The sequence below is a fragment of the Ananas comosus genome, linkage group 4 (genome assembly GCF_001540865.1).
Source record: "Ananas comosus cultivar F153 linkage group 4, ASM154086v1, whole genome shotgun sequence".
Classification (NCBI taxonomy): domain Eukaryota; kingdom Viridiplantae; phylum Streptophyta; class Magnoliopsida; order Poales; family Bromeliaceae; genus Ananas; species Ananas comosus.
Genome location: NC_033624.1, coordinates 10281373 through 10350625, shown reverse-complemented (window position 1 = coordinate 10350625; position 69253 = coordinate 10281373). Strand labels below are relative to the sequence as shown.

General features: G+C 39.1%; 2 protein-coding genes across 2 annotated transcripts; one reads left to right on the top strand and one right to left on the bottom strand.

The window, feature by feature from the left end:
• Positions 18827–24198, bottom strand: LOC109709602 (nitrile-specifier protein 5). The gene is made up of 2 exons (XM_020231906.1): positions 24092–24198; positions 18827–20099 (listed from the first exon to the last, which is right to left on the bottom strand). Exons 1-2 carry the CDS (start codon positions 24110–24112, stop codon positions 19155–19157), a joined length of 966 nt encoding a protein of 321 aa, XP_020087495.1. The 5' UTR covers positions 24113–24198; the 3' UTR covers positions 18827–19154.
• Positions 38030–38966, top strand: LOC109709086. The gene is made up of 3 exons (XM_020231157.1): positions 38030–38415; positions 38517–38584; positions 38698–38966. The coding sequence occupies exons 1-3, from the start codon at positions 38030–38032 to the stop codon at positions 38964–38966; spliced, it is 723 nt and encodes a 240-aa protein (XP_020086746.1).

The window sequence follows — 69253 nt, the reverse complement described above, 5'->3', positions numbered from 1 at the left end:
TCTAATATCCAAGTACCGAAGGTTGTCTGAGTTCTTAGACAACAATTAATGGGGTGTGAAAGCCACAATTCCTTGGGAGCTAATTCTCTGGTTTATATTTACGACTATTATTTTTTCTGTTTTGTCCGTTTACTTTAAAATAACTATACTAAACGGCACATGTACCGAATTCGTCCCCGTATGGGGTTGACATGTATTTAACTTAGGATTCATATACATAATCCTAAGTCAACCTAAACTCTAACTGATCCAAGATTCATATACACAATTTTGGATCAGTTATAATCTGAGACACATAATCTCAGATTAACCGAGATTCATATATAGAATCTCAGGCTAATACAGGTGGAACCAATATACAAGGTTCTACCTCTACACTGGTCTGGAGTTCATATACATAACTCCACCCAGCTTGATCTAGGATTGATTTCAAAATAAAATATAAACAAATTTTATCTCTACCATGAATGACCATTTGCCCTAGAAACAACCTATGGCGGGGCCGGTTCGTTCGCGGCAGACAGTGAATTGTTGCTGAGCCATGTTGGCTGGTCATCATCATCATTTTGTGGGTTCGGTGATGATAGGTGAGCGACGGGGGGTTCCGGTGTCGAAATAGACGCTTTCGGGAACCCGTATTCGTACAATTATTCGGCGATAATTGTGTAGTGGTGTTATCTGGTGTTTGCTGCCAAAACATCCAAATCGAAGTGTTTTGGGGCAGCGGGTGACTCGTGACACGAGTCGGTGAGTTTCGGGACATTTAGTGGGTCCCAACGGCGTCCCGGTGTGATTTTCGGGACTTCCGGTGAGTTACGGTGATCGATTTTGCGAAACCGATCAGGGGACTTGTATGGGGGGTTTGTGAGTCTCGTGCTTTGAGTGAGTGATACTGACACGTGGGATCTTCGTAGGTCCGGTCAACTTGTGCTTACCCAGTGTTTCGACGCGACAGTGACAGATGGGTGCTTCGAGCTGGTAGTCGGGGAGATCGTTTCACCCTTCCGCTATTCTTTCATATCAGTATCGTAGTCTCTACATGTCAGTTGATTGTTTATCATTTGTTTATCATATCTCATTGATTGTATTTGGATAGTTGTGGATAGACATGTAGAGCAGGTTGCATATATATTGCATCTCTGTGGACCTTAGGTCCAGGCAACACGTCGACTCCTTTGTCGTGTGTTTCGATCTGGTTGATCGTGGTTCGGCGTTGTACGCCCTTGCACCTGGCTTTGGCCATGGCACCGGCCTCTTTTTGCCGGTTTTCGTTCTGAGCATATCAGCATGATTTAGTCACAGCACTGTATATTCTAGACACTAGGTTGGTTTGGCCACCAACCAAGGGGTGTACGTATCCGGATAGGTCGTCGGTGACGCATGAATAAGTTGGCAGTGTCTGCTCTGTGACAGGCAACGCTTGAGATCTGTGGACCAATATAGCAGCATCAGATTGGGTTTGGTTTAGACTATTTACCCTTGAGGCATCCGATCAGTTGAGTTTTTGGTTACAGTAGTAGTTTCGTTTTTGCTCAGTTATTATCCTATTTCTATTACTACTGTAGTTGCTCTTATATCACATCATGCTCATATCTATAGTTCTATTTCATATCAGCATATATACTTGTTTATCTATTTCCTTTGGTTTTCCGTGATTACAGCTTGCCTTCGTGGCTCTGTCGTAACCACTGGGAAACTATGGTTGCAGTTTCTCACCCCCCATCATCCCCTAGGTGACACGGACGAGGAGTTAGATTTTGGGCTCGACGGGAGGACGATCTAGCTAGTCTGGTATAGCAACCGTCACCCTGGTTGCTTTCATTTCGGCACTTAGTAGTTTTAATAATAAATGGTTCAGTTAGATGATCATTACTTATGTTTGAATGTTTGAATGAGTTGGTTTTCCTACTATGCATGAGATTGTGGATCTGGGATTGGAGTTTATAGATTCATGGTTATTTGATCCTCGAATTTGTGTATTTTACGGATTTATATATCGTGGTTTTCTACCCCTCGAAGTAATCGGTTTTCAAAATAGAGTTTTCGTATGTGAAACAGTTTTCAAAAGGCTTTCGAATGATTTTCATGAATGATTGAATTAGAGTTAAAAAAATAAAGCTTCCGGGTACTGTGCATTGCATGAATGATTGTTGTACTGTGCATTGCATCATCCAACGCCTAAGAAGTGCTTAGAGGCATGCATCATCTTAAGGATTGGTAGCTGTATGGAAATGCATATCATGAATTGGTTGTTGATTGGTAAATGTAGGTTGTGGTTGAGATTCTGCTGTATAGTTGGTACGCCGTGCAAATACAAAGGAGACTCTATCCGAGTAGACAGAGGAACTTTGCATTTGTGGCTCGTCTGTACGTCACTTGGGCCAAGTTAAGAAAAAAAAGGCACGTTTTCCGCAACTCTGATTCAAAATTGGTAACTGGTTTAAAAAGGCTTTTAAAATCGGCCCCGGGGCGTGACATTTGGTTTAGAGATTATGTTAGACTTTTGGATTTAGTTGTATACATTTTGTATAGATTATTGATCTCTTTATGCTAGAACATTAGTGATTTTTATATTACTCACTCTGATAGCCTTGTTAGGACTTTATCTTGTTCATTTATAATTTTTGGTAGACGCTTTGTGCGCACTGTGGTTGTTTGGTGTACACGACGGGTCTGTGCACGCGCCATGCGGGCTTCCGCTGGGTCCCGGGGTGTGACAGAATTTCTTTTAATATAAAATCTCAGATATTACAAAAGCTGAAAAAACTCTACAACTATATGCCACTATACTATCGCTAACCAACATAGACTATCTGTAGATATGAAAATGTATCACCCTGACCCAATCTCACTAGGGACTGTGATACACTCGTCCCGCCTGTCGAAGCTACACCGTACACCACCTCGAGGACTGCCGGTGGAGAGCAAAGTCCAAACCGGACAACTATGACATCAACGCAAAGCAAGGTAGTCAGACTCTGGAGCGGCACTCGTGGGCGCGGCCCAACCGAGTATGCAAGCGTATCTCTGTCGAGCTCAATCAGGCTCTCACAGGCTGTGATCAATGCAAATGGGTCTAATTGGTCTAACAACCAAAATTCACGTGCCCTTGGCACAATCTGATGCAAGATACAAAAATCTGGGTCTACCGTCAACCGGGCACCCGACAGTACGAAATAGTTTACACACTACTGTAAAACGAGCTCGGCCTCCCAACTCAACCGTAAACTCATCCTACACTAATTTGGGTATCCACCTCGCACTAACAGCGGTGATACAAATTAATAACAGCTTCTGAAGCTAAATCTGGTAACCTTTTAGAAAATGACAGTGTAGGGTTACTGGTTTTCTCCTGAGTCAATTTCAAGTTCAACATGTAAATAAATATTCCAACAATAAGGCTCCAAATTCAGATTTTACAAAACTATACCAATCGATGAATTCAAGCTATTAAACATGATATTACACATGAAAACCATACATGCTGACACTTTTAGGACTTAGAAGGAACTCCGACGATTTCGGTAAACATCAACCCACCTCGAGCGCTCGTCCAACGTCGGCTAGAAGTTGATAGGTGGAAACTCACGCACTCGCCTGACCTCCAACGGCGCAACCGCGACACCCACGCGCTCGAGCGGTCCTCCGGAACAACGTCGAATCCGAACGAACTCAATCCGCGACCTCCCCAACGCACGGCAATCATTCGCTAGAGAGAGAGAGAAAAAGAAACAGTATCCTCCTCTCTAACACCCTACGTGTATATATACAAGCTTGGTAAATGTTGGGTTGAACGACACATCAAAGGACCAAAATACTCCTTATCAACTCAAATTTTCAGCTGGAGTACCAGTACTCAACTTGAATATCGTTACTCGGGCCCTCAGCCCGCAGTCTCGCACGCTGGGTACCGGTACCAGCCCGAAGTCTCGCACGCTGGGTACCGGTACCAGCCCGATGCAGTACCGGTACCCGAGCTCGATACCGGTACTCGACAAGTCGGTACCGATACTCAACATCAAATATGCGTAAATCCGAGAGCATCCAATTCTGCAATCTACTGAGGTACCGATACTCCTCTTCGGTACCGGTATTCAACACTGAAATCCTGCACTTTGCAAATTTCAGTGTCAGAACTCCACTCTCGCGTGGCGTTGAGTCCGTTTTGCGTCCATTTCGCGCCAAAACGACTCCGACTTGCTCTGATACTCTAGATGTGTCGACAAGCCTCAGATGCTGACATCACACAGGCATCTAAGCACCAGGGACACTATATTTCAGAGAAAAAATATTAAAACTTTGACACTTATATAAAAAGATAAATTTTAGAAACCATTTCAAAATTTTCTAGAAAGTTATAAATCTATATGAAAATTTTAGCGCAAAAGATAAATAGTTATGGGACTTATTTTAGAATCCGCTATAACTTGATCCTATAAGTTGAGGGGCATCCTTTTAGGTTTTCACTTTTCTAGCCGGTGGGATTGCATACAAACGAATGTAACTGGCGGCCTGTTGATATTAGGCTGTGGTTGGCTTGATGTAAAAGTGAGTAGAAAAAAAAAATTTCAGTGGAAAAATGGTTTGCTGATCGTTTGGTTCTACGTAAAAAAAAATTTCATGAAACTAGTTTTACATATTTGGGGTAAAATGGTTGCTTTCGTTTTTGCTCGAGAGCTTTGGAAAACGAATACGCGGAGCGCACCAAATCGCGGCTCATGATGGACCTCGCTCTCATTATATATATATATATATATATATATTATATATATATATATTATATATATTATATATATATATATATTATATATAGATTATATATATATATATATATATAGTACGTCTCCTATACTTTCGAAAGTACGGAGGCCTCCGTACTTGTAAGTTGTTTTTGATGATGGAGCATCCGATTCTGCGATCGGCTCCGTTAGGTATGATCTACGCTAGTAGAACTATTTAGAAACCAAATTTCATAATTTTTTGACATTATTTGCCAAGTGATCAAAGAGTCTCAAAAATGACTGTTTTAACGGCCGATGTGGCACGTTTTAAAGTTCAACGGGGTAGAAAAATCCAACTTACATAAAACTTTAATAGAAAATTCTACTTAACATCGAAAGTAAGAAAAATACTTTCGATTTGAAATTTGAGTCTTTTATTACTATTTTTTGTGAGATTTTTATTTTCAGCCATTCATTTTGAGCCAACTCATTTACAAGGCAAATGAAGTCGAAAAATTATGAAATTAGGTTTCTAAATAGCTCCAATAGTGTAGATCATGTCTAATGGAGCCGATCGCCGAATCGGAAGCTCCATCATCGAAAATAACTTATAAGCACGAAGGCCTCCGTACTTTCGAAAGTATAGTAACCTAGTTCATATATTCTTATGAGTATGAATTCTTTTGTACTCATAAGTTTTTTGCTGTTAATGTTCTATATTTAGATAGTGAATAAAATTTTCTATCAAAAATTCAACCGATTTTGATTTTTTTANGGAATTGAGCTAGAATACTTTTAGAAGCACAAATCCCTTGATACTTCTAAGTTTTTAGCCATTGGATCTACTACTTGATTACTAATAGTCTTTGGATTAAATACTATTCCACCTACCACCACCTACCACCATCATCTCAACTTCACATCTCTCCATCCAATGACTAAAAACTCAAAAACACTACCTTCATGGTGCTTTTGAGGGTAGTCTAGCTCAACTCCACATATATGTATATATATACATATACATATACATATATGTATATATACATATACATATACATATATGTATACATATATGTATATGTATACATAAACATATATATATACATATATGTATATGTATATGTATATATATATACATATACATATACATATACATATGTATATATATATATATATGTATACATATACATATACATATACATATACATATATGTATATATATACATATACATATACATATACATGTACATATACATATACATATACATGTACATATACATATACATATACATGTACATATACATATACATATACATTATATATATTATATATGGTATATGATATATATATATATTATTGTATATATATTATATATAGAATGAGGCTATATGCTATCGACAGCAGCCGGAGCCTTCCGTGCTTCCAACTCGTTCGAATGTTGCGACTTTCGAATCTCGATCGGCCCGTTAAACTTGATGCTAGAGTATTTGAAATCCTAGAAATAATTTATGATTTTACTGATAGTTATGCCTAGTATAACGAGGGGGCTCAAAATCAACGGCTGGAAAATAAATTTTTACAAAATGTATAAATAGATATTAAATTTTTAAATATCAAAGATATTGATCTTGTTTTTATATAGATAAAAAATTTTCTATACAAAAATTTCACGTGATTTGAGATCATTTCCTACACCGTTAAACTTGGCAGAACGGCACATCCAGGCATAAAATTTGTGATTTTGAGCCAATTTGATCACAGGCAAAATCTAGTATCAGTAAAATCATAAAAATTTATTTTCATAGGTACTCGCAAATACTCTAGATCAAGTTTAAGGAGCCGATCGACGATTCGAAAAGTCGCAAACATCGATAAACGGTGGAAGCACGGGAAGGCTTCTACTTCCGATAAGCAGTAGTAAGCCTCACTCTATATATATATATATGTATATTATATGTAATATACATATGTATGTATATGTACATATACATATGTATGTAATATGTACATATATCATATGTATGTATAATGTAACATATACCATATGTATGTATATGTCATATACATATGTATGTATATGTAACATTATTATATATATATATATCTATAATATATATTAATATTATATATATATATAGTATATAAAATATATATATATATATATGTATAATTTATGTATATGAGTATGTTCATATACAATATATATATATATATATATATAACAATACATATATATATATACATATTATACATAATATATTACTATATGTATGTAATGTATATATATATGCTATGTGTATATTATAACCATACATACATATATATATACATACATACTATATAATTAGTACCATACATATATATATATATATATATATATATGAGAGATACATATATATACATACATAATATTAATATCATACACTATATATATAATGATATACTATACCATACATATATCCTAAAACCTATATATATATATATATGTATACATACACATATATACATATATGTAATACATACACATATATATATATGTATACATATGTGTATTATACTTATATAATGTGTAGTATAAGTATATGCTACTATAATGTGTATGTATGCATATATGTATACTATGTATATGTATTACATATATGTATATGTATATCATACCTAATATGTATATGTATTATACATACATACATATGTTATGGTATGTATAACTAACATATACATATATGTTATGGTATATGTTATACAATAACATATGTTATGTAATGTTAATATACATACATATATATGTATGTATAATACATACATACTATATGTATGTATAGTACATATGTATATATAATATATGTATTGTATATACATACGTATGTATATACATACCGTATCATATAATATACGTATGTATATACATACGTATATATATACTACGTATGTATATCATTACATATATATATACATACATTACATACATATATATACTATGTATATATACTATATAACTATAATATACATATATATATACGTATATATATATATAAATATAATATATATGTTTATGTATGTATATATATATATATGTATGTATGTATATATATATTTATGATGTATGTATGTATATACATATTATGTATGATATGTATATACATATTATGTATGTATGTATATACACTATGTAGTAGTATGTTGATATATCATATGTAATGTATGTATATATATACATATATATATATATCATATATACATATATATATATAGTATGTATATTAATGTAATATAATATATGATAATGTAATATATATGCATACAATATATATATATAGTGTATGTATGTATATTAACATACTCATACATATATATATATATATATATATATATATATATATGCTGGAATACTATCAATAGCACAAAGCATTTGGTGTTATTAGATTTTCGGTCCTTGGATTAAAAAATATACGGTTATGATGATGTGGGCCCTAACGGCGGAAAATTTGATAGCACAAAATGTATGGTGCTATCGATAGTATCCCAGCCTGACTATATATTGTATGTATATGGCCAATTTGCATAAGCAATCCATACGTTTTGAGCATTTGTAAAACTGAGCCGCCTTTTTCGATTTTGCAGATTCGGTTCTAATTTTCAACAAACTGACCAAAATACCTTTATATCTTTTTCTCTCCTTTTTTTTTCTTGCGTTCTTTTTTTTTTCTCGCCGAAGAAGTCGGAGGAAGCGAAAAAGGTTCCCCCACCTCTGCCCCTCACGCCCTAGCCCGCGCACGCTCCGCCCTCCTCGCCTCTGATCCCGCTGAGGCCGTGTCACGACCCTTTTTTTTCCCCTCTCCGACCCTCCTCCACCTGCCATACTCACCGCCGCCGCCGGCGACAAAGAGGAAGTGCTTCTCGGGGCCCAGAAGCATACCGGCGAGAAAGGGGGAGAAAAATAGTTACATTCCGGCAAGGGCGATGGTTGTGATGGAGGGCAAGGGAGTGGTCGTGACCAAAAAAAATTATAGAAAGAAAGAAAATAAGAATAATAAAAAATAAAAATAAAAAAATATATTTTTTCCTACAGGAAAGATTAAAAATTATAGAAAAAGAAAGAAGAAGATGAAATTACATTGTTAAAATAAAATTATACTATTTTAAAAAAATTTTGCACTATTTTAGATGAAAGTTACACTCTTTGAGGTAAAAATTATACTCTTTGGGATGTAATTTACACTCTTTAGGCGAAAATTATACTGTTTGGGTGAAATTTATAACATTTTTTATTTTCTTCTTCTTCCTCTTCCTTCTCCTCCGTTTTCTCATCCTCCTCCTTCTTCCTCCTCCATCTTCTCCGCCGCCATCACCGTCAAGCGCCCTTCGCACAGCCGCCCCGTTTCTCTGCTGGCGCCGCCCCTCGAACAGTTGCAAGGCAAAGTAAGACGCCCCAAAAAAATAAAAGATTTGCTACCAATCATGAGTCCAAATGACAATCCATTCGCCCAAATAAATCAAAAATTAAGCAAAAAAATAATTTAAGAATTTGAGGGGGTGTTACCTGGGAATTGAGAATGGAGGGGTTTGATGATGACCATGAAGTGGTGGGGATCCCAAAAGCCCAAAGAGTATGCGGCAGAGAAGAGCATCTGGGCGGGACCCTTCGGCTCATCTTGAAAATCTTTTATGATTAGATGTGGTACTTTGTTGGTGTCTTCGCAACTCAAATTGCAAAAGTAATGATCAGATGGATTTTTATTTTTTATTTTTGTTTTCCTTCTCTTTCTGCAGGCGTGGGCGTGCTCCTCCCGAGACTCGGGTATGAGTTCAACGCCCGCGGAGAAGGGGGCGGCGTGAGGGGCGCTTGACGGCGACGGTGGCGAAGGTGGAGGAGGAGGGCGAGAAAACGGAGGGGAAGGAGGAGGAAGAAGAAGAGAATATGAAATAGTGTAGATTTCACTCAAATAGTATAGTTTTCGTCTAAAGAGTGTAAATCTCATTCCAAAAAGTGTAATTTTTGTCTCAAAGAGTGTAACATTTATCTAAAACAGTGCAAATTTTTTTTAAAATAGTATAATTTTATTTTAATAGTGCAATTTTATCTTCTTCTTCCTTCTTCTATGATTTTTTTATTTTTCCTGTAGAATTTTTTTATTATTATTCTTATTTTTTCTCACGGTTAATTTTTCTCACACGTAATATCCACACATTTCTCTACAATTTTTTCTCTCTCTATAATTCTTCATTTTAGTTTCTAACTTAAATTTACTAGCTAATTTCACGTGCAAGACACATTGTATAAAATATTAAAAATATAATATATACTGTTTAAAATTTTGGAAAAAACTAAATGCATAACTTTTAATTTTTTAAAGAAATCTATTTTTTTCAAACTTCTAATAGACGTAGATTAAGTCCCACGAAAACTTAAAACCAAACAATATTAAAAATTCGTTTACAAGTAAAAAATTCTTTAAAATAATATTAGGAAAAAAAAACTCAAAGCAATATAATAATTCAAAATCATAATAAATGGAATATGTCAATGTGCCATGCATCACGTATGATTAAATATATATATATGCAATATACAATTTATTTATTCAAAAATAATAAAATATTTTTAAAAAATTTAAAAAGATGAAATATTAACAATCTTTAAATTTTAAATAGGTTATAAAAAATTAATATGATCAAAATATATTACTATACACGAAAAAGAAGATTTTAAAAAAAGTGAATAGATTAAAAAAAATTATCTATGATTTAAAGTGCACATATTGAGAAAATGATGTATACTCGGTTTATAAAATAAAATTGAAAATCGAAACAACAAAAGAATTCTATAGATTTAAAAAGATTTGCATTTTAAAATACGAACAATACAATAATTATACGAATTTGAAAAGATTTACACTCTATTATCTATATTATTTATAAAAGAGTTAGTTTTTATAATTTTTTTTATCAAAAATGTCGTTCACATATAGGTTAATTCCTCTCTATTTTAATTAATCTAATCCATCTCTTTTAAAATAAGTTACTTACAGCCGTATAATTTAAATTTTTCTATAAAATTATAAAATTACAGTTAATCGACACCATCAAATCTGATCCAACGGTTAAAGTACAAAGTATTTGTCATTATTTCTATAAAAAAAATCTCTATTTTTTAATTATTTTAATTTTTTTGAAACTTCATTCATTACGTTCGCTATTCCATATCGTGCATGTTTTCAAAAATAAATAACTTTCTTCAGGTTTTCTCTCTGACTCACGGAAGGTCGACGTCCAGGTCAAGAATGCCTGCCACCGACGCCACCAGCGGCAAGCCCTTTGCGCTCGCCCTGAGGGGCCCTAGCTACGTCCCACTCAGTCCCACCCTAACTCTATCTCTTCCTTTCAGTCCCTCGCCCCATCAGAAAGAGATTGAGAGACCCCCTCAAGTGTAGGCAATTTTGAAATACAACCCTCAATATTTTATTTATTTTTTTAAAATCGATACCTTATCTACTTCTATTGTTTACTGATTAATTAATTTAGTGTATTCCATCTTAATGAAAAAAAAGTTTAGGAGACTCATTTGTAAATGATCTAAAAATGAGGGACCGTCATACATTTTTGTCTAAAAAATGTACAACAACACATCATTATAGATGATTTCCAAGCAGACCACTCAACTATTATTATCACATCTTTCATAAAAAATGAACGATATGATTCAAGATCGAGAAATCCCCATAATTATAAGTGACTTTGAACTAAAACCCCCTTCACTATAGGTGACTTTGAAATAGAGTCCTCAACAATTATCCACTTATTTTTAATTAATATCTTTTCGATTATTATTTTTTATAATTACTAATTAATTTAGTTTTATTTGATATAGAGCAGTTAATTAATCTATTTTCTAAAATTTATTACTTACTGTTTAGGATTTAAAAATTTTGGTTAAATATTTAGTTTATTTGACTAAATTAGTAGTTACGTGTATGTTAATAAAAAAAATTAGAAGATAAATTGCCTAAAGATGAGGGAGAGTTCGTACATTTTTATCTAAATAAATTATATAATTTTTTATTGATTAACTAGATCTCTAATGTGAAAGGTTTGCAAGAAAACTAAATAATATATAGAGAAAGGATATTCCAGTGAGATTTTATTAATTAATAATATTTTTGATACTGTTTGATTCTAAATTTTGTTTGAATTATTTTTAGTATGTAAATTGTTAAATACTTCATCTGTCATTTATTAGCGAAAAAAATTAGGGAGCTGATTTATAAATGGCCTAAAGATTAAGGGCCTTCAAACATTTTTTTATCACAATAAATGATATGATTTGTATTCATTAAAGAGGTATCAAGTATAAAATCTTTTGAATGCAAAATAAAACAGTATAAATGACATGGTCTGAATCATTTTTTGTATGAAAGATTAGCATGACTTAAATCATTTTTTGTATAATTTATATAATTAAAGGGATTTCGGATATAAATGTTATTTTTGGTCCCAAAAAAGTGGCTCTTTTATAAGTAGTATAAAAGAAAATTTTTTATGGCTAGATGTAGAGATCTAAAATTTAATTTATCTATATGATCAATTGGACAATAATTTTTTTACTATTTTATTCAAATATAATAAAATTATTAAATTATAAATATTCACAAATAATTTATTTAAAAATTATATATTACATATTAATCATGTCCGATCTTAATTATTTAAAAAAAAAAATTTAAATATATAACTTGCATTGCACGTGCACTCTGCCAGTGTGTATTTTAAATATATTTAATCTATATAGAAAAATTATAATAATAATAATATATATAATATATTAATTATTATCTATTATTATATATAAAATAAAAAATATATTAAATAGTTTTTTATATGAAAAACTATTTTTCATTTCCTACAAATCAATCACTAAACAACGTAAAACTTTTTTCCACCGAAATTTTTTTTTCCAGTTTTACGTGGAACCAAACACACCCTTATTAGAGTTACTTGTTTGCCTGTCGATTCAACGAACAAATTTTCACATTTACATGCAAAAAATTAAGTACAAGAGCAAAATTAAATATCTGTTCTTGACTTCGGTTCATGAGCACAACAGTAAGTACGTAGTATTCAATAGATGAGGAATCAAAAATCCAGAATGAATACTATATTCAGCATTTAAAATACTTTTCGAGATTCAATGCCGTCAAAAATTCATAAAGACAGCCCTTGTTTCAAAGGAGAAAAGTTTTTCATTTTCAGAATAAGGTAAAATTGCATCGTATAAAAAAAAAAAAGAAAAATCAAACTTCTTTGCTCATAGAGAACCCACATACCGACGTCCAAATAGTGCCTTAAGCTAGAATATTGTATTTAAATTATATTTAATAAGCATTTGATCCGGGATGATCAAAGTTTTGGATAATTTGCAACCATTGTGGATAAAGGGGAAGCGGTTATAACTACTTCGGTTAGGATATGGGTCGAGGAGGATTGGATTAAGTGGTATCAGAGCATTTGACCGTGGTGTATGGTGCGAACCAGAAGCGTCTACAAAGCTACCGGTGAACAACTCTCCGTCCTCGACATCTTCTGCGAGCCACCAACGAGGAAAACGAAGAGCGCATATACCATGTCTGCAGACGAGCAGATAGAGACGCCATCTAACCTTGCCGCCAAGGTTGCCGCGCTGTCTGACGACATGAAGACCGTTTTAGATTGGATTAAGACCCAATCTGCAGCTCCATCCGCAATACCGATGGAGAAGAGAAGTCGGCTCGCAAGAACTCCTCCTCCAAAGGCGCATGTGAGGCTGATGAAGGGCGCTGCCGAGGATACCTTGGGTGTGCGAGACGACAACGACTCCGACGATGACGGAAGCATAGCTCCGTCGGTTGTATAGCCCCGTCGGTTGTAGAAGGGAGGTCGAAACCGTTTAAGGTTGAGGCCAAGATCGAGATCCCCAACTACAACGGTATTGTTGATGCTGAAAAGCTGGATGTCTGGCTTGACCAACTAGAGACGTACTTCGACCTCTACAACTATAGCAACATGGAAAAGGTAACTTTCGCAAAACTAAAACTTGTAGATCATGCTTTGACTTGGTGGAAGGCCACTCTCCAAACTTCCGCTAATGAGGATTTCACCTGGAGTCAGTTTAAACGACTGATTCGCCAGGAGTTCTACCCTATGGAATATGAAGAAGAGCGATGGAAGCGCTGGCAGGTCCTGCGCCAAATGCATAACCAGACAGTGCAGGACCACACCACAGACTTCCGGCGCCGACTTCCGGTGCCAAGCCTTGGCACTTGGCATCTCCCTCAATGATCCACAGGTTTTTCGTAAATACACCGTGTGTGAAACAACCGTTGTACTCTAAAAACTTAAGCTGTTAGAGAACGGTGTTTAAACATTTTTATATTTAACACTCCCCCTCATGTCTGGGCTTGAAACTTTTTTTAATCGGCCCATGACGTGGGCTTGAATTAAATGGGAGGAAATTAATATGCTAGGAGCCTGGCGTGACTCGAAATCAGGACCTCCTGCTCTGATATCATGTGAAACAACCGTTGTACTCTAAAAGCTTAAGCTGTTAGAGAACGGTGTTTAAACATTTTTATATTTAACACCGCGGGCCTACATGAGCGCATTAATGATGAGCTTCGTCTCTTCAGTGTTCGTGATATTACCTCGGTGAGCTAAACGACCATGGCGATTGAGCGAAAGAACAAACTATCTCGCAGGGAGAAGCCATCTAGAGAGTCTATTGAGGGCTCAAAAAAGTTCAAAAAAAAAGGCTCTAAAAAGAAGGGGTCCTTTGATCCTGATTTGTACTGTGATTATTGTAAAATCATAGGACATGTCAAGGATCGATGCTGGAAGTTCCATCCAAAGATGAGACCGAAGAAGAAGGACGATCGTGGTAAACGCACAATGACAACGGCAACGACAACGACAGGATCGACAAGTGATGCTCTTACCTTAATCGGACGGATTGATCACGCGGACACTAGCTTGTCTCTGATGGCTATGCCGAAGGAGACAAGCCTGTGCCCGTCAAATCCCACTGATAAGAGAGAAGAATTGTTCACATTTCGAGTTCAAGTAAAAAATGAGGTGATCGATGCCATCATTGATCCCAGCAACCAAAAGAACTTGATCTCGGAGAATCTAGTTCGAAGACTGGGTTTGACGACCACACCACATCCACACCCATATCCATTAGGGTGGATTAACAGCAACATCAAGATGAAGATAGATCGCCAATGCAAGGTGAAGTTTGTGGTCACCAGCGTCTACATTGATGAAATGCTGTGTGAGATTTTGCCGCTGAATATTTGCAACCTCATTTTCGGCAGTCCATATCTATGGAACCTTGACGCTACTTTCTTCCGTCGTCCTCAACAATACCAATTTATTAAGGATGGACAAAAAATTTTGTTCACCACGAAGCCATTGTCAACAACTATAGACCTGGTGACCGCTTGCCAGGCCAAGGGGATAATCAACACCTGTCAAAAGTTTGCCTTATTGGTTATTCGGCTAGTTATATCTGAGGAGGCAAACAGTAAGGTATTGAGCCTAACATGTAAGGAAAGAACTGATGATATATCTAAATTGATTGGCGAGCATCAGGATCTGTTTCAAGAAGTCCAAGGACGGCCACCAAAGCGAGCCGTGGAACATGAGATCCAATTGATCAGCGATGCTCCGTTACTGAATCTCGGCACGTATCGAAACTCGGTGGTGGAGAATGAGGAGATAAAGTGACAAGTGACTGAGCTACTCGAGAGTAGTGCTATCAAACCGAGTAGCTCCACCTGTGACTTCCCGATCGTGTTGGTGCCAAAGAAAGACGGCGGGTGGCGAATGTATATCAACTACCGCGCCCTCAACAAAATCACTATCAAGAACCGGTACCCCTTACCGCGGATCGATAATCTCTAGGACCAACTGAAGCATGCTCGCTACTTCACCAAACTGGACCTGAAGTCCTGCTATCATTAAGTTCGGATCCGAGAGGATGACAGCTAGAAGACCGCGTTCAAGACTCGACAAGGACTGTTTGAATGGCTCGTCATGCCATTCGGCCTTTGCAATACACCAATCACTTTTATGTGATTGATGAACGACGTTCTACGCCCTTTCCTTGATGATTGTGTGATTTTCGACCTTGACGGCATTCTCATCTACAGTCGATCGTGGGAGGAGCATCTGGCGCATGTCAAGAAGGTTTTCATGTTGCTCGAGAAACACCAACTGCGTTTAAACCCTAAAAAATGTGAGCACGGCAAACAAAGCTTGGTGTATCTTGGGTTCGTGGTGGGCGGCGGCGAGCTTCAGATCAACCCCGACAAGGGTAGGGCCATCAAGGAGTGGCCCAAGCCCAAAAATGTGATGAAGGTGCGGGGCTTCATGGGCGCTTGCCAATATGTCTGAAAATTTATCCGACACTTTTCTGTCCTTGCTGCCCCTCTACATGCACTAACGAAGGCTAATCAAAAGTTCAAATGGAGTTCGAAATATGAGGGCACGTTCCAACTTCTACAACGAAAGATATGCGAGGCGCCTGTCCTTGCCCTACCAAACCTGCAACGATCCTTTGAGTTGGAGGCTGACCCGTCAGGATACGCCATAGGGGCTGTCTTGATGCAAGACGATGGGCCTATCGCATATTACTCCGAGATGTTCCAGGGAGCTCAAAAGAACTACCCGACCTACGATAAGGAACTCTTGGCACTTCATCAGGCGGTAAAGCATTGGTGGGTCTACCTCCTAGGCAAGGAGACAGTGGTGCACATAAACCACCGCCTGCTTCAGTACCTCCAAATGCAATCAAAATTGCAACAAGCACGTCACATGAAATGGATGACGTACTTACAGCAATTCAATCTGGTGATCAAGTATATGAAAGGAGCTCACAACAAACTAGTTGATATGCTATCATGACCATTAGTGGCAGCACTTTGCTTGTCGATATTTATGCAAATTCAGCCAAATTTTCAGGAGTATGCAAGCTTATATGCAGAAGACTCAGATTTCCAAGGAGCGCTGGCTGACATCGAAGCAAGACGACCTACTGAGTTTGTCTTGCAAGGTAGTCTACTGTACAAGGGTGCACAGCTATGTGTATCAAAAGATGGCAATCGAGTACAATGGATCCGAGAAGCCCATACCTCAAAGGTGGCGGGTCACTTCGGGCTGAACAAAACCTTACAAAATCTCTAGCGCTACGTCTATCGGCCTCACATGCAAAACGATGTGGTGCGATTTGTGAAAGGATGTGTCCTGTACTGTACATCTAAGCCCCCTAATCGAAAGGTGGGCCTCTATACCTCTCTTCCGGTGCCGACTCGTCCTTAGGAAAGTATCTCCAAGGACTTCTTAGGAGGTCTCTCGAGGACCCAACGGGGACACGACTATCTTTACGTGGTGGTCGATCGATTCTCCAAGATGATAGTACTTGCGTCGTAAAAAAAAAAATCACCGGCAAGGAAACTGCACAGCTATTCTTCCAACACGTTTGGACACATTTTGGACTACCAACCTCGATTGTGTCTCATCGTGACAGCCATTTTTTAAGCAACTTTTGACGGTCCTTGTGGTCCATGAGAGACACAAAGCTACAACGGAGTACGGCTTTCCATCCTCAAACCGATGGTCAAACAGAAGTGGTCAATTGAACAGTTGTACATCTGCTGCGAGGATATAACGCTCAACATCCTAAGACTTGGGACGATAGCCTTCCATACTTGCAGTTCGCGTTCAATCGAGCTATACACAGTTCCACTAGCAAGACTTCTTTTGAGGTGTGCTTGGGTTATTTACCACCAAGCTCATTCGACTTAGCATTCACGGTCGAACAACTGCAGACAACCAAAGAGGAAAATGAAATAGCAAAGGCACAACGCTTCTTAGAGAGCATTTAGAAAGTTCATAGCGAGGTGGAGTGACAACTACAAAAATCTCAGCAGAAATATAAAGAACGACATGATCGACATCAAGTAAAAGGCGACTTCCGAGAGGGTGATCTCGTCTGACTCTATCTCAACAAAGAGCGCTTGAAAGGCGAGGGTAAGAAACTTAAACCTATTCGTTATGGACCTTTTAAGATCCTAAGCAAACTTGGCGAGAATGCTTATTAATTGGAGTTGCCTGCATACATGAAAATGTATTCGTCGTCAATGTCGAGAACCTAAAGTCCTTCGAGCCATCAATGCTAGACGATGAACCCGGAGAAGTACTGCCATCCGTGGAAGATCTCGTGGTAGAATGCGAAGAGCGACTAGCCGAGGATACTATCCTAGAACGCATGGTCACGTCAACACGCAAAGGTGAACGTGAATTCTTCCGTGTTGGACAGAAAGGTCAAAAGCCAAGTGCCACTAAGTGGTTCACTAGGGAAGCTGGGGAAACTCAGTCCCCTCACTTGCAGTTCTAGACCCAGTAGGTGCTGGTTCCTCTTAAAATTGGGGAGCCATGATTCGGAACGATCAAAGTTTTGGATAATTTGCAACCATTGTGGATAAAGAGAAAGCGGTTACAACTACTTCGATTAGGATATAGGTCGAGGAGGTTCCAACTAATTCTGTTAAAATATGGATCGAGATAGTTCCAACTAATTCGGTTAAGATACGAATCGAGACGGTTCCAACTAATTTGGTTAGGATAAGATCGAGGTGGTTTCAACTACTTCAGTTAGAATAAGAATAAAGCTGTTATTTTCAAAATATTTTGTTCTTATCTTCTTGTAAGCCTAAAGGCTACAAATAGGAGCCCTATTGGCTCTTATAAATCATTCCAGTTTAGAGAAAATTAATATACAGACTGTTCCACATAAAAATAGTGTTCTTTTCTTTTTGTCCTCTTTAATCTAATTTCAAATATCCATCGGGGAGGCGCTGCGACATTGCTTCCTCCTCCGACGGATTCATTCTAGGCATGATGCATGTGATCCTTCTTCCTGTAGAGTTAGCTGAAGAAAAACTAGATAGAATCTGCTTCGAGCGGCCTAACAAGTTGATCGGGAAAAGTTCCGCTCTCTTCTTTACCAGGTCAGTGTCGAAAGAATCACCTGAGAAACGAGCTTTTCAGATTCAGTTGCTCAGCAAAGAAAGAAATTCTCAACAGTGCTATTTGTCATCCACACTTGCACGGTGGGATGAGAAAGCAAGAAAACCTCATGCTTTCGACACTTTGTTGATGCACTTATCACTGCAGTTACACACAGTCACCTGATTTTTACAATACGTATCACCTGCAGTTACACAGCCACCAGATTATTGCCAAGCACAGATACAAGCACTCCCAACTAGAGGTCACATTCTAACTTCCAAATTTACAGAGCAACAAAAGTCACGGCTTTAAGAACGTAGAAACCCATGTACTGATCTCTCACAGTTCGCATTCACGAGTAAACATTCGTGCACCATAGTTCTATGCGACATGTCACATGCTAGGAGTGAAGAAGAAAATGTCATCAAGCCGGTCGTTCGTTGGCGAATTTCCTCCATAGACCAACAACCCTCTCTTGCCTCCTATCTCCCCTGCAGAGAACGCGCACCACCCGCGAGGCCCTGGGTGTTCGTCGGCTTCTGCTTCGTCCTTTAACTTGATCCAAGAACATGTCTTGCTGTCCAACGCGAATGCCTCAGATGAAAACTTCCCTGCACCGAGATGCCCAAGGTCGCTCGGATCAACCTCACCTCCATATATGATCACATACTTCCCAATACTTGAAGTACAAAACACGCTGCGTGGGCTTGGCTTATTGCCAGTGGTCTCCACCAGGTCCCATTTCTCACTAACTAGATCGAAGCAGTGCACGTCATCGAGCTCCGCTCCAGAAAACCCATAAACAACCCAGATTTTCTCCCCTGCAACAGCCAGCCCAGGGCCGCCCCTTGGGCGACAGCTGTCGCCTGGGGAAGGGTATTGGATCCATTGCTTATCATTGGTGTCATACGCCCAGAGATCATTAAGCCGTCCAGCATTACCACACCCACCGAATACATACACCCGCCGGTCGTCAGCCGCCATTGAATGATAGCTGCGGTGGGGTGGGCCCGCATCACCAGACGAGATAAGTGTCCACTCATTTGTGTGTGTCTCGAAGGAATAAAACTCATTGAGCTCCTTGTGGTCAAAGTCACGACCACCAAAGACGTAGATGGTGCTGCCGATGGAGGTCATTGTGACTCCAACACGGGGAGGGGGGACATCGCCAATGACATCAGCAACAGACCATGTGTGGTCATCAAGGTTGAAGATGTGCATCTTGTTATCCACAGGCACACGAGGTGAGAACTCACCCCCGAAGGCGTAAGCCTTGTGCCCCACAACTGTAATAGCATGAGAGCTTCTTGCTCCGGGTTCAATGCCTTTTTGTGCCAACTGAACAAGTAATATGAGCACTAATCAGCATTTATATATATAAACACACACACACACACAAACACACATAAATGGAGTTGAGCTAGTATAGTATTTATGGTAAATGACTAGTGTTTACTATCAAAATTTTAGAACTTGGATCCATATAAGGTAGTAAACTCTATTCCTCTATCATCAATCGTAAGTTTATTACCTAGTACTGAACTCATTTCATATATATATGTAATGAGTTAAGTTAGATTACTATTGATAGTAGAGGAATAGTGTTTGCTATCAACTTTCTGGCGCTTGGATCTGTACTACTACAACCACCAAAGCCTATACACTAGGCATCTAAGGGCTAAAAGGTAAATAATAAACACTATTTTTGTACTATCAATTGTATTCTAACCTCATTCTATATATAATAAAGGAAATTAAAATAGCAGACATTTACGTAAGTCGCTTAGAAGACATTTTATGGGCAATGTACTGATAACAACCCATTTACTGCAAAGAAAATTTGATGCCATGGATAGACTGATAACTCTTCCAAGTAGTATGAGTTTATAATAGATGTACAACCATAAGCAGAGAACAGAAACCTTGCAATTAGCAAGTAAATATTTTTTGACTCACCAATGTTGACCTAGAGCTTAACAAACAACTTAGTCCTACTAAGAAAAAGAAGAGATTATCTTCTGAGTGGAAATCTAATGAATAGACGGTGACTGAAGTTCCTCCCAAATGTACTTTTCTCAATTAACAAGACTATGAAATAAGAGTAGAACCAGTGAACAGCAAAGAGCATGATTCTTATCAGGAACCATTCACATCCAGCCTCCGCAGGTGCTTGCAGGGGCGGAACCAGAGAATTTCTTTAGCAGACACAATAGATGTCAGATTGAACAAAAGACTTACTAACAAACCAGAATATGAATGTTCAATATGAGCCGTGTCCCTCATATTTTGTTTTCTACTTAATATCCTTCCATTAATTTAAAATTTTGATGATTTGGCAAAAATTTATTCTCAAAGTGAGATGAATACTTCTGATTAACTGTTCTATTACAGTTTAATTAGTATATCCTTTAGTTAGTTGAAATGAAGGAAGCCAATAGAAATTAAATTAGAATTGTAAGTAGGGGCATGATAGTAATATATGTATAGGTATAAAAGAAATTCCAATGACTAAGCAAATATTTTAAACTGGAGCTTCATGTTATGGAGACTCCGAAGCACAGTTAAGCTTCCTTTCAAGCCAAAAGATATAAGAACTTTGTTTCCAAAGTTATTAATTCTCAGGTGAAGAAGCTGTTTGGGAAGCTGGACCAAACATAATAATTATTGGGCATTTAACAAACACAACAGAGCAGCATCAATATCTTCCAGTTGACCAATTTAGCTTACAATATTTACTTACAGTAGTTTATATGACATGCGAGAGTTAGACATAATTTTGCTCTTGAAGAATGGCGACTTCCCTCTCCAACTCGGGTCAAGTTGAATATTGATGGCTCTTTCACTCGTGAGGAGGAAGTAGATGGGATATGATATGTTGCACGCACTAACAATGGAAATATATTACTTGCTGTAGGTGCTCCTGTGAAGGCTAACACACCGCTCGAAGCTGAAATTAAAGCTGTGTTGTTCGCCCTCAAAGCAGCAGAACTAAATAGCATTTGTAAAGTATGGCCGAAAATGGATAGTAACCAACTTGTGAAGATGATTCACAGAGGCTTGGAACCACCTTGGACACTACGAAATTCAATTCGGGATATATGCTATGCGACAAAAAATTTTACATCATTTGAAGTTTCTCATGTACCTAGAACTATAAATGCTGGTGCTGATTGGTTGGCTTACTTTGGTAGAACTACTCATACCTTTTTTGAGTGGAGCGGATCAGGACCTCCTGATCTGATCTACCTTTTGGATAAGGATTTGAGAGATACGCTTACAACCTCCTAGTGTGGTTATTGTATATTTTGTTGAACTTTTTGTTTGGTTAATGAAACTTATTTTACAAAAAAAAAAAGAACTGTATTATTCCAACTCCGTTGAAAATCACTTATTTCCAATATGAGATCATATCTTTATCTGAATATACACATAGAGAGAGTCTGGCTACTATACTATCGATAGTATCAAACTCTTAGTATTATCGAGTCTTCTGCCGATAGATCTATCCTTTGATCATTTCTACCCATTAGATAAATACTATTCAATCAATCATCCACTCAACCCTAGGAGACCACTATCATCCTAACAGGGGACTACTATCATTCTAACCACACATCTTTTTATCCAATGGCCGAAAACTCGATAGTACAAAGCGATCAGTACTATCAAGAATATAGTAGCATAATTCTATATATATATATATATATATATATATATATGAATGTCCCATGGCCAGCAACAACATAGAAATATACAATCAAGTTTACTTCTAGATATTCAACCACCTTTTCGCAGAAGTTCAGCACCAAGAGATCCAAAAAAGCCAAAGAAACAAATTTTTTAGTGTATAGCCAGAGACTATGCTATCTCTCTTGGAATTATGAGTATCTTTAATTTTCTCAACCACGTTGATGTCCCTATTACTTTCTTTAAGTCATTGTTGCTTTCCTTGCTCTAGACTGTCTCATTGCGCAAAAGTGACAGGTAATTTACGGCTATACTTAAATTGCAAACCAAGAAAATATGTTAATTACTCCATTGCGCATAGTTCACATCATTAATTGGGTCTTCGGATATGGCTTGCTTGACCTTGGGTAGCAAAATCGGGACAATTTAGAACCACTGAACTGTGCTAAACGAAGAACTTAATAAATACAAGATACTAATAATAGGAATTGGACTGGAATACTATTAATAGTATTTGGGCTCTTTTACTATCGAGTTTTTAACCCTTGAATGAAAAATTATAGGATTAGGATGATAATGGTCCCCTAGAATTTAGTGATGGTCCGTCCCCTTAGGGTTGAGTGGGTGGTTGGTTGAATAGTATGATCTAAAAGATGGAATTGATTAAAGTATAGATCTAACGGCTAAAAAATCTATAACAAAAGAGCTCAAATACTATTAATAGTATTCCTGCTCAACTCCTAATAATAGTATTAATATAACTTTGTTAGATATTTTGAGCTGAGAAAGCTGTATTGATTTGCATCACCATGGGTCCATCTTGTTCCCAATAAAATTGGCTAACTAAAGCATGGTTGAAAAATGGAGAGGCTTCAATTGACTTGTGTCAGATCGAGCTGTTGGAAATACGCAACCAATTCACTTAAAATGTACAGTCACAGCACTCACGGATCTCGATTGTGACTCGGCCCAATTTAATCTCACACCATTTCGAATATGACTCAGTGCCAATCTAGCCTCCCGCCATAAGGCAAGATGCTGAACCCTTTAAGCCAACAACTTGACGGTTTTTTTGTGATCAATTTTGTACCAAAAATCAGGACTTCAGACGTTATTTCCGTATTACAGATCAAAGTAAAAATAAACAATTGATGCTCTAATCATACAAGCTACGCGGCCAGCAAATCTACTAGATTTGCTTTGGTAAATAATAGTCCCATATTGGATACACAATAGGGAAGCTTGACCAGTATATAATGCGGAGGGTATCTTTATCTATCAGCTTAAGATTTTGGGTTTGATCCGTGCCCTTTAACATGGTTTCATACAGAGGAAGCAATATAAATCTTAGACCATAGTCTGAATTTCTTTGTGAAAAAAAAAACATGATCATAACAATCAAACAATCCAAGAATATCTCAAACCCCCTCTTGCCAAAATCTGTTTTTCTTTTAAAAAAGTTAAGAATAATAGAGAACCTATCTATCTGTAAAGATCTTGTTCATCTAAGTCACAAAAGCTCAAAATGGTTTTGGGGGAAAAAAATTGGCAGGGTTAATTACACAAGACATAGCCATCAAAGAAGGAGAAATTAGATTTAAAAGTTTAAAAAAAAAAAGAAAAAAAGGAGTAGGAAGACGGACCTTAACCCAGTTCCCAGCCATTGCCGACGGAACTCTTGAGCTCTCTCTCTCTCTCTCTCTCTCTCTCTCTTTCAGTCTCTCTGTACAGGTATGCGGGAGTTTCCATATTATATAGTAGTTGAAAAGGACATTATTAATACAGCATGATCATACAATTTTCAGTAAAAAAATTAAGTAAAGTAGATGTTACCTACACTCATTTTGGATGTAGATTTTATACTTTATTCATTTCGATAGAAATCACTCCCACTGATATATATCCCAAAAAAAAATTGTGAATTTTGTACTTTCTCTCTCCTCCGAGTGCCAATACTAGATTCTTGTTTTATTAATTTTTTTACACTACATTACAAAAAAAAAATCTGATAAATACTTTTTTTTTTACTTTCCTTTTCTGACTTTTAAAAATTTATATTTTAATTTTTTAAAATTTTAAAAGTACTTTTAAGAGTATGGCATTAATGAAGAATGCAAAATGTCCGAATTATTCTTTTTTTTTATCAGAAAAAAATAAACTTTAATATACTTATGTTATTTTGGGGAGTATTTTTTCTAGAAATTATAAGAAATTAACGAAATAGCTATGGAACATTGACGGAAGGGGGCTAAATGCAATAGTTTGAAATGTTGAGGAGGGTAAAATATAAATTTTTAAAAGTTCGAGAGAAAAAAAAAAAATTTATAAGGTAATATTTTTATAATTTAACCTTTTTCAATACTTAAAGTTCAAATAGACTTTATAAATCCTAGAACAAGGTGATGTATACTAGAGGTGTCAACAAGCCGAATACGAGCGAGCTAGGCCGGTTTGTGTTTGGCTCGTTTCATAAACAAGTCGAATACGAGTTGGTTCGTTAAAGTATCGAGTCGAAAAATTCAGTTCTTGTTCGGTTTATTTATTAACAAGCCGAACACGAGCTGGCATACGAACAATAAGTTAAAAAAATTAAAAATAATATCTATAGAAAATAAATTTTTTAGTTATTATTTATTAGATTTTGATGTAATTGTTGAAACTTTACATATAAACGAGTCTTTTTACAATTGAATTGGGCTTTATATTTATGTTGGATTAAAAAACAAATTATAAACATTTATATTATATATATATATATATATATATATATGAGTCCGGCTATGGTGCTTGTAAAAGTACCAAGTATTTGGTACTTGTAAATTTTTTACCGTTAGATCTACGCCTTTGATTATTTTCACCCGTTAGATTATATTATTCAACCAACCACTCACTCAACCCTAGGGGGCCTACATCATCTTAACCGCACATTTCTTAATCCAATGGCTAAAAACTTACAAGCACCAATGACTTGGCACTTTTAAAAGCATAGGAGCTCAATTATATATATATATATATATAATTACTTATTTATATATATAAATATATCACATATGTATTCGAGCTGTTATCGAGCCGAATACGAACGAGCTAACCCTAACTCATGTTTGGCTCATTTATTAAACAAGCTGAAAAATTCAGCTCCTATTCGGTTAGTTTATTGAATCTCGAACTCATTTCAAACTAAACGCGAGCTCACTTGCGAACAACGAGCTGAATTGCCTCCCCAAGTATTTACCGGTTGCAGTTAAGAATAGGATACACTACCAGTAAATGAATGCGCGAAGAACCCTCAACTATAGGTCGATTGGGGATTAGACCCCTGAACATTTTATTATCATTAATATTCTTATTTTTTTTATTTTTAATTTTTTTTATCAAATTTAAATTTTACTAATTTCTTATACATTCGCTGAATTTTACCGTGGTATACACTTTTGGGTTAAAGAAATAAACATTTTTATTAATAGTTAATAATTAATTGTTAATAAACTATAACTTTAATATAATTATAAATTCAATTGGCTAACAAAACTAGGATCAAAATTAACGAACCTGCGGAGGGTTCAAAGATGAAAAACGTACTAGAATTATGATCTAACTTGATTTGACTATCCATCTTCAAAATTTTTTATTTTACTATCTATTTTTTTAATTCTTTTTTTTTTTAGCTGTTTGATGACTTTTCTGAAGTTCGAATTCAGAATTTGGATGAAGAGTTTATTTTAATAGGCTTAGTTAGAATATCTTACGATATACTCGTGATCATATCCTGATTAAAAGCAAGAGATGCTTCCAAATTAATTCTGTACTAGAAGAGTTATCGAGTAACCAAAATTAAATAGACAAAAAGATTAGATATCAAAATTAAAAGTTTTAAAAATTAGATAATCGAATCAAAATAAATAAGAGCTCCAATAAGGTCCACAACTTTGCTCAAAAACAAAATTAAGTTCCGGGATTAGCCGATAAATATCATAGAGTTGAGGGGGTCTGATGCATGTTTATTGAACAATGCTACCTGTCCATTCCAAAAGAGGTGTAAATGTTACATCCCCTTAATCCAATAATAAATAATCACAATCTTTCAATTTAGTTGATTTTATGAACAGTATTGGAGAGTGTAAAATTTATAACTTTTTTTGAAACATATAAGTGGAATACTTTTTATTTTATTCCTCTATTTTTTGAAAACTACATAATTGTCCATAAGGATCCTGGAATTAACCATGCTGACCCCTGGGCGCTCCCTAAGGCACAGGGCTTTATGGCATTAGCGTAAAGAGGGAGGAGTAGTTGAGTGATTAATTTATTCATACTTATCAGGACGTCACGAAGGAAAATACTATTTATATATATACTCCCTACCATTCATCTATAATGAAATAAATTTTATTATGAAATTTGTTGAGTGAGGTGTACATATACCTTCTTTGGGACGTATAAATAACATTGCTCCGGCGTGAACTAACGCACTTTTATTTGTTTGTTTGTTTGTTTGTTTATTTGTCGTGTTAGAGATAAGATATATTATGCTAGAGAGGAGGAGGAGGAGGATAGCACCTATGCAATTAGGTAGAGGTGGCAACGCTTGAGAGCCCATTGAAATTAACAAAAAATAAATAAAATATGTATAAAACATATTAAAAACAATCCACTTGAAACATTATAAATTGGTGGCGAGCAATTACGCATGAATAAATAAGCTACGCCAGAGTTCATATCTTGCCTAGTTCGTACTTTGGGATGAAAGGCTTGCTTTTAATGGACAATGTAAGCATTTTGTAATGTTAAGCAGACGTAAGCTTAATATATAACTTAACTATACGTGAGAAATTTCAACAAAGGTTGTTTAATATAATTTCCAACTGTGTATATATATAGCTGATCACCGGGCATGCTCTAAGGTAGAGTTGTCAACGAGCCGGACACGAGAGCTAGGGGCAGCTTGTATTTGACTAGTTTAATAAATAACAAGCCGAATATGAGCTGGGTTAGATTGTCAGCCCCACTACTAAGCAATAAATTAGGTTGTTAGCCCATAACTGGATTAAAAGTTTGAAGCAAATTTAAAAATTAAAATTCTAATCTAATAATTTAAATTCATAAAATATAGGTCTAGTGATCGAGGGGCTCAAAATCAATAATTTTAACAACCGTAGTGAGCTGTTTGCAAGTTTAACGGTATAGAAATATTTAAATCATATGAAATTTTGATAGAAAATTTTTTATATTATATAAAATAAGATCAATATCTTTAATCTAAAATTTTAATGTCGTATCATCACATTTTGTAAGATTTTTATTTTCAGCCATTGATTTTAAACCATTTCGATCACTAGGCAAATAATATTGAAAAATTGTAAAATTTATCTTCTAGGTACATATTTCAAAGACTCTAGATCAAATCTAACGAAGTCGATCATCAATTCGAAAGTTCCAACATTGCAAACGACTTGAAAGCACGGAGGGGTTTTGTGCTTTCAAAAGCATACCAGCCTTACTCTCTCTCTTTCTCTCTCTCTCTCTCTCTCTCTCCCTCTCTCTATCTTTCTCACTTTTTTTTGGGCCAATTTGCATAAAAAATTCACAAATTTTCAGCTTTTGCAAAATTAGACCACTATTTTGGATTTTATAGATTCGGTTCGAATTTTCAGGACACTGACCAAAATACTCTTATTCTCTTTTCTTTCTCTTCTTTTTTTTTCTCTCTCTTCTTTTCTCTCTCTTCTTTTTTTTTTTTACGCCATTATCGTCGAGGCCATGGACCTCTGCACCCTTGAGCACATCGTCGCACTCAACACCGCCCACCTCCCCCGCGACTCTGCCCTCCTCCTCTCCCACCTCGAGCCCCGCTTCCGTGCCCTCAAATCCTTCCTCGTCGCCAACAATGGCTCACCGTCGCCCCTCCATCGAACCAGGAGCGCCGCAGCACCCCCTAGCCAGTTGAGCCCAAGACGTCGACTTCTACGGGGACAGATCCTACTGTTGTCGCAGGGAAGAGTTCGAAGCCAAATTCCCCATCCGGGCTCTCTCCGCCCCCTCCGATCACGCTGCGGAGCTCGCGGAGAGGCGGAGCCTCCCCTTCCCTCTCCCCCTCGCCATCACGGTGCCACTCATCGATGTGCTGCTTCGCGTTCTCGCCCAAGAAGTTGACGGTGGCGTCATTGCCGAAGAGCGGCAGCGGCAGCGGCGGCGGCGGCAAAGGGATGGGGGATTTGGGGATTAGGGATTGGGGACTGGGAGAGTAATGAGAGGATCATCGCGGAATTGATGGAGCAGAGGCGAAAGCTGAAGAAGGCGCTGCAGGAGTAGGCGACAGCGCGAAGCGAGGTCGCGAAGATTGTGCGTTTGGCGAAGCCGGCGTCGGCGAGGATGAGCACCTTCGCCATTGATGATGATGATGATGATGAGCTGTTGAGTGATGAAGTGCACGGTCATTGAATCCCATTGATGGAGCTCTAAGGCCTAATGAAGAATAAGGAGGAGAGAGAATTATACATATGAGAGTTGAGCTTACACTATTTATACTATTTAAATGGTGTAAAATAGTGTAAATGGTGTAAAATGGTGTAAGCTAAGCATTTTACACCATTTACACCATTTACACCATTTTGGAAAAGCTCCCCTCGTCCTCCTCATGGCCCGCATCCCTCGTCCTCGCCGCCTCTGACCACCACTCCATCCAGCGGCGGCGGTGGCGCTCGAGGCAGAGGTGGAGGCGACGACGGCAAGAAGGGGGCTGCCGGAGAAGGGTCGGCTGGTGGAGGCGGTAGTCGTTGCTGGCCCGCTGCTGCATACCCTCCTCCTCACCGGCCCGCTTCTCCGCTGGCGCCACCCCCGGGCCCCCTTGCTTGCTTTCGAAATCCCCCCTATCGCTGCCTCCCTCAACCCCCCAACACCAAAGTCAACAACATCAACATCACCGACCCTGACGCCACGCCCAAGCCTCCACTTCGGGCGATGGCGTCGACGTCGTCCTTGCCGGAGAGCAATGTGTGCGAATTACAGCAGTGGTATCACCATACCGGTAGAGGTGAAGGCGGAGAGTCGGAGAGAAAAAAAAAGCGTAAAAAAAGGAAGAGAGAGAAAAGAGAATAAAAGTAGGCCAATTTGCATAAAAAATCCACTTATTTTGGGCTTTTGCAAATTCGGGCCACCTTTTTCATTTTTGCAGATTCGGTCCGCTTTTCGTCCGCCGGACCAAAATGCCCCTCGTATACAAAAGCCGCTCGCGTATTCCTCGACATACGTATACTACCCTGCCCTACGGTCTGGCGCGCATTAAATGCGCCATTTCCGCCTTACGGAATCTCGCTCATTTCTCAGAACCCGGACCACATCCGCCCCTCTATTCGCCGGCCCCGTTGTTTGCTGTTCGGCTTTAAGACTTTAATACAATTTCTCAAGATAAATGACAAAAACTGCACTCCCCGCAACAGGGATAATAGTGCAACGCAAAGTAGCAACGCGAGAAAAAATGGTGCAACTGCCCTTCTAACAGTGCAACTGCGCTTCGGCACTGCGCTTCCTCTTGCGGGGAACGCCGTTGTCGATTCACCTCCTTCACCAAAGGTAGTGTCTCCGTAAAGGGGAATGCATCTGAAGAACCCATATTTAAACAAAACGAATCGTCGGCTGACCAACCCGCAGGTGCCTCTTCGCCTCACTTAACCGAATATAACGTACACGTCACTCTTCATGCCTGCCGCTAGCATTAAATGCGACAGGGATTAACATAACACGTCACTCTTCATGCCTCCATAACTAGTCAAAATTTTACTTATTTTATTTCATAATGTAATCTTAAGCTAATAGTGCAAATGAAAGGGTATGGGGGTCATCGATAATACTGGGGTGGAGTGGGAGGAGGCTCCACGACGTCTTTATCGCCGCCGCCGCCGTGTCGCTTCACCTCAATGCGCCAGGAATAATAGTACAACGCGAAGATTCTACGGCAGCAGAAATGGTGCAACGACCAGTCTAACAGTGCATCCGTAGCTCGTTCCAGTACAACCTGTCCATAACTAGTCAAAATATTACTAATTTTATTTCATAATGTAATGTTAAGCTAATAGTGCAAATGAAAGGACATGGGGGCCGTCGAAAATACCGGGGCGGAGTGGGAGGAGGCTCCACCACCTCTTTATCGCCGCCGCCACCGTGTCGACTTCACCTCTGCGCGCCAGGGATAATAGTGCAACACGAAGGTTTTACGGCAGGAGAAATGGTGCAACGGCCCTTCTAACAGTGCATCCGTAGCATCGTTCCAGTGCAACCTCTCCATAACCATTCAAAATTTTACTTATTTTAAGCTAATAGTGCAAATGTAAGGACATGGGGGCCGTCGAAAATATCGGGGCAGAGTGGGAAGAGGCTCCACCACCTTTTTATCACCGCCGCCGTCGTGTCGCTTCACCTCTGCGCGCCAGGGATAATAGTGCAACGCGAAGGTTCTACGGCAGGATAAATGGTGCAACGACCAGTCTAACAATGCATCCGTAGCCTCGTTTCAGTGCAACATCTCCATAACCAGTCAAAATTTTACATTAGGAAGCTTTCATGCACTCTTTTACCGCATTTTGTATTATCGTCAAAATCAATGAATATTTTTATACTATATTAATAAAGAGATCCCTTTCTTTACATTGTTACGTCGTGGATCTAAATACATTTGTATAATTCATTATTTTGTTGCACCGCGTTGAGCATTATTACACTATTACAGCCGATTTTGCACTATTACTTCCGTCCCAATATGCCATTCATTGGCTGTTTAACACGATTAAAAAGTGCAACGCGTTGTAAATAAGCTCAACCATGTTCGTTTTAGTAAAATAATATCGTAGTAATCATTCAATGGTTTAAAGTAATGGTGCAACGACCCGAACCTTTGTTACAGTGCAACTTTTCCGGAGGAAACTTCGTTGTATCCGCCGGTGTTCCTTCGCCTCACTTATCTGCCACCGCCATCTTCGCTCACCCACTCGAGTATAACGTTCACATCAATGTACTTACTCTGTCGTAATATTTAATGCGACTGGCGTGTGAAACGCTATTCGCCATTGCCGGTGTTTGCTGTTCGTTTCTCGTTGTTGTCTGTTTGTAGTGCTTACATTTCATGTTTTGTATGGATTCTTACGCTGTTTCCTGAATAGGTTGGCCCATACTAGCATCCCACTAACTTTCAAACTACTGTTGCTCCCTATTACCCTATTCAAAATCTTCACTGCGAAGCAAACTGCCTTGCAACCCCCATTTTCCCTAGCAACCGCATTGCTCTTTGTGACCACCATCTTCTGCTTCGAATCCCATCGGTTAAGAAACGACCTATCTAAATCTACGTAGCTTGCAATGGCGTCGAAGTCGTCGCATTCTACTGATTCATCGGCTTCTAGCAGCCGCAAGGCACCTTCGCGGCCGGTTGCCGGCGGCCTCGCCGGTAGATTCATTATGAATTCGCGGTGTTTCGTCGGAGCGTACATGAAGACTTATGCGTCTGTCGTGAAGCCGTATCATCTCCCCGTTATCCAGAGGACGGTATTCGATAATATCTTACACTTTTCCGACATCACCTCAGATAGGCCCATGCTGGAGTTCATCCTCCGACATTGGAAGGAGGGTGTAGAATTCGAAATAGGCCCTCAAGTTATACGCTTCACAGCCAAGGAGGTGGCAGTTCTTCTTGGATTACCCCTGTCGGGCCAGGCTCTAGACCTAACCCTCAATTTAGGGTCGAATATTCAGAATCGGTTTCTTGAGGGGGAAGAAGGTCGAACGCAAGAACCTAGAGGTGGTGTTGAAGGAGATGTCAAATAAGCAGGGCGAAGAGGACATTACCGACTTCGTCAAATTACTTATTCTTTATTTTTTTTTGTATTCTTTTCACGAATACCAATAATCTCTACCCCAAAGGATCGGTGGGGCTTGTCGATGATCTCCCCGCACTATCACGGTACAATTGGCCGGAAGCAGTACACCGGCATATAATTGATAGCCTATGCTCCGCCGCGACCAAATTGCAAGCTAATTCGAAGCGTGTAGGATACGTTCTTGGATGCACCCCGCTTCTCCCAGTAAGTGTATATCGTTCAAGTAATCGTGCAAGATAATTATTATGTGCTTTCAATTATTCATGCGTGTATAGATTTGTAGTGTAATCGTGCAAAAATAATCTATTGTATGCTTAAATCTAGTAACTGTGTGAACTCTAGTGTAATATTGTCTTTGCAATCAGGTGTGGATATACGACCACACTGGATATAGATGTCCCCTGCCTTCCCGTCGTGCAATATTTTCTCGTGTCCAGAGGTGAGATACGATTAGATGGTCTCGTCGTTCGCGGGGATCATCGAGAGTGAAGGAGGATTTTAACTTCACTACGTGCCGCCGCAGGCTCGACCTCTCCCCGGAGGAACTACGCCTGGTGGGTGTCGTGGCTCAAGTTCCACGGTGCCACCTCCGCCCCAGGAATGAGGAACCTTTGGGGGGTTATAAAGAGGTGATGGTGGCAATTAGCCGTCTGGAGTCCGTGGTGTTCAGTCTTGCCACCTCCGTTGCCGGCATACTGAGCAATCCGGCACTCCTACCAGCACCAAAATCCACCACGGCACCTATTGGAAGTATCAAAAGCAAGAAGAGGAGGCACAAAGGAGTGCAAATACCAATCCCCCCACCGTCTAAATTATCTAAGCGATCGACACAGGGAGCCAAAAAAGGAAGAATAGGAACGTCCGTATTGGCGATGCCCGCACCGATCTCGGCCATTAAGGAGAATCCCAAAATTAGGAAAGAACGGTCGGCAAGTTCTTCGAAATCTAGAAAGGATGGGGCATGCCAAAAACTAGAGAGTCCGCCAAAGGCTCCCAAGGACTCTCGTAAAAATCGCACGCCGGGGAGGGGCAAACGATTTCGAAGCCCGTACGATCTCCGACCTCGCTGGGGACGAAAAAATAAAGCCGATGACCCAATCGCCGACGTATGTGATGCCCTTATTATTTTACATTCTCAACAAACGATTGATTCTAATATGGCATCTCCATAATAGTGTAACTGTACAAGACTTGGATTAATAAAACATGTTTTAGTTCTATAATTGTGTAACTTTTATTATAACCGTGCATCATATTCTAGAGTAATGTAACATAGAACACATTATTTGTATGCAGGTCCCCACACTGAGACGAAGCGTCAAGTCGCAGTCGTCGCGCCCGCTCAATATATATGAAGAAAATGTCGAAGAAAGCGACAGTGGAACAGCGGGACTTTTCGCCGGCGAGTTGGTTTTGCATAGAGATGAAGTATGTAATAGTGTAAGTTGTAATTAAATAGTGTAATTCCTAACGAATTAGTTTATGTGATGTCAAATATTTTTTGAAAATGTCAGCTGATGGACGTCGTCATCGAAATATGTGAAGACGTCCAACCGTTATCTTCACTACCAGAGGTGCCGGCGGCGGAGGAAAAGGGGGAGGAGGAGGCCGCGGAGGACGCGGCCGCCGAGAAAATTGTGGAGTCGGCTGTTAGGGCAGTGGAGGTGGAGGCTGCACCAGTGACAGCGCCGGCGACGGAGAATGCAGGCTCTGAGGATGAAGAAAAGGAGGAGGCGACGGCGACAGTGGAGCATGTGGTCAAGGAGGCGGCCGCCGAGGAAAAGGAGGAGGCGACGACGGCGGCGGATGATGTGGTAAAGGAGGCAAAGGCGACGGTGGAGGATGTGGTCCCGAAGGCGGCTGCCAAGGAAAAGTTGGAAGCGACGGAGGCGGCGCAGGATGTGGTCAAGGAGGCGGCCGTCGAGGAAGAGGAGGAAGCAACGGCGGTGGCGGAGGATGTGGTCAAGGAGACGGCCGCCTTGGAAAAGTTGGAGGCGGCGGCGGAGTATGTGGTCAAGGAAGCGGCCGCCGAGGAAAATTTGGAGGCGACGGCGGCGGCGGAGGATGTGGTCAAGGAGACGGCCGCCAAGGAAGAGGAGGAGGTGACGGCGGCGGCGGCGGAGGATGTGGTCAACGAGGCGACCGACGAGGAAAAGTTGGAGGCGACGGCGGCGGCGGAGGATGTGGTCAAGGAGGCGGCCGCCGAGGAAAAGGTGGAGGCGACGGCAGTACCGGAGTTAGTGGAGCCGGCGGTTGAACCGGTGCCTTCGGCGATACACACTAGGATTACGCGTGCATCTAAACGGCTAAGTTTATATTACATCGATACTATTTAAATAATGCAATATATTTATGTTTGTGTAATATAATCTTTTTTGTTGCACTACTTTATATTCCGATATACACGACATTGAAAAATTCGACAAGCCCCCACCGAAGAGACGCTTGGTTTGGCTCTCAACGGCGACAAAGGCGCCTACCCACACTGCGAAGTCTTCCATGCTGGAACCCAGCACTATACCGGTATGTGAATATTGCACTATTATCGATCTTTAATGCGATTCAGCTTATAATAGTGTAATAAGATCTAGTAATGGTGTAATTCATTGAGTGTAACAGCTTATAATAGTGTAATAAGGTCCAGCAATGGTGTAATGCATTGAGTGTTTAACTCTTTATTTGATTGCTATATAGCCCCCAATAATCATCGACATTCTGGAGTTGAAAGAAACATCAAAAAAACAAAAGGCCCAAAAACTTAAATTGAAGGTGCCATTATCTTCAGCTAACCGGGATTTAAAGTACTACGACAAGGAAGAGTTACCAAAGGAGGATCAGGAGCGAATTGAAAAATTCCTGACAAGTACCAGTACCGAACCAGTAAGAGTGCCTTCGAAGTGTATTGACATCGGGAGGACTGACTTCATTGACCTAACAAGTCATATGGCCTTCGTCAGCTCCGATGCTATCGACGCCTAACAGCATTTACTGGAGCAGGGGGAAGGCCACAAGTGCATATACACCACATGCTTCTTTTGTCAGACAATAGGAACATCAATGAACCCCGCCGAAATGTTTTTGCAAGACTTCAACGAGGAGGTGATTACTGGGGCAAAGTATTGGTTCATCCCGCTCTTCCACTCGGACCACTGGCATTTGCTGGCGGTCGATCTCCAAGCCGGAAAGTACATCCACCTATCGTCCATTAAAAACCCTATATACAACGTTGGGTTTGAGACAGCGGTAAGTATTTTCTTTTTATATGTATATATAAATCGTTCAGTAAAAACCAGGCTTTCTAATTAGTGCAATGTTTTCTTATGCTGTATAAATACATAGGTAATTTTTTGCAAAATAAATTTTTCGATTTGTTTCTTCGCCGCGGTAGCCGTCCAGTCGACTGGGAGATGATCAACAGGGACGACATCCTGATGCAAGATCAATCAAATGACTGCGCAATCTTCCTTTTAACATACGAAGAACACTTGCAGAATGGGTGGAACTTGAACTTCTCCCAGAAAGATATAACGAAGAAACGCGGGGAGATAGCAGCAGAATTTTTGCGGCATTTTTACTCGCAATAATTCGAGCCTTATTCGATTAACAATTCTTTAATTTGTATAGTCAATTTTTTTTGATTGACTCCATCCGTGTAACAGTGCAATGTAATGTACATAATAGTGCAATTTTTTGAAGAAATGGTGTAAAAGAATTCATGATGATTGTAACGTTGCAATGTAATAGACATATAGTGAAAAGTGGTTAAACGAATCCACTTGTATTCTAACAGTGCAATGTAATAGACATAATAGTGCAATTGAATGTTTAAGTGCGGTAAGAGAATCCATATTGGATTGTAACGGTACAATGTAATAGACATAATAGTGCAATTCATTGTAGAAATTGGTGATTTGTTTACGGCTGTTACACTATTTTATTTCCATTCCCAAACATCGAAAGTTGCTTTACCTTCCCGAGGCGAAATTCTCTTACAATCCGGTAATTATATGGGGCCCATGCGCTATACGCAACAGCATCGTTTTATGAAAGAGCATTAAATGCAAGCCATTAAAGAGCCATTAATGCAGCAAGCGCGAAAAACGCAGTTTTAGGGCGACGACATTCTATTCGCCAGAGCCAGTGTTTGCTGTTTGTTTTTTGATTTTTTTATTTATATTATTTGAAAGTGCAGCTGCACTTGTCTCAAGGACTGAAGGAAATATAAAAATCTAATGATGCCACTGTCAATATATCTTGTTGAGGTACAGTTGAATATGGCACTATTACCGAAATAACATATAAAATTGAATTTGAAATATCGTTGCAATAGATAGCATAATAGTGTAACAGAAGTCAAAATTAGTGCAATATAACCGTATATGCATGGTCGAATTGTCCAAAATAGTGCAAGGCTTGCGTCGTTTGAAAAAAATTCTAGCGGATTAGAAATAAATTTTGGCGGGAACAGAAGTACTATTTCTCGCCCCATGCACAACTTAACAACTCATGCACGTTAACTGGATTATATTATATATTGATGAAAGAGTGTTTTTGGATAACTTTTAGCTAATTTTCTGTATCCAACTCTTACAAGTCATGGATAACGCTGAAATTTCAGTGCACTGCACTTTTAATGGATATTTTAAGGAGGAAGGAGGCATTGTCAATTATGTAGGAGGATCCAGCCGGCTCAATTTCATCAGCAAGGCGATAATTTTAATTCCCTGCAAGCAATGTTTTTCAAGTACATAAATACTTCACAGGAATCTTGTAAGATCGAAATTAAACTTTGCTATAGTGGGAATCTCAGCAAACTCATCGATATTGTTGACGACGACGATGTCGGAAACATACGGAGACTCTATAAAACCAACGCGTATCTGATGGAGCTTTATGCTGTGAGTAACTTAGTCGAGAGAAAGGTTGCTACTTGTGATCTCGATGATATAGACGAATTGCTTACAAACGAACAGCTGGAGCTGTTGATTAACAGCCGTTCCGGGGATGAATCTACTCCTCAGCAGACAAATTTTGAAAAAGTTGGCTCGTAAGTTACAATATTATTTCTTTTGCACCATTACCGAGCCTTATTGCACTTGTAACCTCTTTATTTTAAGCGGTTGCACTACTCTCAGTGCACTTTTGCACCATTATATTTTACCTCATTCAATTGTAAGCAATGTATATTATACAGTTGCACTATTACATAATTTTTTCATTATATATTATTTTTATGCTGCACTGGTTCGTAATATTTTGCATAATTACTTCGACTTCTTGCACCGTATGAACTTTACACATATAGGTTCTTGTACTATTTAATATTTACAATGCACTCCTTGCTTTTACTTGTGCTGCAGATCTTCTGATCCTATTCTTATTGATGATGCGGAAGCGGCAGACAGTGACGACGGTTTTATTATCGCTGATTTGAAAGACGAGTCAGATTCCGACGTTAGCATCGGTATCGTCTCGACTTCTCCTGACGCACTTCATCGGACATACAGCGCCATGGATGTCCTCCCGTTGCGGCAAGGCGATGCAGTGGGACTTACTGCTGAGCAATTTGGCGACGACGAGCTTGAAGAAGACCTCATTGTAAACAGCTCTACGATGGAGTCAGTTGTTGACGTTGCAGATGCGGACGATCTCCACGAGGGCCAGCTCTACAAGACGTAAGGCAACTTCAAACGAGCTCTCAAAGCATACGCAATGAAAAGAGGTTTTGAGTACGCACCGACGAAATGCAATGATCATAAGATAACCGCACGATGCCGTGTCTCAGATTGTCCTTGGAGAATAAAGGCGCGTCACGTACCAGGAATTGCTCAATGGTGGGTGAAGAAATTTGATTTGCAACACACTTGTAGTAGGGCAATAGGGGGATTAGGCCACAGGAATTGTGATGCGGCTTTTATAGCAGCATTTGTTAGGGAGCAGGTGGTGGCAAACGAGAAATACACGTCGAAGATGGTTCAGACCGAAATTCTTCGGCAGCACGGCATAAAAATTTCATACTGGAAAGCCTACCGGGCCAGAGAATTGGTCCTTCAAGAGGTGCGCGGCGATTTCGATGGCTCGTTCGTTCTACTTCCCTCGTAAATACAAGAGTTGAGGAGTGGAGATGCGGAAACATGTCTCCAATTACTTTACCGGGACGAAGGTCATTTTCACCGTTTTTTCTGGGCATTCGGTGCAGTGATTCGAGCATTCAGGAAGCACTGCAGGCCGCTGATTGGTCTGGGTGGTACGTTATTGCACTATTACGTCACTGTCACATTATTATTTTACTATGTTGCACTATTATAAATAAATTCATGAATATAATACAATTTTTTTCACGATTACACAATAATATACAAGGTTTCTTATTCTTCCAGGAACCTTCCTAACTGGTAAGTTTAGAGGTTGTCTGCTTACGGCGTCATGTATTGATGGAAATAACTGCATATTGCCATTGGCGTGGGCAGTTGTTCAAGGTGAAAATCGCTATTCCTGGCACTGGTTTCTGGAACAGTTACGGGATGGCGTCGTCGGTGATCGCGACTCCAGCAGAGCAAACAATGTACTTACTATCGTTTCCGACCGCCAAAAGGGATTGATTGATGCTGTATCCGATGTTTTTCCGGATGCAGCTCATGGTTATTGAATTTACCATCTGTCTACCAATCTCTCGCATGCGCCAAAGCATACACCTGCGTGGAGAAAATTTTAGGCGGCGGCGCGCGCATACACTGTCGCGGAGTTCAACGAACACATGGAGACGATAAACAGTGCAATTCGACATTTAAAGGGCCTTCCAATTACCAATCTCGTTGAGGAAACACGAAAGAAAACAGCTTGTTATTTTTACCAGAGGAAAAATAATGAGGAGAATATTACCAGTGTAGTAACACCCTATGCAGAAAAGATTTTAGGGAGCTCGAGGGAAGCGTCCCGCTTTTACACGCTGAATCCTTCGACCGATGTCCTCTTTCAGGTATTATCATTTATTTTGCCCCATTTAATCAGTATCTTACACTACTTATCAATCGGTTACATATAGTCATTACACTATTTGTCCCACCCTTTGGACTGGCTTGTTGTTTTCCAAGTAATTGCAGCCGATCGTACGGATGTTGTGGATCTTTTCAAAAATACATGTTCCTGCAAGCGATGGGACATTGACGGCATTCCATGTAATCACGCCACGGCAGCAATTTCATTTAGGTTACCGGATCTGTATGATTTTGTTGAGGACTGGTTCAAGACCTCGACTTATCGCGCAACCTACAACGATTGCGTCCCCCCCACCAGAGGCAAAGAGCAATGGCCTGCAATACCAAGTAACGTTGTTCCGCCGCGGCCGCCAAACGTCCACATACAACTGGGAAGAAGAAAGGTTTCGCGGCGAGAGTCTATTGCTCACGCTTAATAAAGAAGCGGTGCCGGAATTGCAAGAGATGGGGGCACAACAAAATATCATGCAAGAACCCTCCTGTGGCTAGAGCAAACCAGCCGCGCGCGACGACATCCGGGGGTGCATCGCAGGAAACATTAGAAAATCCATACATCTTATTGTAATAGTTCAAGGCTAATATTAATAGTGTACATATAGATAATATGATTAAGTAAATTTTTGTAATAGTATAAAATAGAGGATAACAGTTCAACATATTTAAAAAATAGTGTAACGAGTATCTCAAAATTTTGATTGTTAAGTGAGGTTGCACTGGAACGAGCCTACGGATGCACTGTTATAGCGGTCATTGCACCATTTCTACTCGGTAGAACCTTCCCGTTGCACTATTATCCCTGGCGCATAGAGGCGAATTCGACACTGCGGCGGTGGCGGCTAGAGGTAGCGCAGCGGCGGATAAAGAGGTGGTGGAGCCTCCTCCTACTCTGCCCCGCTATTTGACGACCCTCATGTCCTTTCATTTGCACAATAGCTTAAGATTACATTAAGAAATAAAATAAGTAGGTTATGGAGAGGTTGCACTGGAACGAGTTTACGGATGCACTGTTAGAAAGGCGGTTGCACCATTTCTCCTGTCGTAGCTCCTTTCTGTTGCATTATTATCCCAGTTGTGTGCGTGCACTTAATGTCATTTAGCTTCAGAAAATATCTTAAAGTCTTAAAGTCGAATAGCAAACAGCGAGTACGGCGAATAGCGGGGCGGATGTGGTTCGCTTTCCAAGTAATGAGCAAGGTTGCGTAAAGCGGAAGCGTTGCATTTAATGAGCGCCAGACAGTACGGCATGGTCAGACCCATTGTTTGGAAATGGAAATAAAACAGTGTAACAGTCCTAAACAGTGCACCAATTTCTCCTAACCATTGCACTATTATGTCAATTGATTTGTACTTTTACATTCGTAATTGGTGACCTTTACCATACGTTGCACTATTTTTCCTTTCCACACGGATTCATTGAATAAAAGAGTGCAACTATTTTCTTATAAGTGCAACAGACTCAAAACAGTGCAACGCCTTATCGGTATAGCTTCTGAATAGTCTGTTTATCTTCTCGAGACGATTTCGATATAACCATCGGTGTCTCTTCGGGCGCCGAAGAGACGCTATAACGTACACATTAGTGTTTGCTGTCAAGTTTATAATTTATTAGGTCAGTCAAAGAGGCACCGATGGGTTGGTGAGGTGACGATTCGTTTTGTTTAAATATCGATTTTTCAGATGCATTCCCCATTACGGAGACATTGGTGTTCGTGAAAGAAGTGAAAACGACAATGGCATTCCCGGTAAGAGGAAGCGCAACGCCGGACTACGAGTTGGAGGCTCCTCCTACTCCGCAGCAGTGCTTCCCCTCCTACAGGGAACGCCGTTTGTCGCCTTCGACTCGTTCACAAATATTGGTCTTGTTTTAACCTCCTCGCCTTTATGTAGAGAAGATTCGCACTATCTGGAGTGTTTTATTTGCTAGAAGCCCATTGGCCCTCCTCTCATACAGTTTCTTAATTTTTTGCAGATTTTTATTCTTATCGTTGTATTCTAATGTTTTTCTGTCTGTACTGTCTGTTTCATGGTAGAGGGGAGCTCCAAAGGGCTCAAAGCAAATGAAACATTCCAGCTGGTGCGAATCAACTTGAACGCCTCGTTGCTGGATCGTACCCTTCCGATCGAGCCTCCTCGTCCTCCTCGCAGTCTCCTTCGGCAGTCTCCTTTGGCCAATACCTGTTTGCGTCGGCTATGTGAGCGTGGATTTGCAGATAAACTTCGATGATTACATAATCAATCTTATGAAGAGATTGTTATAGTTGATGTAATAGAAGGTTGCATTGTGATTAAATCTTGTTTGTATTTTGTTAAGTACTATAAAATCGTGTAATCGGCTTTAAAGATAATGTAATTCTTGTTCACAGATTAATGTACTCCTTACGAATTTGTTACACTATTTACAAGTTACTCTTTTTTACCAAACATTGTTGTACTGTTTACTTCATATTATAATATATATTTTAGACTTTTTTGCACTATTATGTTCATGTTATCACCTAATCTGGGAAACGTTAATAAGGAATTCATCTCTGATTAATTAATAGAGTTTGTATTTTTTTTTCCAATTTTTCTTCTTACTCTTTGGGCTTCTAAAATAAGTTGAACTTTTACTCTGTGGGAAACCATTGAACGATTTTTACGATAAAATTCCACCATATTAACTTAGTTGAGCTCGTTTACACCGCGTTGTACTTATAATCCCGTTCGACGTGAACAACTTAATCGTGGGAACTTCTCCAATTAGTGTAATGGATTAATTAAATGGTGCAACGTAACTCTAACCAGTGCAAGCAAAACTCGTTGGAAGAAGAACTGGTAAATAAATATTTTTAACATGTTATCCTAAGTACTTTAAGTCGTCCAAAAATAGTGTAAGATTTTCCTAAGTACTTTAAGTCATCAAAAAACTCCGAAGGCCGCCGGCGACCATTTTGCGCCGCTGCCGAGCTCCCGTCCTGCCGACGTGTAACTTCTTCAATTTTTTAGCAGATATCTCGGCATATCGAACTCTATCCCCAACGACGATGTTCCTGCCCCGCCGACTCTTGGCCTGCATTTGGATGTGACGCCTTCTTTTGCACTATTAGCTTAAGATTACATTAAGAAATAAAGAGAGTGAAATTTTTAATTTCATGTATATACAAAGTTCTCATTGCATCATTTCCTCTAACCATTGTATTATTATTTCGACTTATATCTTCTTTATTATTTCAGGCGTTATGTTGCACCTCTCGAACGTACCATCACAAGTTTAGTAGTACTCTTTTTCAAATCATTGCACTGGTAAAAATAAAGTATTGTACCCTTAAAAGCTTAGTTACACTCTTTTTCCTACTATTGTACTGTTATAGAGGGCAGTTGCACCATTTCTCCTATCGTAGCTCCTTCGCGTTGCACTATTATCCCGGTTGCGGGGCGCGCAGTAATTCTCAATAGCTTCAGAAAATTTCGTAAAGTCTTAAAGCCGAACAGGGAACAGCGGGGCGGGCGAATAGCAGGGGAGGATGTGGTCCAAGTTTCGAATAATGAGCGAGGGAGGAGAGGTTGCATAAAACGGACGCGGTGCATTTAATGAGCTCCAGACAGTATTGCAGCAGGGTATACCTATGTCGAGGAATACGCGGGCGGCTTTTGTATACGAGGGGTATTTTGGTCCGGCGGACGGAAAAGCGGACCGAATCTGCAAAAACGAAAAAGGTGGCCCGAATTTGCAAAAGCCCAAAATAAGTGGATTTTTTATGCAAATTGGCCATAAAAGTATTTTGGTCAGTATTCTAAAAATTCAGACCAAATCTACAAAATCTAAAATAGTGGTCTAATTTTGCAAAAGCTGAAAATTTGTGAATTTTGTATGCAAATTGGCATTTTTTAAAAAATTCTTTTTATAAAAAACATTCTCATCTAATAAATATATTATTAAAATTAGGCCAATTTGCATAAAAAAATTCACTTATTTTGGGCTTTTGCAAAACCGGACCACCTTTTTCGTTTTTGCAGATTCGGTCCGCTTTTTCAGCAAACTGACCAAAATACCATTATACCTTTTTCTCTCGCCTCTTTTTTTCTTTCGTTCTTTTTTTTTCTCTTCCTAGAGAGCGGGGAGACAGAGCGGACTCTTGCCCGCACACCCCCACCTTCCACGCCTCCGACCTCGCCAAGGCCGCGCCGCGACTCTTTTTTTTTTTTTCCTCTTCGACTCTCCTCCACTGTCTCCGACGACGACGACTCTCTTGCCCTCTCCCGCCCTTCTCGTCCTCTCCCTCTCCCTCCTCCTCTGCTGCCTCCGACGATGATGCATCTTCGCCGGCACCGATGCCGACGCCGACACCTTGGAGGTCACTGCGACGTTGCAGTCTCGGAGCGGGGGGTCCTCAGCGGCATCGTCACCAGCGCCATGGCCGTTGGTAAAGAGGGGTGACCAAAAAAATTATAAAAGAAGCAAAAAAAAAATAAAGATAAAAAATTATAGAAAAAGAAGGATGAAGATGAAATTGCATCGTTAACTAAAAAAAAAAATTATAAATTGCATTACTTAAAATGTAAACTGCAGCTTTAAGATGAAAATTACACTTTTTAAATGAAAATTACACTCTCTGTGAGATATTTACACTGTTTCTCTTCTTATTGCACTTTTTCAGATGTAAACTGCATCCATTAAGATGAAAGTTACACTTTTTAAACGAAAGTTGCACTATTTCTCCTCTTGTTGCACTATTTCTTCTCTTATTACACTATTTTTTTATCTTAAACTGCACCACTTTAAGAGATATTTATACTGTTTCTTCTCTTGTTGCACTGTTTCTCCTCTTATTGTACTATTTCTCCTCCTGTTACACTATTTTTATCTTAAACTGCACCCTTTAAGAGAAGAAACAGTGTAACAAGAGGAGAAATAGTGCAATAAGAGAAAAAATAGTGCAACAAAAGGAGAAACAATATAAATATCTCTTAAATAGGTGCAGTTTAAGATGAAAAACAGTATAACAAGAGGAGAAATGGTGCAATAAGAGGAGAAACAGTGCAACTTTTATTTAAAGAGTGTAATTTTCATCTTAGTGGTGCAGTTTACATCTGAAAGAGTGCAATCAGAGGAAAAACAGCATAAATATCTTCCAAAGAGTATAATTTTCGTTTAAAGAGTGTAATTTTCATCTTAAAACTGCAGTTTACATTTTAAGTAGTGCAACTTATAATTTTTTTTGCAGTTAACGATACAATTTCATCTTCATCCTTCTTTTTCTATAATTTTTTATCTTTATTTTTTTTCTTGCTTCTTTTATAATTTTTTTGGTCACCCTTCTCCACGGCGCCGACGATGATGCAGCTAAGAACCCCATGCTCCGAGGCTGCAGCGCCGCAGTGACCTCCACGGTGTCGGCACCGGTGTCGGCGCCGGCGAAGATGCATCGTCGTCAGAGGCGGCAGAGGAAGAGGGAGAGGGAGAGGACGAGAAGGGCGGAGAAGGGCAAGAGAGGCGTCGTCGTCGGAGAAAGTGGAGAGTCGAAGAGGAAAAAAAAAAAAGAGTCGCATCGCGGCCTCGGCAGGGTCGGAGGCGATGAAGGTGCGGGAGTGTGCAGGCGAGGGTAAGGATGCGTCGGCATATTGTCGGCGCCGGCGAAGATGCGTCGTCGTCGGAGGCGATAGAGGAGGAAGGAGAAGGAGAGGACGAGAAGGGCGGGGAAGGCGAGAGAGGCGTCGTCGTCGGAAATGGTGGAGGAGAGTCGGAGAGGGAAAAAAAAAAAGTCGTGGTGCGGCCTCGGCAGGGTCGGAGACAAGAAAGGTGCTGGGGTGTGCGGGCGAGGGTAAGGATGCGCCGAACAAGCCGCCTCCGCCGCTCTCTGCGAAGAGAAAGAAAAAAAGAACGAGAGAAAAAAAAGAGGAGAGAGAAAAAGGTATAAGAGAGAGAAAAAGGTATAAGGGTATTTTGGTTAGTTTGCTGAAAAAGCAGATCGAATCTGCAAAAATGAAAAAGATGGCCTGATTTTACAAAAGCCCAAAATAAATAAATTTTTTATGCAAATTGGCCTGAAAACTACAAAGGCCAAATCCAATTCTAGTACTAATTAAATCTCTTTCCATCCAATTTTTAAATTGGATTGCAATTTGCATAGCATAGGTATATATATATATATATATATATATATATATATATATAATAATATTATATGACTTTTATCTGTTTTCTATTAATTATAATTTTATTTTTACTTTAAATAGTAATTATTCAAACTATTATAGTACATAAATTAATTTTTTGTTTTTTATAAAAATTTATTAGTTCCGACGTGACGGCGCTTGATGGCGTTAGCGTGGAGAGGGAGAAGTTGAGTGGTTTGTCGTACGTAATAGGATGGCGTGAACTAATGCGCTTTGTTCGTTTGTCGTATTAGAGGAGATAATATAATGCCAAAAATTAAAGGGGGAGGATGCCATCTATGCGATTAGGTAGAGGTAAAAATACTCGAGAGCACATTCATGGACATCTAACAAAAAAAAAAAAAAAAAAAAAAAAAAAAAAAAAAAAAACTTAATAAAATAACTAAAAAATCCATTATACCTTTTTCTCTTGCCTCTTTTTTTTCTCTCGTTTTTTTTTTTCTCTTCCTAGAGAGCGGGGAGACAGAGCAGACTCTCGCCCGCACACCCCCACCTTCCTCGCCTCTAACCTCGCCGAGACCACGCCGCGACTCTTTTTTTTTTTTTTTCCTTTTCGACTCTCCTCCACTGTCTCCGACGACGATGCCTCTCTTGCCCTCTTCCGCCCTTCTCGTCCTCTCCCTCTCCCTCCTCCTCTGCCGCCTCCGACGACGATGCATCTTCGCTGGCACCGATGCCGGCGCCGACACCTTGGAGGTCACTGCGGCGCTGCAGCCTCGGAGCGAGGGGTCCTCAGCGGCATCATCGCCAGCGCCATGGCCGTTGACAGGGAGGGGTGACAAAAAAAATTATAAAAGAAGCAAGAAAAAAAATAAAGATAAAAAATTATAGAAAAAGAATGATGAAGATGAAATTGCATCGTTAACTGAAAAAAAATTATGAATTGCATTACTTAAAATGTAAACTGCAGCTTTAAGATAAAAATTACACTTTTTAAATGAAAATTACACTCTATGGGAGATATTTACACTGTTTCTCTTCTTATTGCACTCTTTCAGATGCAAACTGCATCTATTAAGATGAAAGTTATATTCTTTAAACGAAAGTTGCACTGTTTCTCCTCTTGTTGCACTATTTTTCCTCTTGTTACATTATTTTTTATCTTAAACTACACCCCTTTAAGAGATATTTATACTGTTTCTCCTCTTGTTACACTGTTTCTCCTCTTATTATACTATTTCTCCTCTTGTTACACTATTTTTATCTTAAATTGCACCCTTTAAGAGGAGAAACAGTGTAATAAGAGAAAAAATAGTGCAATAAGAGAAAAAATAGTACAACAAGAGGAGAAACAGTATAAATATCTCTTAAATAGGTGCAGTTTAAGATAAAAAATAGTGTAACAAGAGGAGAAATGATGTAACAAGAGGAGAAACCGTGCAACTTTTATTTAAAGAGTATAATTTTCATCTTAGTAGTGCAGTTTATATCTGAAAGAGTACAATCAGAGGAAAAACGGTGTAAATATCTCCCAAATAGTGTAATTTTCATTTTAAGAGTGTAATTTTCATCTTAAAACTGCAGTTTATATTTTAAGTAGTGCAACTTATAATTTATTTTGCAGTTAACGATATAATTTCATCTTCATCATTCTTTTTCTATAATTTTTTATCTTTATTTTTTTTTTCTTGCTTCTTTTATAATTTTTTTTGGTCACCCCTCTCCACGGCGCCGACGACGATGCAACTAAGAACCTCACGCTCCGAGGCTGCAGCACCGCAGTGACCTCTGCGGTGTCGGCACCGGTGTCGGTGCCGGCGAAGATGCATCGTCGTCAGAGGCGGCAGAGGAAGAGGGAGAGGGAGATGACGAGAAGGGCGAAGAAGGGCAAGAGAGGTGTCGTCGTCGGAGACAGTGGAGGAGAGTCGAAGAGAAAAAAAAAAAGAGTCGCGGCGCAGCCTCGGCAGGGTCTGAGGCGATGAAGGTACGGGAGTGTGCAGGCGAGGGTAAGGATTCGTCGGCATATTATCGGCGTCGGCGAAGATGCGTCGTCGTCGGAGGCGGCAGAGGAGGAAGGAGAGGGAGAGGACGAGAAGTGCGGACGAGGATAAGGATGCGCCGGACAAGCCGCCTCCGCCGCTCTCTAGGAAGAGAAAGAAAAAAAGAACGAGAGAAAAAAAAAAGGATCGAGAAAAAGGTATAAGGGTATTTTGGTTAGTTTGCTGAAAAAGCGGATCAAATCTGCAAAAATGAAAAAAATGGCCCGATTTTGCAAAAGTTCAAAATAAGTGAATTTTTTATGCAAATTGGCCTTAAAACTACAAAGGCCAAATCCAATTCTAGTACTAATTAAATCTCTTTCCATCCAATTTTTAAATTGGATTGCAATTTGCATAGCATAGGCATATATATATATATATATATATATATATATATATATATATATATCATGTAGTATTGACTTTTATCTGCTTTCTATTAATTATAATTTTTTTTACTTTTTAAATAGTAATTATTTCAAACTATTATAGTACATATATTGAGTTTTTGTTTTTTATAAAAATTTATTAGTTCGACGTGACGGCGCTTGATGGCGTTAGCGTGGAGAGGGAGAAGTTGACTGTTTGTTCGTACGTATAAGGATGGCGTGAACTAATGCGCTTTTTTCGTTTGTCGTATTAGAGGAGATAATATAATGCCAAAATTAAAGGGGGAGGATGCCATCTATGCGATTAGGTAGAGGTAAAAATAATACTCGAGAGCACATTCATGACATTAACAAAAAAAAAAAAAACTTAATAAAATAAGTAAAAAATCCATTAAAAACATCCACTTGAAACATTAATAAATTGATCGATGAGCAATGCACATATGAATAAATAAGCTTATCCCCAGCATTTTCTTTCTCTATGCCAGAGTTCATATCTTGGGTAGTTCGTATCTTAGGATGAAATGCTTTGGTTTTAATGGTCAATGCAACTGTCACGCTCCACATTATAGTAAAAGTTTTCTTGGGGCAAATGCACAATTCGGTCGGTTGCACATGAAAGTTTCATGCACACAAAGCGCCAACAACCAATCAGTTTCAATAATATTTGTACAACAGTACATAAAAAAAGAAATCCAAATTATTAGGTATTATGATCATAAACAACGACTACTTAAACTTTAAGGGCATATTAGTCCCCAAATGACATACGATTCCGAAACATCTCATCATATGAGTTTGATAACTAAACTCGAAATATAAATTGCTACATTATCTTTTCCCCTCATGTTTTTTGCCAATTTACAAAATAGGGTCAATCTCTATACTATCCAAAATGGGGCAGTAAGGCTCTAACTATCACGCAATCCCTTTCATGTGATCTCGAGCCTCCCCTACAGAAGACGGCTCGAAAAGAAAACATCAAATAAAAGGTTGTTAGAACTATTAAAAATAATTTTAAGTGGGTATAATTGGCAAGGCAGATGCTCTACACCACTAGGTCCACTTGAGGCATCAATAATGAGTAATAAAAGTAAATGGTTGCGATATAAGAATAACTAATAATTGAAAGGAAAGTATTGCTACTATTATGCCTCTAAAATAACTATAAGTGAGTAAAGAGCTAGATAAAGTAAGTCATTATGCATCGACTTCTTAAAGTCCTCTAGATGATTTAATGGTAAATATTAAAGCACGATCTATTGTACACATTTAGAATGAACGTATCAGTTACCAAAGTTATGTTACTAATAACAATTTACTCAATCCTTTGGGATCGATCCAGGGGTGTGGTCCTAGCTTGCGCCACACCTCATGGATCGTATCTAGGATCCATCATCTCATCAAGTCATACTAAGCATCCATCACCTAGGGTCGTACAGGGTATCCATCGCCCAATCGGCTTTTAGATATCAAAGGTGAAGACGCTCGCATAATTATACCTTGGGAAGCCTAAGCCTATAGGGTCGCAGCTCCCACGAGTAAATACTAATTGAGTTCATTTTGGCTGTTACTATGGCACTCTATTTTCCAGAGGTTCACCCATCCTAGAACTATTATAGCTTTAACATGCTTAATTCTCTTACTCTCTTGGGTCTAACCACTGCCCAAAATGCTATAACCGAGTTAACAAATTTAGCCTTATTATATTTTATATATAAGACTATTCAAATTGTAAGGTGTCGTATTCTCCCTCCCTTAAGCCTTGATGTCTTCGTCAGGTTCAAACATACTTACAAGCATCAGACGTTGTGAGACTTATCTTATTAGCCTTAGCCAACTTTGTAGGAAGCTACGCTCCACGTACAACGATCGTCAGCCAAGGAGTCGTGCTCTTCTCGTTGTGTGACCCTAACTCAGCTGAGACTCATCTTATACTTCCTACTGGTGATTAGTTCTAATAACAACTGTGATGCCCTATTTTCTAGGGGGTCACCCATCTTAGAATTACTCTAGTTCTAACATGCTTAACTCTTTTAATCTCTTAACCTTGTTATAGCATGTTAGGGGGCAGTTAGACCCACGAGATTAAGACTATTAAGTATGCTAGAGCTAAAGTTGTTCTAAGATCGGTGATCCACTGGGAAGCGGGGCGTCACGGTTGGTATTAGAGGCAACCACCAGCCGAAAGTATGAAATGAGTCTCGGCTGAGCTAAAGTTATACAGCGAGCAGAGCACAACTTCCTAGTTGACGACCATTGTGGGTGTAGCGTGGCTGCCCACAAGATCAGCTAAGGCTAGTGAGATAAGTCTAACATCATCTGATGCTTTTAAGTTTCTTAACCGGGTTATAATATTTTGGGTGATGATTAGGCCCAAAAGGTTAAAGGGTTAAGTGTACTAGAGATAGAGTAATTCTAGGATGGATGACCTCTTGAGAAACGGGACATCACAACTGGTATCAGAGCCAAAAACTATCTAGGAGTGTGAGATAGGTCTCAGCTAAGACGTGATCATACATCGAATGGAGCGCGTCTCCTGGATTGACAACTGTTCTTGATGGAGTGCGGCTTTCTATAAAGTTGGCTAAGACTAGCGAGAGGAGCCTCATATCGCCTAGTGCTCGTAAGTGTGTTTAAGCCTAACGAGGATGTCAGTGCTTAATTGGGAGGAGAATATAACATCCCAGGATTTTAAATAGTCTATATTAAGATATAATAGAACTAAATATCTTAAACCCACTATAGCATTTTGGCAGTAGCTAGGCCGAAGAGATTAAGAGGGTTAAGCACGCTAGGACTAGAGTAGTTCTATGATGGGTGACCCCTTGGGTAGTGAGGTGTCATAGTTGGTATCAGAGTCAATCACTAGTCGGAAGTATGAGATAAGTCTCGGCTGCGCTAGAGCCAAACAACGGATAGAGAGCGACTCCATTGGGAGGTCAGGCGTTACAGTCTGTATGAGAGCCAACCACTAGTCGGAAGTATGAGATGAGTCTCGACTAAGCTATGGTCATACAATAGGGAGTCACGACTCCTTGATCGTTGTGGGTGGAGCGCGATTCCCCACAAAGTCAGCTAAGACTTGCGCCTAGTACTTGTGAGTGTGCTCGAGTTTGACAAGGATGTTAGAGCTTAAAAGGGGGAGGATTGTGACACCCCAGAATTTGGAATAGTCATATATATGATATATATATATAACACGGACAAATCTCTTAATCTAGTTATAACATTTTGGACAGTGGGTAGGCTCAAGAGGATGAGAGAGTTAAAAGTAGTTTTAGGATAAGTGACTCCTAGGAAAACATGGCGTCACAATTGGTATTAGACCCAATCACTAGCAGAAAGTGTAAGAAAAGTCACAACTGAGTCAGGATAATACAGCAGATAGAGCACGACTCCTCAACTGATGACCTTTGTGCGTGGAGTGCGGTTAGCTAAGACTATTACGATAAGTCTCACATCACTTGGTATTTAGGAGTGCGCTTGAGCCTGATGAGGCTGTCAAAGTTTAAAAAGGAAGGAATGCGAAACTCCTAAGATTTGACATAGTCTTATATGTAAGGTATAATAAAATTAAACCTTTTATGCCAGCTATAACAATTTGGACAGCGGTTAGGCCCAAGAGGTTACTAATGTGCCGTGAATTAATCGAAGAACGCATTGAGGTGGTCTTGCCCATTGACGTAGGTCGATTCATCATTGGCCCAACCACGTAAATCCTGTGTTCTTTTATTCTCTTGGTAATTTGATTGCTTTGTTATCCTACTACTTGTTTTCTATGTTTGTTCTCATCTCTTTTATCTACGAAAGATCCTGTTTCTGTTGTGCTCGTGTGCTATGTGGGTTTGAGATGTGCTTGATAACCCCATAGCCTATTTATTTTAATTGATATCAGAGCGTTTGATTCTTTATAGCTCGTTGACTGTAAAATAATGGCAAAAAAAGTTACAGCAAAGAAGTATATGAGGTTTCTCGATTTGATGGAACTAATTTCACATTGTGGAAACTGAAGATGCAAATAGTCGTGATTAAAGATACTTGTGAGATCGCCCTGTAAGGAAAGGAGAAAAAGCTGAAAGGGATGACGGATAAGCAATTTGAAGAGAAAGATAAGATGGCTTTGGCAAACGTATATTTGGCACTAGATAATTCGGTGCTATTCAATATGAAAATCGAGACTACCACGAAAGAAATTTGGGATAAATTAAAAAATCTCTATGAAAATCGAGACTGTCACGGTCTTAACATTTTTGTTCGAAAAGCCCGTGCGGCGCCCGCCTTCCTGCTCGAAGATGGGCAAGCCTAGCTCCTTATTACTAGCCTAGACCTCCACGCCCTATGACTAAGTATGCAAAAAGAAGATAAGAGAGAAAGGCAGAGATTCCCAAAAAACTAAATACTCCACTACTTAGAAAAATAGAACTACAATACACAACTCTTTTTGTGTTCTCTAGCTTCTCTACTTCTTTCTTTGGCCTTAGCCAACCCTCATACGCTTCTAGATATATTGAATCTAACTTACACTAACTCTCTCATTAAAGCACACATTAACTCATCCACTATCACATAGTAATGAGCCCCAATGAATACCTAGTGATTGTAAGGTGGTCCCAAGAGTTGCCTATGTCCTTTGGGCTTTCGCTGGCAGTTATGGAGACATTAATTGCAGCAGTTACATGCCCCTCCATCTCTCATGAAAGGCTGCTGATTTTAGTGCCCTTTTGGCTGCCTACTTAGCGAAGCTAGGTCGGAGACTTGGCTGCACTAAAAAATGCGGCCAAAAAATGGCTAAGTCCTTGACAGGTTTCTCAGTTTGATGGAATAAATTTCGCATTGTGGAAACTGAAGATACAAGCAGTTTTGATTAAAAATACTTGTGAGATCGCCCTGTAAGGAAAGGAAAAAAAGCCGAAAGGGATGACAGATAAGCAATTTGAAGTGAAAGACAAGAAGACTTTGGCAAACCTATATTTGGCACTGGATAATTCGGTGCTATTCAATATGAAAATCGAGACTACTGCGAAAGGTACTTGGGATAAATTAAAAAATCTCTATAAAGGGAAGTCATTGGTGAACAAAATCTTCTTAAAAAGGCAATTGTACAATCTAAAGATGAAAGATCGGGGTACCGGTACAAGAGCATTTCAGTTCATTCAACTCTATTGTGTGCAAACTTGCAGCCCTAAACGTGAGAATCGATAAAGGAAAAAAAAAAAAAAAGCAAGTATTTTACTTTGTTTGATGTCGGAATCTTGGGATAATTTGATTATGAACCTGAGCCATCTTGAAACCCTTAAGATGGAGTTGGTTGTTGTATTGTTGCTTACCGAGGAGATGAGGCAGAAGTCTAGCCAAGGAGCTCTTCGGGAAAGGCTATGATATCATAGGGAAGACCCTTCGAGAAGGAGTGTGGTGATCAAAGGAGGTCAAGATCAAAGTCCAAGGGGCCAAAAGAAAAGTAAAGTGCCGGAATTATGAAAAGTTGGGACATGTGAAGAAGGATTGCCGAGTTAAAGAACTTGATGGTAAATCTGATTCAAGCAACTTTCAAGGTATCGTACGTAGCCGAAGCATATGCTAAATCGGCTAGTTCAAAAGACGGAGATGCATTGACCGCATTGAATAGCTCCGAGCTTATTTATCATTGGACCTTGGATTCGGGGCATCGTTCCACATGACTCCTTATAGGGAGTGGTTTTATACTTACAAACCATGGGATGGTGGAGTTATCTATTTGGGTGACAACATTGCATGTCTGGTGGTTGGAGTGGGAGTGTTCGGATCAAGATGTTTGATGGCATTATTCGAACGATTGGTATGTTCGTGTACTTCAAAAATGTCTTCTATCACTTGGAATTTTTTGCAAACAAAGGCTTAGATTCGCCGGCAAGAAGGATCACTTGAAGGTATGTTGTTTGGTATTGATGAAAGGAGAGCAAGTAGGTGGCCTACCTAGATTGGTGGGCGAGACTCAAGTGGGAGAAGCGGTTGTTGCAAGCGCGAAGGTGGAGTCTTCGACGGTGTGGCATTGCTCTTTGGGACACATGAGCAAGCGCAGATTACAGGTATTATCTAACCGTGAACTTCTTCTAGGTTACAAGTCTGCACCATTGAATTTCTGTAAAGATTGCATCTACGGGAAGCAATGGAGGTTATCATTCTCTCTATCACATCAAAAAGGTAAGTCGTATCTCTAGTTGATTCATTCGGATACGTGGGAGTCTCTCGATACTTCATTTGGTGGGTGTTCTTATTTTGTTTCCTTTATTGATGATTATTCTCAGAAGGCTTGGCTGTATATCCTAAAGCGGAAGTCCAATGTGTTTGAAACTTTTAAAAAGTTTAAAGCTCTTGTGAAAAATGAAAAATGTTTAAAAATTAAGTACGTACATTGCAATAATGAATGGAGTATTGTTCAAGAGAATTTGACGAGTTTTATAGTGAACATATATAGAATTAAGCGGCACCTCACGGTACCCAGTACACCGCAATAAAATGGTGTAGCAGAGAGGTTAAATTGAACACTTATGGAGAGGGTCTGGAGCAAGTTGAGTACTTCAAAACTCGACAAGAGATTTTAGGCAGAAGCCATGAGCATGGCTTGTTATTTGATTAATAGAGCACTGACAAAATCGCTTGGTGTGGAAATTCCTGTAGAAGTCTGAAGCGGCAAGACTGTTCACTATTTCTATCTTCTTGTCTTTAGATGTGTCGCTTATGCGTGGATATCAAAAAAGAAGACGTCAAAATTGGATAAGAACTCTCGGAGGTGCATATTTCTCTGCTATGCGAAAGGTGTGAAAGGGTATCGTTTATGGAACCGTACTACTCACAAGATTGTCGTGAGCTGTGACGTTGTCTTCAATGAAGGGTCCTTTTAAGGCACCAAGGAAAAGCAAGATGATGATACTATGGTTCCAATTGAGCTCTTTGAAGATACGATGAGATGCAAGCTGAGCAAGCACAGCAGGTCGATGAGGTGGTAGATATATGAATCGAACTTGGAGTCTCCGCAATCATCCGAAGATACAAATTCACTGTTGGAGCCACCAGCAGATTCCGAGCATTGTAGGAAGGTCATTAGACCTCCCGCGAGGTTTGGTGACTATATTACTTTATTTACTTCTTTGCTAACCATGTTAGTACAAATATTGCTTTGACGGAGGAAGATGAGCCGGCTTTATATAAGAAGGCTTGTGAGTTGACTGATGCTAGAAAGTGGCAATTCACGATGGAGAAGGAGATGGAGTCACTTCCGAAGAACATGAGTAGGGAACTTGTTGACTTGTCAAAGGAAAGGAACAAGATCGAATGCCGGTGAGTATTTACGGTGAAAAAGGAAGCAGATGGGAATGTGGAGAGGTTCAAGGCGAGGTTGGTAGTGAAGAGTTATGCTCAAAAGCAAGGGATCAATTTCGATGAGATTTTCTCACTGGTGATTCATCTTACTACTATTCGGGTTGTTTTGGCGGTCATGGATTTGGGGCTCAAATAGATGGATGCAAAAACAACATTCTTACATGGTGACATGAAGGAGGATATATATATATATATATATATATATATATATATATATATATATATATATATATATATATATATATATNGTGAAAACAGCTTTCTTGCATGGTGACCTGGGGGAGGAGATATATATATCGCAACCGAAAGGCTTTGTCGAAAGAGGAAAGGAGCATTTGGTTTGTCGGTTGAACAAATCATAGTACGGTTTGAAACAGGCACCAAGGTGTTGGTATAAGTGATTTGATTCCTTCATTATGAATTTGCATTTTGATAGGCTTGAGGCGAATCATTGTGCATACTTCTGCGGATATGATGGTGCGAGCTTCTGTATTTTGCTATTATATATTGATGACATGGTGGTCTTAGGAAATAGCAAGGGCTGGATATATACCCTAAAGACTCAATTGGTCAATGAGTTTGATATGAAGGACTTAGAAGCCATGAATCAAATACTCGAAATGAAGGTACTACGGAAGAGAAAGAATAGGAAGGTTTGCCTTTCACAAAAGGGCTATATGGAGAAGGTTTTGTGGTGCTTCAACATGCAAAACGCAAAGCCAATTTTTACCCCGTTTTCTATTCATCTAAATTGTCGGCCGAGCAATCACCGAGTACAAAAGCAGAGAAGGCCGACATGGCTCGAGTACCATATTCATCAGTAGTAGGGAGCTTATGTTTGCTATGCTATGAAAAGACCTGACATTGCTCAAGCAGTTGGAGTAGTAAGTCGGTATATGGCGAATTCAGGTTGTGAATATTGGAATGCAGTGAAGTGGATCTTTAGGTACTTGAGGGCCACTGCGGATTTCTCACTTTGTTCTGGTTCAGTGGGTTTAGAATGTGTCGGATATGTGGATTCAAATTTTGCAAGAGATAGAGACAGGAGAAAGTCTATCACAGGTTATGTTTTCTCTATAGGCGGTGGTGGTATTAGCTGGGAGTCGAAGTTTCAGTCGGTGGTCGCGTTGTCGATGACGAAGATAGAGTACATAGCGGTGGCATATGCTTGTAAGGAGGTTATATGGTTGAAAAGGCTTCTAGGAGAATTAAAGTGAAGCAAGATGTGGTGGAGTGAATTGTGATAGTCAAAGTGCAATACACTTGGCGAAGAATCCGTTGTTTCACTCTCGGACGAAGCACATTGATATTCTCTATCACTTTGTAAAAGACGTAGTGGATGAGGGTCTTATCTCACTGTTAGAAGTTCATACCGATGCAAATCAAGCGGATATTTTGACAAAGCCGGTGACTCGAGAGAAGTTCAATTGGAGCATGACTTCTCTCGATCTTTGAGCTATGTGAAGAAAGTGGGAATTTGGCAAGACTTCTAATTTATTACTTTATGATGTTTGACACATGTCTTTAAGTGGGAGAATTGTTAGCTTATGTAAAGCCATGTTTTGAGTCAATATCACGATGAAAATATCGAAGATTTGAGGTTTCTAGTCGGAACTTGAAGTTTGAGTACCGATACTATTTAGTACCTCGACCATTCCTCAGCAGTTCTTCAAACATGAAGGCTAGAAAAACTATTTTTGTACCGTGTACCGGTACTCAACTTTGACTACCGGAATAGCCAATAGGGACGCGAATTGAGTTTGCGTACTGATTCTCTATTTTTGTATTGTGTACCAGTATGCGACTTTGAGTACTGGTACACAGTTCTGCGACGAGTTAGATATGCTGAATTTGACTCCAATTGGATTTAATCTTGTTCCAAAAGATTAAGGATGGTCTAGGATCACTTTAAAAAGAATTCCTAAGAGGATATCGACGGCTAGATGTGAATCGAAGACTCGGATGGATGGCGGAGATCGTTTCCTACTAGAATTGGGATTTTACGGTTATATTAACTCTTGTAATTAGATGTGAGCTTTATTGTAGACACCCTAATTGAGAGGAAAACATGGAGAGTTCCTCAGAGAGAGTTTCTTGTAATCCAATCTATTACTTTGTACTTTTGTGCCATGAATTAATCAAAGAACACATTGAGTTGGTCTTGCCCGTAGACGTAGGTTGACTCATCATTGGTTGAACCACGTCTTGTGTTCTTGTATTCTCTTGGTTATTTTATTGCTTTGTTATCTTCTTCGTGCTTGTTTTCTACGATCGTCTTGTCTCTTCCATCTATGAAAGATCCTCTTTTCGCTGTGCTCGTATGTTATGTGGGTTTAAGGTGTGCTCGGTAACCTAAAGCCGGTCTCTTTTAGTAACCAGTTGTCAAGTTAGAGTTGTAACTAGTTGTCAGAATCGGTACAGAGGCTTTAGGTGGTAATTAGAGAGAGATACCGAACTTCTAGAGGCGAAGCAAAAAGTTTACTATGCTAATAGGCTTATATATGGTGGGTCATTTTTGCTAGAGAGGATTAGAATTATTCTTAAACAAAGAGGCATTTTCCATGATTGTAGAGAGATTTTAAACTTATTAAGCTTTTGAGTTGCTTGTTGCAAAAGTGGGGAGAAAGAAAGGAGGAGAAGTACGAGAGGCTGGCCTCTCTTTCCTTTCTCTCCCCCTCCTCCTTTTTCAATTATTTTTAGTCATTTCCTAACCTTTCTTAGCCTTTTTTTTTTTTGCTTTTTTTTTTTTTCAGAAAGTCTTTCTTACGGCTAAATTTATGTCTTAATGAATGAAGTATGTTGCAAGCTACCTTAATGAATTCAGATTTTACACATCTTTAGAAGGAATTTCAGGAGATTGTACAGACAGGCATCACAAATTTGTAATCCTTTTCATGTTCAATTGGGCCTCATCCCATTTGATATTGGGTCATGTTGTCTGTCTTCTCACACTTTTCGTAGATTCTTTTGGGCTTGCAAGTGTGTTTGTTGTGGGCTTAATTTGGCCCGAGACTCGACCTCGTTTAGGAAATTATCGTTTTGCTCTTTATCTCTCTCTATTGATTCAAAGCAAGAACCATTCCTAGGATCTTATCTTTAAACCTTTTCATTGATAACTTTTTTTTTTATCAAGGTTCATGATTCACTGATTCAATCAGTAAATTAACTAGTGGGTTTAACCGGTCGCATACATGGTAATAACAAATTTTATATGAAATTATTATAGGAGGGAATGTTGGATTACTTGTAATATTCTTATATTCAAATGGTTTGTTTGGTAACCAAAAAAAAATATTGGAAGCATTTTTCTTTCTTTTTTTTTTGCTTTCAAAATTTTTATGAAGAAGTTTTATCGTCCATTGCTTATAGCCAACCATGATAATAAAAGAATAATTCTTCCATCGACATATCAAATCAAATTATAAAGAATTAGTGTTTACAAAATAAAAAGGACGACACTTCCAAATGACAACTAAAGAATGCATTTTTAACTGCATGGATATATATGTATTTGTATTATTTTATTTGCATCATAAGGGCATTTTTTGAAATGAGGATTGTTGGCATTCAAAAAAAAAGAGAGAAAATCTGAAACAAAAATCATTGGCTTGTAGAACTAGAAACTAAATTTGGAGATTAGTCAATAATAATTAATGATATCACTTACTATTTGTATTCTAATATAGAGTTGAGCTGGAATATTATTAATAGTACTTGGGCTCTTTTGCTATTGATTTTTTAGCCGTTAGATCTACACTGTAATTAATTCACCCTTTAGATCATACTATTCAATCAATCACTCACTCAACCCTAGGAGGACTGCTATCATCTTGATTCCACAATTTTTCATCCCAGGGTTAAAACCTCGATATTTTTTAGCCGTTATATCTACACTGTAATTAATTCCACCCTTTAGATCATACTATTCAATCAATCACTCACTCAACCCTAGGAGGACTGCTATCATCTTGATTCCACAATTTTTCATCCAAGGGTTAAAACCTCGATAGCAAAAACGTCCAAATACTATTAATAGTATTCCAGCAGCTACTATACTATTGATAGTACTAAGCATTTGGTACTATTGAGTTTTCTACCGTTAGACCCTTTGATTATTTCCACCCGTTAGATTATACTATTAAACCAACCACCCACTCAACCCTAGGAGGCCACTATCAATTTAACCGGGGATCATTATCATCCTAACGGCACATCCTTTCATCCAACGGCCAAAAACTCAATAATACCAAGGGCTTGGTACTATTGATAGTATAGTAGCATAATTCTCTCTCTCTCTCTCTCTCTCTCTCTCTCTCTCTCTCTCTCTCTCTCTATATATATATATATATATTATATATATATATATATATATATATATATATAGGCTGTGGCTACTATACTTTTATGAGTATAGGCTCCCTTGTACTCATAAATATTTAACCGTTGATTAATGAGATGTGTCATTAGGATGTGTTAAGGATTTTCTAGGTTGGCGGATTTCGTAAAGTCGAATGGAGTCTTGAAGTGTTGATTGCGGAAGTTTGAAGAAAAGATTCAATTTGAAGAACAAAGACTCGTTTGGAAAGCTCGGCACCTCAGGTATGAAGAATAGATCATTTGTGGTGAAGTTATTTAATTATAATAAGTTCAGAAGACTTAGATTGCTTTAAAACATATAATCTGAACTTTTCAGTATTCTGGGACCGGTCCCAGAGTTGAGAGATCGGTCCCCGAAGGTCCTCATTGCGTGGGATGTTGAGGCAACCGGTCTCTAGAAAGGGAGACCGGTTCCCGAACATGGGATTTTCTGTCACGCAGCGAGGGACCGGTCTCTGGCATGAGAGACCGATTCCCGAACGTTGTGTTTTCTATCACGCAGCAAGGGACCGGTCTCTCACTCGAGAGACCGGTCTCCCAAAGATCGGTCTCCTCGAGAGGACCGATCCCTGAGGACGACATCAGTTTTTAAAATAGACTTTTTGCAATCCTAGTCTATTTCTAAGTCTTCTAAACCTATAAATAAGCCATGGGGGTCGTCATATGGGTTAAGGCTTTGAATTTCTACTGATCTAAAACCCTAGAAACTTGTTTTCACATTCTTATGATTTTATTCTTATAACAAGTTTCATATAATCAACGATCGACTTGATTCTTCGATTTTAACTAGAGATCTTCTTCGAGAATCAAGTAGATGTTTGATTAGAAGGTGAACCCTCATTGCTTATGGTATTCTAAGTCTTAATCACCAAAAATCATCAATTCTACAAACTCCGAAAGGAAGTTCGGCACGTGGACTCGCGTGAAGCCGAGGATTCGGTGGACGCTTCAAGGAGTTGAGGCGTTGACGCAGCAAGGAGTTGTGGCGAGGTCGATTGGAGGATTCCTATCGATCAATGACCGGCGAAGACCATCAACAATGGGAATTCGGTAAATTGAGTCATGTATTTTGGTTAAAATCACTTGTACTCAAGTATTCTTAGTGGATTTTCTTTGCGTGATCGGTCCCGTGGGTTTTTCACTCTAGATTGGAGTTTTTCCACGTTAAACTCTCGGTGTGCTGTTTTTATTTTCCGCTATCTCTTTTATTTGCATCGAGACTTTTTGTTTTTATAGTTTTATACCTATTCACCCCCCCTCTAGGTGTTATTTATCTTTTAGATCCTCGGGATCCATATCTTACAGGATGATGGTGGTCCCCACTTAAAATGATAGTGGTCCCCTAGGGTTGAGAGGATAGTTGGTTGAATAGTATGATCTAACGGATGGAAATGATCAGTGGAATAGATCTAAGGGCCAAAAATTTATGAGTATAAGGAAGCCAATACTCATAAAAGTATAGCTGGACTCTATATATATATAGAACTAGGCTGGAATACTATCAATAGCACCAAGCAATTGGTGCTATTAGATTTTCGGCCCTTTGATGAAAAAATATACGGTTAGGATGATGTGGGCACCGTAGGGTTGAGTGAGTTATTGGTTTAATAGTATAATCTAACGGATAAAAATAGTCAAATGGTTAAATCTAACGACAGAAAACTTGATAACACCAAACGCTTGGTACTATCGATAGTATTCCAGCCGGACTATATATATATATATATAAGTGTGGCTAGGATGCTTATGGAAGCACGGAGGGCTCCGTGCTTCCACTTTGTTTTCGATGTTCAGACTTTCGAATCGACGATCGGCTCCGTTAGACTTGATCTAGAGTATTTGAAGTATCTAGAAAATAAATTTTGCGATTTTTCGATATCATTTGCCTAGTGATCGAAGTGGCTCACAATCAACGGCTGAAAATAAAAATCTTACAAAATATGATGATATGACATTAAAATTTTAGATCAAAGTTATTGATCTTGTTTTATATGGTATAAAGAATTTTCTATCAAAATTTCATGTGATTTGGATATTTCNTCGAACTGAATCTACAAAATCGAAAAATGAGGGCCAGTTTTGTAAAAGCTCAAAATTTGTGGATTTTTTATGCAAATTGGCCCATATTTATCTTAGTTAGGTATTTAGTTAATAAGTTAGTTTACCATTAACAATTTACAAATACTAGTTGAGTGTACATACAACTGCACGTAATAATTATTTTAATTTCTTTCAAATCAATAAAAATTTGTAAATCATATTGATCCAAAAATTGATTAAAATTTATATTTTATATATTTATATGTTATATTTTATTAGAAAATATCTATAATACCATATATTATTCTTTGTTCATATACATTAAATATTTTTATATATTTTTTGATTTCTAATGAATCTAAAATTTAAATATGTGTTTTAGACTTAAAGCATCAAAGTTTAATTAACATTATTTCAAAATTCAAAATTTTATTTTGATCTATTATATAATTAAAATTTTTTAATTGTTAATTCAAATTTGATATAAAAAATTAAAAATTAAATTTAATTCACGATTTAAACTCAAATTTAAATTTTAATATAAAATAGATGGATAAAAGTGCTATTTTTTAACAGATTAATCATAACAGTTTATTTTTATTTAAAATATTTTTAACAAATTGATCATAACCGTTTGTAGAATTAAATTTATAGATGGATATGAATATTTTTTTTAATAGATTGATAATAACTGTTCATTCTTATTTAAGATATTTTTTACAAATTGATCATAACGTTCGTAAGGAATATTTTTTTATTCCTTTTGATTCCGTCTGTCATTCTTGCACACTTTTATATATAGTATAGATAAATTAATGAAAAATAGTATTAGTTATGTACGCAATAACTTCGCTAATTAGCTAATTACTTTTATTCTTAAAAAGAATAAATTAAGGAGTTATCTATGAATAATATACAAAATATTAATTTGTCGCGTCTCGAATTTCGCTAATTGGACCTGATCGGACATGTGCAATAAATCCGCCGAATGGTCAATGTTTATTCTAACCACAGGAAGTGGAACGATACACCAACTTGTACAATCACATATATAATATGAGTACAATAAAGTATCAAAGTATTTAACTATTATATTGAAGCCATTATAATTTTTGCACTCTTTGAAGTTTACAAACTGAGAATTTTGCTGTGTAACTAAATTTTCTATTGATGATATTTTTGTGTATTTTAATTATATAATTTCTCGTCAAGTTTCAAGAGAAAACGAGTTAAGAAGGAGATTTTACACGATCTTTACTTTTCACTAAAAGTGAATAGTAACCCAAGTTTCCGAAGAGGCCAGTGAGAAGAGATGGCTTCTGGCGCGTATCGAACTCCATTTATAGTGATCCAATAGCTCGTTTTCAACGATTCGTGTCACGCCCCGGATTACGTGTTTCTCCGGTCACGCCAACAGACCCACCGTATACATAGAAATTTTTTCTGTATACGAAGCGATAGCTGTACCTATAAACAAATCCAAGCTACAACCACAAGATAAAGAGCTGCTAAATAGAAAAATAATATATAACCTCAAGGGTTCCAATACATACAAAATATCTACTACACCACTCGCTCCAACGAGTACCCAGACAATAAGACCATATGTACAAAAATCCCAAAACTACATATGAGAGGTACTCCTCTAGCACTGCAGCAAGACTAGAAGAGATCTAGCTCGCAACTCCCTTTTCACGATCCAAAACAGCAACAGCAGCAGCCGCGGACGAAGGCTTTGCAAAAATGGGTCAACAACTGGGTGTGAGAACTATTTCAAGAAGGAGTAGTCCTCAGTGGGTACCGCCACCAACCTCAACGGCTCACCCACTAAGTATACAAAAAAATATGCACAAGGATAGTAAAGGAAGCTGGAAAAACTCTACAGCTACATGCCACTATACTATCGCTAACCACTATTCTGCAGATATAAGAATGATGCAACCTCTGACCCAATCTCACTAGGGACTGTAAACGCACCCGTCCCACCTGTCGAAGCTACACCAACCACAATCACGCTGGGTAATTGGTGAAGAGCAACTCAACACTGGACACTACGACATCTACGCAAACGCACAAAGCCCGATTCCGAAGTAGCACTCGTCGGTGCTACCTAACCGAGTATGCAAATATGTCTCTGTCAAGCTCAATCAGGCTCTCACAGGCTATAATCAAAGAAAAAATGGGATTAACTGCTGTAACAACCAAAACTCACGTGCCATCGGCACAATCTGATGCAAATACAGAAATCTGGGTCCACCGTCAACCGCGACAGCACCCGACAGTCTGAAATAGTCTACGCACTACTATAAAAATAAATTCGGCTCATCAGTGCGAGCGTAAACTCAACCTATACTCATTCGAGTATCCACCTCGCACTAACAGCGGTGATACAAAAATCTAGGTCCATCGTCAATCCAACGGCACCCGATAGTACGAAATAGTCTACACACTACTGTAAAATAAGCTCGGCATTCTAGCACGAGTGTAAACTCACCCTACACTAATATGGATAACTACCACATACAAACAGCAGTGATAGGAACAAACCACAGCTCCAGAAGCTAAATCTGGTAATTTTTAGAAAATGACAGTATAGGATCTATAGTTTTCTCCTAAGTCAATTTCAAATCCAACATGTAAAATTACACTACTAGTTTAACTCTAAATTCAGATTGTAAGTCTAATCTATGAATTCGAGTACTAGCAAGAAAATAAACATATGATACATGTTGACGACATGAAAATTTAGAAGGTAAATCCGCGATTTCGGCAGACTTCAACTCACCTCTAAAAGCTAGTCCAACTACGGGGAGAAGTCGAGAGAAAGGAAAACACACACTCGCCCGGCCTCCAACAGCGCAACCGCGATGTCCACGCGCTCGAACGGCTCCCTGGCGCAACGTCGACATCGATCTGAGCTCAAACCGTGAGCACCCGATTCCAACCTAGAGAGAGAGAGAGAAAGTAGTAACCAGAAGCTCTCTCACTATCTCTCTATCCTATATAAAGCGGTGGGGAAAGGACAGATATTAACGTCACTTCAAATGACTAAAAAGCCCGCTCATGTACTCCCAAATCTAGCTGGAGTACCGGTACTCCACTTGGATATCGGTACTCGGGCATTCAGCCCGCAGCCTCGCACACTGGGTACCGGTACTCACCCGATACAGTACTGGTACTCAGCATCAAATGGGGCAACCTAAGAGCAGCCTACTCTAGAAAAGCACTGGGGTACCGATATTTCCCTGTGTGGTACCGGTACTCAATACTGAAAACCTGCACTTTGCATATTGCAATATTAAAACTCTGCTCCTGTGTCACACAGAATCCGTTTTGCGTCTATTTCGCGCCAAAATGACTCCGACTTGTCCCGACACTCTCCAGATGTGTCGACGAGCCTCAAATGCTGAAATCTCACTGGCAACCAAACCTCAAGGTTACTACAATTCGTATATAAGCTGTGATATCCCTGGAGTACAGCAGTTGAGGATTGTCGACACGACGGGTGAGTGTTGGGACAAGTCCGAGTCGCGTTGTCACGGAATAGACGCAAAACGGACTCAGTGCGACCCGAGAGCAAGAGGTTAGCCTGACAACCTACAAATGTAGGATTTTCTGCTTGCTTTACCGGTACAACATTAGAGGTGTACCGGTACACGCCGCCTGTTTCCGCACAGCTGCTTTCGGGTTGCCATTTGTACCGGTACAACTGCACGTGTACCGATACACCAGGATAGGTGAGGGGCTTTTTGGAAATTCTCTCACCTCGTTGTTGTCACCCTCTCCCCCACTCCTTCATATACGTGTAGAGAGGCTGAGAGAAGGGTCTTGATGCAACCTTCTTCTCTCTCTCTCTAGGTTGAAGCCGTTCATGGTGGAGCTTGCCGAGGGAGTTTGGATCGACGCCGACGTCGTGCCGGGGAGCCGTGCGAGCACACGAGCGTCGTAGTTGCTGCGTTAGGAGGCCGGGCGAGCGTGTGATTCCGCTGTTTCGACCTCGCGCCGGATTTGGAGTAGCTTTCGAGGTGGGTTAATCGTCGGTTTACTTTCTAAGTGTATATGTAGTAGACATGTGTTCGTTGTGTTGTTTCGCATATTGAAATTGCTCGATTCATGGATTTGGCTTATTTATCTACAAAATCTGAAGTGGAGCCTAGTACTTGACTATATATACTTGCACATGCTGGACTTGGATATGACTTAGAAGAAAACCCGCGATTCTACCCTGTCACATGCTTAAACTACCTGATTTAGCTCTAGAAGCCGTGATTTGTTTGTATAACCACAGTATCCGAGCGGCGGATACCCAGGGTAGTTTAGAATGTATTTACGCTCGTGCTAAGGTGCTGAGTGTATTTTTACAGCAGGGTTTAGACTGTTCCGGATTGTCGGGTGCTGTTGAGGTTGACGGTGGACCCAGAGTGCTGTTGTTGCATCCGATTGTGCCAAGGGCACGTGAGTTCAGTTGTTAGACCCTATTTACTTGACTATAGCCTATGAGAGCCTGATTGAGCTCGACAGAGACACGCTTACATACTCGGTTGGGTAGCGCTGGGCTTTGTGCTGTTGCGTTGGTGTCGTTTGGTCGTGGTTGGACTTGCTCTCCACTAACGACCTGGTTAGTGTCAGATTGTGTAGTTTCGACATGCGGGACGGGTGTGTTCACAGTCCCTAGTAAGATTGGGTTAGGCTTTACTATTTCCTACAAAGTGTTGGTGTTCGACCGAGATAGTATAGGTGCATATAGCTGTAGATTTATTCCAACTTTCTTACTATACTTGTGTACTTCTATAGACTTGGTGGGTGGACCGATGATTTTGAGGGCGGCACCTACTGAGGACTACTTATTTTTACAGTAGTTCTCATGCCCAGTTGTTTCCTTTCGTTTTCCAGAGCCGTCGTCTTCGGCTACTGCTGCTGCTACTGATCTTGATCGTGGCAAGGGCGTCGCAAGTTAGAGCCCTACCCGACGAGCCAGAGCTAGTGGAGTACCAGCTACAGATAGTTGTAGTTTTTGGTTCATTTCATACTGATGTTATATATCGCTGGAGCGAGAGTTTTGTACCTGGATACTGTGTATATACTGATCCATTATTATTATATACTTGTTTTGTTTTTAGCGGCTCTATACTACTGATTGTAGTGTTGTATGATTACAGGTACAGCGTCGCTTCGTATACAGGAAAAATTTCTATGTATACGACGGATTTGTCGGCGCGTCGGGAGAAACGAGTAATCCGGGGCGTGACATAAGCCATTTTAATTAATTAATTAGGATTAAAAATCAAAGCATAAAAAATGTGAAAATCTACCGTTTATGCCATACATATTAATCTATAGCGCGGTTCGTTCACATTATGTAGAATTACAAGTTATTTCGACATAACCAGATATCTGAGATTTTTAAATCAGATTACTACTAATGGTGCATTTTTACGTTAGGTTTAATGTAGCAATATAATGTTGTATTACAGTATATATAGAATTACTATTTTTGATTCATTATATAAAATTCAGTAGTACTGACAACAAAATATAATCTATTCCAAAATTGCCTTTATTATTTGGCAAACAAAAAATTTATTATTTACAAATAATAATTTTTTATTAAATTTTATCTTAAATAATTTAAAATTTAATTTAAATTTTATTTTTAGATTTGAAATTTTAAAGTTGAAAATTTAAATCTCAACAAAACATAAAATTTAATATTTTAAATATAAATATAAACATAAATTTAAAATTTAAAATTTAAAATATAAATTCAAATTTTAAATTTTAAAATTTGAATTTTAAAATTTAAAATTTGAAACTTAAAATTTAAAATTTGAAACTTAAAATTTAAAATTTAATTAATTTTAAAATTTAAATTTAAAATTTAATTAATTTTAAAATGTAAATTTAAATGTTAATTAAATTTAAAATTTAAACATTAAATTTTAAAATTAATTTCAAATTCAAAATTTTAAAATTTAAAGTTTAAATTTAAAATACGATAATTTAAAATTTTAAATTAAAATTTTAAAAATGACGTATTGAATGGGTTTGGGAGTTCTGAGGGATAAACTTGTAATTTATATAATATGTAAAAAATAACCCACCATCAGTAATACGAGATACCTATCCCCACTTAGTAATATTTTCGAGGTAATTTTGCACCATTTGTAATGTTATATTATTGATCAGATTAGATGAACCAAGGACAGTAATCCAGAATAACCCGAGCCCAACACGCCTGAAGTAATAATTCTTCATACCTCTAACCTGTACGCAGGAGGATGGAACGGGGGAAATGTGCACCTGCTTCTACATAGAGTAGCGACAACCCGAGCCCTCTTTTTGAATCTCTTTTATCCTTCTCTTGTCTTTTATAAATCTAAAAGACAACTCTCTTTCTCTCTCACATGCACCCGTGCACTAGGTGCATACAACCGGCGAACTCTCTCTCTCTGGTACAACCCACCAAAGAGCTTCAACTTTTTGGCCTTACTCCCTCTCAAAAAACACTCCACATGGTGCTTATATAATGCTTACAATATAACGTACCCAAATCCTACTATATTTAGGATTCCTACTCTAATAAATATTTAAATCTATATTTCGTTTATCTCTAATAGATTTAAATATTTATTCTAATCTAATTAGATTCATACTCTCATTAATATTTAAATCTTAATTTATCTCCAATAAATGTAAATATTAATCACAATCCAACTAGAATTAATCTACAAATCTAACTAAATTCTAACAATCTCTACCTTGGTTGGATTTGTAGTCTTCAACCGCTATGTCGAGCTCACCATGCAAGCTCCATCTTGTGCTTGTCTCCTCCGCTCGATGTCGCCACATCCGCCGCTCTACCTCGAGCGATTGCACCTCCGCGAACTTTTGGAATCCAAACCGTCTTCGCTCACGTTCTGACTGTGCTCCCATTCAGAACGTATAAGTTCCCGCACTTGTTCGCCTTGCACACGACCCGATCTCGTTTTCGGACCCTGATAGCTCCACCTGAAGCTGAAATGTCGCAACCTTTCGAGTCCAACGCGCCTAACGAGATCAAATTCTGCTTTAATCCAGGAACGTGCCGCACACCTGCCAGCGTCCTCACGACCCCATCGTGCATTCGAATCTTCACTGTGCCGACTCCCAAAACTTTACACGCTGTCCCGTTCCCCATTATAGCATTTCCACCCTTAATGCCTTATAGGTTGCAAAAGACTCTTTCTCTGGGCAGACGTGAAAGGAACACGCCGAATCGAGCACCCACGCATCATTCGAAATTTTAGCACCTCCGGTTGCCGCATACAGCACATCAGAATCGATCATCTCCGACTCTATCGCCTGCGTCGTCGTTGATACCGTCTCATCCTGATTCACAACAGTTTTCCCCTATTGTCGCTTTAACTCCTTCAGATCATCCTGAAGTTTTCGACAATTGCGCTTGATATGCCCTTTCCTGTGGCAGTAAAAGCACTCTACCTCAGATAGCGGCTTCTTCTGTTGATATCCAGTCGTCAATGTTGTCGCCTCCTTCTTCGCTCTCACCACCAAAGCAGTATCCCGGCTCTGCGTGCCGGACTCCTGAGTCATCTTTCGCATCTCGTTCGAGAGAAGCGCCGCCGTGAAGGCCTCCAC

Bases quoted from the DNA above. Each gene is read 5' to 3' on its own strand.
- LOC109709602 (XM_020231906.1), bottom strand. From the start codon at position 24,112: ATGGCTGGGAACTGGGTTAAG. The intron at 20,100-24,091 runs GTCCGTCTTCCT...TTACTTGTTCAG, and splicing joins TGGCTGGGAACTGGGTTAAG to TTGGCACAAAAAGGCATTGA.
- LOC109709086 (XM_020231157.1), top strand. From the start codon at position 38,030: ATGAAAAGAGGTTTTGAGTACGCACCGACGAAATGCAATGATCATAAG. The intron at 38,416-38,516 runs GTAAATACAAGA...CATTCGGTGCAG, and splicing joins TCGTTCGTTCTACTTCCCTC to TGATTCGAGCATTCAGGAAG. The intron at 38,585-38,697 runs GTCACTGTCACA...TTATTCTTCCAG, and splicing joins GTACGTTATTGCACTATTAC to GAACCTTCCTAACTGGTAAG.